Raw genomic sequence first — 57,764 nt, 5'->3', positions numbered from 1 at the left:
GTGATGCGGCGGATCGCAATTTGCCGTGTTTTAATCACCGAATCAGCCATTCCTTCGTACGTTCATGGAGATAAACGATTTTTACTTTCATGTGACTCCTTCTTTCTGTCTTTTCCCCCATGGTACATTGTGAATACATTCATTTGTATTCGAGAACTAATCAAGCCTAGGTGGAACCTTGTTACTGGCAAGAACAAACGTAAGAAACCGCACGTGTTTATTTTATATTATTCTTACTGCATAATTGTTTAACAACTAGTATTTATTGCCTACAATAAAAAACAAACATACTAGTATTCACCGAAAAAATGCATTTCCATCGTTGGTGGCGCTATTCACATGGTGTGATTAAAGGTCGTCGCGCTGCATGTTTTTCTATAAGAGACCCATAGCAACGTACACGACGTGTTTAGAATACATTATTTGTTTACATGAAATTCGAGCACGCGCTGCGCGACGACCACCGCCGCTATATACTAGTAATAGATAATATTTGGTAATCGTAGTCCTAAGTAACTATTAACTTAGTATCTATTAACTATTAGTAACTTAGGACTACGATTACCAAGTATTATTTACTATATATCATATTTATCAGTCCGAGCAGCGTTTAATAATTTGTTATCCACCACCGCTAAGTGTTCTTAGCAATCTTACACATAGTGTCATTAGTATTCAAGTTAAATGAATTGTGTTCCATATGCAATTTCGTACAAACATGTATTACAAAAGCGATATCCAAACTCAAATTAATTAGTGTTAGAGATGTCACAGTATTCTGGTGACAGTAGTTTACGTGTATGTTGAGGCGTGTTCATGTACTCCACAGAAGTAAAAAAAAAAACCTTAAAGAGGTACGGGCTTTTTTGTAATTTGAGAGGATGTCTCAATTGGCCCAATACGAAGCGAGTGAACGGAGCAATGCGAGTTGTTCAAGTTATTGTCGGTTTCCATGCTGTAGTACTCAATTGGGCGAGTCTTGAGGCAGTTCAAGTCGAATTCAAATTTTGTTTTTTTGAGCATGTTACATACATGCAATGTCGTTGTATGAGAGAACTTGTCATTGTATACAATAGACAACTATTATCATGTTGGAAATGTGTTATATAATATAAGATTCGTGTTAATATGAGAAAGGAAGAGATGCATAATAATAAGGTTATTACGAGGATACCTCAAAGTATGCACGAAGACAGTACAGCGCTGCGCGTCGATCGATACCGCTGTACTGCCAGAGTGTATACTTTGAGGTATCTTCGTAATAACCTTATTATTATACATCTCTTCCTTCCAAGGATACATCATAGGAATGCCGAAATTCAAAATGTTTAGAACAGAATCAGCGATTGTGTGGAGTCTGGTCAAACCCTGGTCACGTGGCAGCCATGTTTGTTTTTATTATTAGAGGACGCTTACGCGCGTAATCATTTCATTTGGAATTCGCATTTCCTAATAATTACGACAAGATGTAACTCATGGCGTTACAGTGACAGATGTATAATAATATTTATTGTATTTATATATATATAATATTTATTTATGCGGTACTGTAAAATTATATCTTCATATCTAAAAAAAAAAATTGCTCTGTGAACACTATGATAAAGATTTTCCGTTTTCGACATTGTGAAATTCTTTCGTTTGGGAGGGAGCTGAAAAAAAAATTTGACAAAATAATTCAGAAATTTATATTAAGAATAATTAATACCGAAAAATATTCCATATGCAACCATAACTAATTGTCATAATTACCGATTACACAAGAATATTAGAGAAAAAGATAATTTGCTATATTCTCTATATTTTTTCCTTTTATTTGTTTTGAATTATGACTGAAAGAAGCTGAATGAAATTACAAACTATGTAGTGTGTTCAACAACTCATGAATGCATGCATGAAGAAATGCATGAATTAGGAAATCCGTGCACCTTATTGTTCCTCGGTAATTTTGGTTTCGGGCATACATGAAAAATCTATCCTCATTTGATTTATCATTGACAGCCAAACTATTTCCCCTGAAATGAAATAAATGTTTGATCATCTGCGAACATATTCATATTTAGTCGTGGTTACGATAAAAAAAAACAGATGGCTAAGAATGCGCTACATGGTAGTTGATTGGTATCTTATCTGAATACGCCCTGATAAAACGAACAAATTCAATTGAGATTGTCAAATTAAGAGTGAAACCATCTTAGTGACTGTGAGTATCAAAACCAGCACATTTGAACTTACATAAAATAGTACTATGATTATCAATACTAGTATCAAATGCCTTGCACAAATCCGCCCTCCATAGAAACAACTAGCACCATGGTATTGACACATTTATCAGACAGACCAATGAGGGCGATAGTGCACGAGCGGAGTTGCCGGAACCAAGAATGGGAATCAGTGATTAAATGATTTCTATGCAAAAAATGGTAAACGTGTGAATAAATAAATGTAAGAAAAAGGAAAAGGATAGCTATGGACCTGCTGTTATCAACACCATTTTCGGGACGCCCTTATGAAGAGAATGTATTCTTGCCTCTTTGAAACAACGCCATTCGCAACGTGTAATCTACTTGATAATGGATAGAGCACATTTCAACACAGAGGGCGGAATATCGTCGCACTCCGTCGAAAAATCAAAAATCGTGCCCTCTAGTGACGGAGAGGTTTTGTGACGTAACAATGACGTATACAGGTGAAGGCTGAAGTGTTTGGCTGTGTTGTCGTTTGTCATTTAGAATATATCACCAAAACATATATACGTCATAGAAGCACGTCGGCACGAGAGGGCATAATTTACAAAAATGGTGTGTTGTATCAAAAATTATTATACATCTGTCACCGTAACGTCATAAGTTATAGCGTGCAGTAATTTTGCGGTATTTTACGGGGTACTTTTCATCCTACCATATTAGAAAATGCGATTTCCAAATATGGAATGATTACACGCGTAAGCTTTCTCTAATAATAAAAACAAACATGGCTGCCACCGGGGTTTGACCGGACTCCTCACAAAGAAGTTCGCTGATTCAGATCTAAACATGTTGGATTTTGGAATTCCCATGGTGTATCTTTGGAAGAAAAATATGTATAATAATAAGGTTATTATGCACGTATGCACGAAGACAGTACACCGCTGCGCATCGGTCGATACTCCCTCTGTACTGTCTTCGTGCATACTTTGAGGTATCCTCGTAATAACCTCATACTATGCAAGATAAAATAACTGGTGTCCACATGGCGGATTTGATGTTGTAGAGATATTCACTAGATTTTAAATGTACCCACCCAGTTGTGTTCGAATTCGAAACACCAAAAACTCAAATGCAACCATATTGCCTTTTGATCCATCAGGATATCAATCTCTAGTCGGAATTATGAAAACAAACCTGAAACTCATACCAACACAATCAGTTGAATATGATTGGCCAGTACAAACTCCAGGTTCGGTTTACGTGTTGTAAGGGGGATAATGCACTCGTACACTATCTGAACGATTGCATTCCACTTGTCCATTATCCAAAATATTTCACATTACGTATCCTATAATTTGATTCGTTTATTTGGAATATAAATGCACATAATTAAACACTTGTGATGAATATTCAAGTTGTTTGACATGCTATACTGATAATAAATCATTTTCCCAGCAATATCAAATATCATGAAGGAGCTTTCGATACATCTCATAAGACTTTTTGCAATATATACCTGTTGTGAACATCGAAAGGAAGTTGCTATCACGACATTCACATATTTAATAAAAGTTTAACGTAAAACATACCATGCCTTAATTCATGGTTTGAAGTCTTAATGATAATTCAGCATTCCACACATTCCGGGAACAATACTCTTTCGGGTCACTAATTGACCAAGACAGTCCATGTATATAACTGATGTGGGAAAATTAATAGATTGCAATCAACCCCGGTGTTATGATAAAATTGGCGATTTCTTGCTAATAGCGGTAGGGTGGCTCATTTCTAAATACAGTCTTACAGAATCATGGTTCGATAATTATTTATTTGGCGACCCGACTGTGACTTGACACTTCGCGACCCATCGTAACAAGATCCCGTCACGCCGAGTCGTAGCAGTGTGCATAGCTCCACGACTACGAGTAAACAGTTTTCAGTTGAAATGGGGTCAGATTTTTTTCAGATTTGAAGATTTAATAGCATGTTTAAACGTCTGGGGTCGTGGAGGTGATGAGATATGCAGAGTCTATTATGTGTACGATAATTACCGTCTGCGTCGAACTCATCCTGACACTTTTATCCAATGATGTAGCGGGGGTTTAAGTTCAAGACTTACTTATATATATGTGGCGTAAATCTGAACGAAATGGCAAGGAAACTGATTTTTCGACATATTTCCATACTGTCTTTGTTTTATATAGGAATGTAAAACTAAGGTATACTCGAACATATACTGCGGAAAAACAAGTTCATCTTCTTATCTGTATCGGGTCGTTATCAAATTTTCTTTTCAGTTGTATAAGCACTTTCCTGTATAATGTCTGTATCCTCGGGGCGGACATCCGGGCATTTTCTACCGCCTGGCAACCCTCGCGGTGAAAACAAAGACCAAAAACTCGCAGAAAACGGTACTTAGCGATGGTTGTTGAGAGTCCCCTGAACAGTGTAACAAGATTAGCCCTACATGTGTAACACATATGAATTTGGCTGTTCAGGATTACTTTTACAGTTGAGTTTGTGTTGTTTTCTCGAGTTTTCACCGGCTCCACCGTCGTTCCACAGCAGCGCGCACAAAGCCCATAGAAATACGTGGTACAGTGGTGCGCGTCTTAGCAACGTAGAACGTCCGTGACGTAGCTCCGCCCCCGAGGATAATTTTGTTTCGTATTTGTTATTTAATAAACTACACTACTTCTACTAGGACTACTAAAGGTCCTTATAACGAATGTTACCCAAGTAATCATCATCATGACATCATGGATTGTGAATGGGTGAAAACTACATTTCAACATAAAACATTATCCAGAAAAGATCGAACTCGTACAGTAATGTATTACAACAATTAATTGGTTACGATTATAACTTACTGCCATATTTGTTTTCGACTTTTACCATGCGGCTTTATTTTGTTCTGTGCCTCGATGAATCACGATACAAATGTAAGGTCACTAAATTATACTTTTCGTACACAACAAAATTAGCTATTTCCATTTGGCTCTTATAGTCAAAAGATTACGCCATATCTCAAAAAAACAAAAACAAAAAAGTTTGCATGTTTTCAGACGATTTATATTTAAAAAAAATAATATTGGCACAAAAGTTGACGATTTGAGTCTAAATCAACAGTTATGCAACACTTTTTAAAGGTACACTGCAGTTAAAGTTTTAAACATGGCAATGCACCTCGTTCATTTACATATAGCAATCTCCTCATAAGTTAATCATTGTCGTCTATGGAGTTCCAATTAGTGGTATGAGCCCTGAATATACAGAATTCGCTACAAATTGCGCCATCTAGTGACGAAACGCTTCTAAGACGTAAACGGGTGACATAAGGCAGTGATAAGGGCGTTCTAAACGTAGATATCTTTTTGGTCTGTTGTCGTCTGTCTATCGGGTTCATCAATGAAGACTAACGTTTTTGAAGAGATTTTACTATATTTTAGATGACAAACGGCTACCCAACCTAACACAGTGGTCGATATGAACGACATTACCGTCACCCATCCCGGCGACGGACATCCGGGCATTTTCACCGCCTGACAAGCATCACGGTGTAAAAAAAGCCGACAACTATCAGAAAACAGTACTTTGGAATACTGTGAAGTACGTTATTTTCACTAAATGGATATGAATTTTTTTTCCAATATTTTACATTCAACTCATTAAAATTCAGTGAAAATAACTAAATTCCGCGAAAATTAATTTCAACCAATTAAAATAAAGTATTTTACAGTAGTTGAAAATACCTAGATGTCCGCACCAAGGATAGGAATGGTTTATTGCTTTACATGGTTCTACTGTGACGTCATCTGTATAAGTAATTGCAATAACAAATGACGCCGAGGCCACTGATCAATAACTAGCTTGCGATCTGCTGTGGCACCCTTGAAATAAAGGCAAATACAATGGAATTTAATAAAAAACAATAGCACCAATGAAGCGTCGCTATTTCGTTATCGGGTGCGAGCCACTGCTGCATGCGGCAAAACGTAAACAAGTGCATGTGCGTTCCAATATTAATGTTAATGATTTCCAAACAACCGGGGAGATCAACGACCACCCAACGTACCATGCATCTTTTCATCGTTGTTACCATAATATTCATAGTAAACAACAATTTATTTTTGTTCGATATTTTAAAAACAGGACAACATGATTGCATGCTAGAGAAACTGATACAAATACATTGAATCGGATCAAGAATAACATATGTGTTGTTATTATACTTCGTTTGATCATAGACTATACAGAACTATGGGTTGCTTGAAATTGCCCAAGCCTTCTCGAAGAATCGGTTGCGTTTAAATTGCCCGCTAGTCGGCCATTTTATTGAGGATCAAATAGAAAATGTCTATGTGATGCCAATTTTGACGGAAATCGGCAAAACAATGTAATTTGCATGCATGATAAATGTCGTTTTTGAACTTGAAATGAATATGTCCTAAACAGGCAGTGTTTCTTTTCAGTAATCTTAAACATTCAAGGTAGAAATATCGTTTTTATGCAAAGCAATCGTTGTTTCTTGTCACTGGGGAACACCGTGTTTAAAATACTCGTACAACATGTACTACTTTAATCAAATAATATTTAAAAACACATTTCACGTCCAATTGTTAAAACACCGACATTTTACAGCCGGGAGGTCTCATACTTAGCCATGGCAGTGTTGGCTTCTTCGATCAACAAACTAGAATCACCAAAAAATTTGAACGCTACAGACGATTCTATGGTGTTATGAACTGCGTGGATATACACAGAAGAACCCATACCAGCAATCTGTGAAGCCCAGTATATTGGTTTTATGGTATCCGACAAATACGAGTCTGAGTTAATCGAACGAATTATGATTATGTCCCATACCGTGGACTTCAACTCCTTAGGAAAGTTCTCTTGCAAAAGTTCAGGTTTGTTGTTAATTAGCGTTTTCCATTCTAACTTCGAAACTGAGTATTCCCCAGAAATGTAAGTTACGTCTTTGGGCGCCATTGTAATCATTCGCGACGTGTCGTTTCCGGCGACTACAAGAGTCGTGGCACCATTTTGGTTTGCGGTGCTAAGCAATTCAATGTCATTGGCAAACCCGAAAACTAGCAATTTACAACTACCGGACCTGTAAAAAATGTCTTCTAGAATAGACGACATCTGTCGAAGTCCAAGCGGCATGCTTTCCTGGAACATTCTTTGCAAAATATCACTCTTCTTCTGGGACACGTCGTAGTCCGTCTCGTCCAGAATGACACTCAGCAACTGCAGTAGACTTTCTCGCGATACACGCGCGATCTTGTCATCTTGCGGCGTGGTCCTTTCAGCAAAAAGAGTCCAGTAATTCAAACCAAACGCCTTCGCCAGACCATCATAGCACCTAAGAGAATTATTTCCATGGCAACTAAAATTTCGGTGGGTTATTTCAATCACGTGACTTTGAGGGTGACAGAAAGCGACATTGGCAACGGCAGTACTGCGAGGAGCCAACACAATTCTGGCTTGAGAGAAAGTGTGCTGGTTTTCCCGCCAGTCATGTTCAGACGACTTCCAGACAACTAATCCCAGTGTGTCGGGCAACGAGGCTTCTAAGACCGATAAAATCTCGTTTTCGTTTTCAAGAAGTATAGACGTGTGATCTGACTCTCTAAGGTACAGTACGATGTCACCGTCATTGAAAACTGTTCTTTTCAGTTTGCGTAGAGAATTCGGTGGGATCAGCCCTTGCTGATGGAGTAAGTTGTTCGGGAAGAATGCCGGAAGATAAACAGTGCTCGCAAAGTACGTGACATCCGGGATATCGTAAATTACACGAGAACTGTTCACGTGGCAGAAATACTCAATGACGTCGGCGGGTAATTGAGTTTTCATCAAAATTTGTAAAGGGTCCGTAGTCTGCATAAATTCGCACGTAAAGTTTAAAAATGGTAATAAACCAAACACTATGTCTTCAAAAGTATCCTGCTGTATGTGAAGAAATGATAAAATAGCTGCGCGTGACAACACCGTTGTATTGTTTAAAACAGATTCTTCCATATTTGATAACACTAGTCCATTCCTGTGAATATATCCATTCGACATTCTCGTAATACTGCCTCGAGATGGCGCTGTCCACATTTCCCCGAAGGTCTGCACCACGTTTTGCTTGAATACTGCTGTTCGAACTTCTTCAAAGTGTAATAGCCCAGGGTTGTCTGCCGCGTTCACTTTAACAGATTCCAGTTTCCTCGCCCTCATGAAGGAATGCATCTCATCGCCATCATCGAGTGAGGGCGTTGTATGGTAGACGAATGACGGGTTTGATAACAAGGCCAAATTGCTGATAAGTATAAAAATAGCCAATGCGATCAGAAATAGCATGATCTTGAAAAGGCGCGACATCTTTCTCCTGGAACTTCGTCCTTTGTGTTGAAATTTACCCATTGGCACCCAGGAGGTACACGATCAAGGCGATGTGGTTGTCTTACGCCCTCATACGGTTATATAAAAATTTATACATCCCTTTGGTATGATTTTCGCCTAGAAAAGATTAAAAAAAAATGTAGTCACTGTGTAGCAAGTTCGTTATGGTAGTTACATGTAATCACAATCCGCAAAAAATGTTGAAAAATATTAAAATAGATATACATAAAGCTATGGACCTCGAAGAAAAACTATTATGGTCTGTATTCCACATTGCAAGTGCCACCTAATAGGCGGTTATCATCGCGCCGCGCATGTGCGACATTTGTGTTGATAAACATTGATATTCCCACAATGTAATGCGCTCTTCTAAAGAAAATCACGAGTACGAGTTTTGACCTGGGCGTGCACTAAGTACCGTTGACGACTCTTTCGATACCTTTCAATCACCAAATTACATACAGTGTAGTTAAAGCTTGGTAACGTCTCAGTTTGCACTCGTTTTGTCTGCGCAGAAGTTACATCGACCCGTATCTCGCGCATGTGTGGCACGACAACCACCGCTCTTTAAAGTTACGTTACAGAAAATGTCGAAAACTGGTACACCGAGAAAGTCTTCAATATGATTGCTTTTCCGCAATGCAAAGCAAAAGAAAAAAAAAACAATTTTAAATCAACCACTTCGAGTAAATTGCCATTCTTCGAATGTCATCGCACCGTGCCCAGTCGTAACATAATGTAAGAGGACACATGTACTAAATCCAATCATTTGTTGAGTTGAGTTCAACGCCGAGTTCCCTGTTCTATGTTATCACGAGACTTGACGTAAACTCACAGTGATTGCGAGACCTAAGATTTTGCAACCAGCATTTTTACATTGTGTCATAATTACCAATACAGTGGCGAAATAAAGCCATTTACATCGACAAATTCAATCTTGGCGTTCATCACGAACCGTTTGTAATACAGACTTTTCGCAGAATTTGTTTTACACATACATGTTAATCGACACAATATGACTCATTTCATCAAACATATTTATTGTTCATGCCGGGTTCCACATGTACGCGGGGTCAAAGCTGCCTCTCATTCATACAATTCCAGCTTCGTTCGTCTCATCTCGTCTCGTCTCGTCTCGTTCCCACGACATCACCCACAGCCTCATGCAGTGGAACTCGCATTGATCCTACTATTTCCCCCCGTAAAACATTCAGCCACGGGAAGGGGCACCCCATGGGTATATGACTCTTCACAAATTTCATTATACAACATGTAGAAATGCAGCGTGAGATCATCGCTCCAGGACATACTGCAGTTCACGCACCACGTGCTTATTAAATCAGCAGCTGCTACACAACTTTCATATGCGACTCTAATTAATCTGAGGGCGAATGTACGACCCCGGATGCGTAATAGTGGCGACACATGGCTATAGCGGTGATCACTCTTGTTATTAACCGATCAGAAATATTTCGCACGTACTAACGATGTGTGTTGTACAACGTAAATGAACGAGATCACGGGCACATTCAACATAACTTTACACAAAATAAATTCTGTTTAATTGGTCCCGGTTTACCTAATGCTATGTCCAGTTAATAATTCATAAACTGTACTAAATCTTTGAAACAAATTGCGCATGTGCTCCGAATTAATGGTACGTACTATTAATTACAGGGCATGCGCATTTGGGAAGTGTGTTGTTATTTCTAATATGTAATATTTCATGCATCGCAAAAACATTGTGATTTAGTTTATAATTCGGTTAATAATGCAAAGTTCGAGGTAATTTAGAAAAAAATACGGAAATTATTCATAATAATTGTATTAAAATTATAACTCAATTGCTATAATTTCAATATTTTCACATTGCAATGAAAACGAGCTGTAGTACAGAATGTGGGTAAGTTATTGAAGCAAGATGGGCTGTGAAACTAAGATGACATTCATATGGCCCAATTATAAATCACCGCCACATAACCAACTAAGCACATCTCTTGTCATACGTGACCTGCAAAACAAGCCACTTCGAAGTCGATGCGGCGTGATTCCTACCATTTAATTGAACCATCGCCATTGCTCTAGTTGCAAAGAACATATAAGCAGACCATTAATTTGTCGAAAATATTTGTTCAGTTGTACAAAATTTGTTAAAAATTGCCGTCGAATATTACGCACTCCACTTCAGTGGCGTGAACAACATCATTCAAACAGACAACTGTTTTGTTTCGTTGTAGTTGTAGTTTTTTAATGTAGCAAATATGTGAAAAACGATAAGTTCGAACACGCGCTGCGTGACGACTGGGGCGATTTGAACATTAAGATATGGATCGTTGTCGATATCGAGGCAATTAAAATAACAATAATATGTATCGAGCTTATGCTGATTTCTGGCTTACCTGATTACAGTTAAATCTGGGACTATTACGTCACTTGATTTCATTATGGATAGTAAGTAATCTCACATAGTAACGTAAATAGTAATTCTATAAATATTTCTCGGGTTTTATGAAAATTAATAACATCTCTCCGTTTACAAAGGCATCACATGATCAAATTAGTCTGTAGTGCCTAAATACATAGTATTTGGTATAAAATCATTCAAACGTATTATATTTTTATAATAAACATGAGACACATACACATGTATTATGGGCACTGGCCACATCGTCCGCAAATAATACTTATTGTTTGAATGGGTAAATTTCCCAATCCAACTAAATCCGTATATCCGTTACCATTCAGTGAATGACCGCCCATTTATACATTATACATTCACGTGCGTTCGTTATTCCAGACGGACATAATACAGACACGCCGTGATACAATACTATTATGTCGGTATTCGTCAATATAACACCACTGAAATGTACATGTATACGACAACACGCAACAAGGAGTGAAATCGGAACCAGGGCGATGACGAAACTGAAATCCACAACCAAAGCAGTTCACACGTGAATCAAAGACTAGTCGGGTATTGATTGGTTTTCCATGCCGCCTGGGACGTGTACGTATTCCAGTAACGTCACGCTAGCACAGAAATAGCAGCACTGACACACACTGGCCTATGTATTCGACAAGATGTCATAAAATCAGCATGACAGTTTTCTTTTTATTTATAGTTGCATCGATATCATTTCAGCAACATTGTCTGTAGCATTGAGTAACCAGACGACTGTGGTGTTATCTAAGCATGTTCGATCTCGTACTACGAGTTCATGCCGAGGTCGCTGTTCAATATTGGTAAATGATATCTATCGACAGGCACATATTCAAAGCACTAATTTGTTGGCCATAGCAACAGTCGCCGCGTTATTGTACAACTCTTGTAAGATGGCTGTAATATTGTAATAGATGCCCGTATATGCATATTTGCGGGTGAATGCGTCGTACACGCTCCGTTCCCTGTAATCTAATGATGTGTCATCTAGAATGCGTCACTCGTGTACTAGAGTATGCATTACTAATGTGGATTACAAACAAAGAATGCTACATAATATATACACCATAGTTTATAAATGGGAAAGTAGAGGACCGGTTAAACTGCGAATTGTCATTGACATGTCCACGGTAAAACGCAGTGCCCACCGTAGTCCGAGTGTAATGTGAAAAGCCCATACAACGAAGTGAACGCGCTTACCTGATGAAAGCTCAGTAATTCACCTTATTATTGAAGACAACTTAATAAAATATCCATGAACTACTGGTATATGCCATTTCGTAAAAACATTCTAAAATGCAGAGACCAAGGTTTCAGTGCAAATAATGGCATCTGTGCGCAAAACTTTCTGACACGCATGCGTACAAGGAATAAGGGAAGGCTTTTCATTAATTAAGAAAATATCGAATAAAATAATATCGAAAGTTACATCCGCACTCAGTTTCGCGCTTCAATAACCAAGCACTATTAACCACAATTTGTCAGCGTTTCCAAGGCGACGCGATACCATTATCTTCCAAATATTGTGTTAAATGTACATTGCACTAAAAAAACGGTGGATGTATCATTTGTTTGGAATTAATGGTCGGTTTCTTCGCCCGTGCTTCCGGAAATGATTTTTCTTTAAGGTGTCACACTCAAGCATTCAGTTGAAAGTTATGAAATAACCACCAACACAGCATAAATGAGGCACGCACCCATGCTAAATTAGTGGTGCAACACGTATTCCGGCTGACAATACGTGCGTAGATTAGAATACAATAAATATTCATAAATGAGGCACGCTCGCATGCTAAATAATGCAACACGTACTCCGGCTGAGTATTTAGGTAGGTATACTATGTATCAATCTAAACGCTAAACCAAATGCCGACACGCGCATTTCCTGAGTTGACTTTAATTTCAATTTGAGAATTGGCCAAATCTTAATCGCACGGGAATTGAGTTCCAAGCGACGATAACAACAAACGCTTAAAGCGCAAAGGCTCATGGGTATACACTTGTTTGTAAACAATGACACGCTATGGCCATCTGACGCATGCGTATGTGACGACTCCCCCGCTTTAAGGGTGAGACGTGACGAAGCGTCTTGTGGTTTCACTGGTCATCTGCGAGGTCAAGTGTTTGCTTGGTGTCTAAGCTGCCGGGCGTTTACCTGGCGCGTAAGGAGTCAAACCGGTTTTCTTGTCGCCAAAGAGTCAGGTCGAATGGGTAACCAAAAATTAAAATTGTTCAGGTCACGGCGTCCAATTTTTAGAAATATCTAGATTCAAAATAAAGTGAATTTTAACTTATCAAGCAACATCCATACATTTTTTTCCCAAAAATAAATATTTTTGTCACATTTTTTTTAAATATCATCTCTGGGCGTGATTATACACTGAACACCATGACACATATGAAGTAATGTAATTGAGACGCGAGAAGGGAACGTAATAGCGGATGATCATACGATCACCGTGATCTGCATTTGCCAATGTTTCGGATGTTTATCGATGTAACGCTGGGCCAAAATGGCCTGAAATAGTTTCATCCATGGTGGCTATGGCGAGGCAATTACGTGAATGTTGTAAAATTACATGCGGGTCAAATGTTTGACCCTAGATGCGTACGTATCCATTTCATATCCTGAAAATTGTATGAGTGTAAAATATGCTTACTAATATAATGTGAGCTAATACAGTCAAAGTACCATGAGTACATCGCTCCGATTTTGATTGTAAGAAAACACAAACAATGTTTGTGTAGTTTATTTTTTGTTTCCAAATTTTGGTTTTGAAAATCGGCTAACTAGTTAGTGACACTACAACCTCATTACTGCATTACACTAACAACATATTTTTCAGTTATTGACAAGTATAAGTAACCATAAAATAATTCACTACAAATCGAAGAAGTTTAACGAAGGTTTCCAAACAATGAAGTCCCACGGTTGAGATCGACATCAGTTTATGAACAGACAATAAATGACTGAAAATGATACATCGCGGCGAAATATGCCATGCGAGGCCAAGTCATGCATTTTTAATAGTTCTAAACACACTTTTTACGATCACTTGGGAAATGAATACAGCTTCATAACTGGAAATGAAATGTTGATTCATACATGCGTAACCCCATTCTATGCGAGATATATATATAAAATTCACGCATCTCTATTCTACCATTCACCTACTACCCCAAATTGCCATATGCACGTGTCAACATTTGAAACATGCCTTAAAATATCCCTTCTGCCTCTTATCTTATGTGGATTTCATTGGTTTAGAACATCGAATAAATTATTTACTCGGAGCTCTTCCCATGTTTACGTGCCTCGCCTCAAATGCCGGGAATACCTATAAAATACTCTCTTTTTATACTCGCTTTTATGACAAATATTAACACTTGTTGTGGTATTTAATAACCCGAGTTTGTGTGGTCAAATCTAAAGTGAAAAAAACATCGAGTATTCTTAGTTTTACTGTTGTAGCTACACTACAAATGAAGTTACCTGTTAACATATTTTCGGCGGCCATTCAACCACTTTCTGAAGATCACACTAGCTCAGAAACAAAAAAGCTAACAATTTATTTTCCGATGGTGGTAACACTGTAGTAATAGACACGCCTGTCCTCGAAACACTATATACAATTTGTTTTACATTTAAATATATAAACCGGGATATAAATACAATTAGTGACAATGTACACAAATAATAAACACGGTACCACGTTACGCGTGAAGGATTTGGTTTCTGATTGGCTGTCACAGTAGCGAGAGCAATTGGTGCTGTAATTCTAAACACGTGATCAAAATAGAATCCTACATTTACTTTGAGCAGTAACTGTATTACCAGGGTCCCGAACTCAGAACGAAAATAGTACAACGCCACTGTCAGTGAAAATGTTGCGCACGCATATTGTAACCTTGCCACCTCCGCAGTAATAATGTTTCATCTCAATCAAATACGAAAGTTTTTCATTGTCAAGAACGGGCTATGATTAAGATCCGCGAAGGCATGGTGCATTCTTACCAGCCACAACATAAAACTAGATAAGAAACCCCCCTTACCCCCCCCCCAAAAAAAAACCGACAAACGTGGTGCTAACTATTGCCAAATAATTGGCTAGTTCGCCAGTATAATAAAGACGACACTGTCGATTTCCCTAATGCGTTCACCGTGACTAAATCAAGAAAAATACAGTGTAGTAACGCCACGAGCAGTAATTTGAAACACTGCCTTTGCACGCACAAATCGAAACTCATTAGTTGCTTGTCTTGAGTATCCGTGCGTGACGACTCTAATGATACCAGCAACGTGGAGACCGATATTCATTAATTTATGATTTAGTGAACTTTTAATGGTTTATGTAAATTTTAATGACAATGTATGATGGAACTAATATATTGCAAATATAAAGAAGTAGCATTTCAGTCCCGCTGTTAACAATGCACATTTCAATTTGAGAATTGAAGATTTCATCACAAAATGAACAAATCTGAGATAGGTCCTGCGGTTTTTAACAAAAAGTCAAAAATATAAATTTTACCAAAATTGACAAAACTTAGAGGATTGAAGATATTAAGTCCGAGAGAGGCCCATATGTAGTACCTGTGTAACATTGAAGCAATCAGAATTGCGATTTTCAAGAAGAAATCAAAAATATTACTTTTTATCAAAAATTGACAGAAATATTCACCAAAATTAGAGTATTAAAGATATCACCACGAAATGAATAAATCTAAGAGAGGTCTAGCCAAGTACATATACTTATATAGTATAAGCAACAAAGCAATCAGTAATCAAAAGTTGACGCGGACGCCAACGGGCGACGACCTCTAATCCAGACATTTAGGATAACATGACGTCATCGTGAAGAATACCAGCGAGGGACGAAGGATTACAATTCGGGAGTAGGATTAAACAGGTTACTGTAAATGCATTACTTATTCGTTGGTTTTTGATTTCGCTATTTTCGCTTTTATATAAAATCCGCTAAATTAAATCCACGTGCGCAAATAACAATAGAAGTCACTGTTTCTCAACCAAGTCCAGCCCAGTGAAATTGTTCATAGCATCGAAATAGCGAAATTAACCGCCAGTGAAAATAATATGATGGTTTTACAGTAATTTCATCATGGTTAAATCGACATAAACAATTTGTTCGGAACCAATAAATGATTGTAATTCCCACTCGTGATCCACTTAACACTGCGTTCGTTTTAAATGATACCACGTGACAATGACATAATCATTTTAATGGGTGTTGGGCGACGAATATGTATTGCTGTTCCAGAACTAAATAAGTGCATGTGGTAATTTAACTGGTGACATTAAAGCGGGGGAGTCGTCGCCTGCGCATGCGTTAGATGGCCAAAGCTTGTCATTGTTTACAAACAAACGTATACCCATGAGCTTTTGCGTTTTTAGCATGTGGACTGGGACTCATTTCCCGCGCGTGCGCAGGTGACAATCCTCCGCTTTAAAGTGGGCTATTATTTCCGCTATCCGTTTGTACACTGGACTTTTCGTCGTCCAGTTTGACCTGGATAGAGTCATCTATCTTCACGCTGGCAAGAGAAAGTTGCACAATTTCTAGTGTCGTTATCTTGTGGGAGAATGGAGAACATGACATAATACAAGCTAACGAGCTGCGTTCCTGTCCTCATAATCATCAATAACGACTTCAGTGAAATGATTTCCTTGAAGATAACGTCCTTGAGGCGTACATGATCGTATTTATTTTAACTACGCAACGCCAGGTGATATTAAGTCGACTTTGCTACGGTTAGAAAATAAATTTTGGGGCTAAAACATGCTTCAAGGAAGATGCTATAAACGTAATTGAAATTGATAGCAGATTATATCGTATTTTATTTTGGTAATGCTTTCCATTCTTGCGGGCATTCTCAGTACACGGCATCTCGGGTAGCATATGGTGGAATGGCCATTGCAATCGAGGGGTAATTTTTATTCTAAACAGTTATGGTAATAGATTTCGACGTAAATAGTACAAAAACCGGCAACAAAACAACCATCAGATGAGGGTATGTTGTAAGTTTCTAAGTTTAGTTAATTTCCACGTCACCATTGTAATCAGTGGTGATACAATAATAATGTAGACAACGATAGTGTAGTCGATTTGTTTTTATTTCGCAAATTGAGGATAAATTATGCAGATTACACGACTAATACTAATTAGTTTTATGCTCTCTGACTCCCATTTATGTTAGTATCTCAACCACGAATTCATAACGGCGAATATTTAGAGGCGTACAAGTCCGCTGTTTACAAAATGATTGGTTTATAATGTCATGTATATCGTTCAAACCACTAGTCGATAAAATGATAGATGGATACTGGTGGCATACATACGTAGAAACGTTTATGTGACAACAAAATGACGTAGCTGAATGTATGCAATGAATTCAAATGGCTAACTCTTGTTGTCACGCATGAAGTCGATGTCATTTAAAATCTGTAAAATCTGAAAAAATACTATTTTCTAATTACGGGCGATCACAGATCAACCCAATATCGACGACGCTGTGAGCAGCGTCCATTATATCCAATTTACGTCACAGAAACGCTCTGTCGCCGAGGGCGCCACTTATAGGCACGAGGTTTATCATATTTGCAACAACACCAGCAATAAAAACATAGAACTAAGCACGGGAAAGTGGATGAGCGTAGCAGCGGTTCGGGATCGGCGACATCGACAGTGAGCACAGTGAGCGCACGCAACTATATTATTGATTGGTCAAATTACTGACTCGTGATAGTTCGTGAACTAAGGATTGTAATTTCACCAATATATGCAGTTTCTGTGAAACTTACGACTTATTCAATTTGTTTAAATTAAAATTAATACTTTAACTTTTCTTGCAAAGTCCTGAGTACATTTGATATTTCATTTGAAAATTTTTTGAAAGACCACATTTCTGGAGTATTTGTGTTAATATCAACGTGAACTTTGACCCGCATTGATCATAACACCACAGTACATTAAGAACCACAAAATATCATGATTTTATCGAAATCGATTTTTATCGAAACATTATTATTTCATATCTATATAAATCTATCAAAAGTATCAACTAGTATTAAGCCGATTACATCTTCTTCTGCCACACAGAGAGTTCAAACTATTTTACTATTGTATATGAACACCCACGTGTTATACATCTCTCCAGCCAATGTATGTAAATGTCGCTAGCGTCCGAGTCCCAGGACAATTGGCACACGAGGAGTCCAAGACCATTGGCGGCCGAGTCCCGGATTTTTCTCTTTCCCCAAAATGCATGGAGTTGAATTGACGTTCAAAAACATGGCCAAATAAAGGTATGACTTGGCTGGCTTTTAGTCAAACCAACGACAGTGCATGAAGCACCTGGCGCCTAAGCTATTCCGGATTCAGTATTAGAATGGTAATTTAAATGTCACGTGGTACACGTTGAATTATACCTCAGGCTTCTAGTCTGAGATTACCCATAAGCAAAAGACAAAAGTAAAATAGTGATATAGCTATGTACATGTATGCTTTGGAGTTTTTCATTTAGGTGTAAGTCAGGAATTCTCAAACTCGTGGCTAATAGTTCACAGGATGAACATTGCTGTTTTGCACATGGTTGCCATGTAAACCAAGGGCCACTCGTTGAAGTTCCTATAGTAACCGCATAATGTATCACAAAGTGTAACATATCATACTTTGAACCAAAACAGATTCTTTCCGTTATTTTTTTTTACATAGTAATGATAACTGCACTTGGGAGAAAACGGAGAAATGAACGAGATGCGACAAAAAACGAGTCTGTGACCTCAGTCGGTAAAGGTTGTCCGAATGATCAAATAATGTGAGTCATCCAATCTAGGCAGTCTAGAAAATCCAAGTGGGAACAAATTTGAGATTGTTTTCTACTTTTTAACCAATTTTTACTTTGAAACTGCATATTTTGAAGCTATTGCACTCTAGTTCAAATTCATGACCAAAAACCAATGTGACAGAGAATTACTGATACATTTGATCAGAGCTCAGTCATTCCAGTCTGTGTTACATTTTGGCGCCAAAAATCTAAGTCGACTGGATTGTAACGCTGAAAAGAACAAGGTAATCAAGGTAACTAAAACAGTTTGAAAGACGTAATATATTATTTCATCATGAATTTACTCAAGAATTTAAAAAAAACAACTGATGTTATCGTGATGAACGATTACTCATGAGGAATCGAGACCGAGGCTGAACGATTCGTTGTTGCAGCCAGCAGCCTTTGGGACTGATATCACGCACGTGAGCGGAGATTACAATTATCTTATAATGCATCATCGCTCTTTATAATTGACAAAAAAATCTAATATACAATTCACCTTATAAATGTAGGGTCAGGGTCTTGGAGAAACAGAATTAATGTTACTCTACTAATGTTTTGCTAATTGTGTAAGATGTATACCGTACGACGAGTCTCGTTGTGAAATTGATTAGTGTGTGGAATTCTTTTCTAAACAGCGCACAGACGACACTGCGAGTTTAAGTACGGGCGAGGTCAGATATACGGCTAAATACGTGCCAGGTAAAGGCCGAAGCCGTAACGTTAAAAGTGTACCACCTTTTGAACGCATTCTCTAAAATGTTTGCCAGCTGTATTTTTTTCCGGCGGCCATTATTCGTCTCTAATTATACATAGTATACGCTTTTCGGCGACAGATATGAAATACACTTCAGTATGCAATAATCTAAGGAAGTGACTGAGATATGACCATTCAGTGTCAAATACTGGATGGTATGGCAGATTTGGTGTATAATCATTCAACCAAGAGTGTCTCATAGATGTCAGTCATGATACTGGCTGAAATGTACATGATAATACAGCATTCTCCGATCATGGTACGCACAGGGAATGAGGGTAAACGTAAATATGTTCTAATGAGAGGTACAGGGAACGAGGGTAAACGTAAATATGTTGTAATGAAAGGTACAGGGAACGAGGGTATACGTACATTGTGTTCTAATGAAATGTACAGGAAATGAGGGTAAACGTAAATATGTTCTAATGAAATGTACAGGGAACGGGGTAAACGTACATTATGTTCTAATGGAAGGTACAGGGGACGAGGGTACACATTTAAGTACATTCTGCTATAATTCGTTGTACACGAAGATATACGCACATTCTTTTTCGCTGAAAGGTACAGGTTACAACCACGCTATAGACAAGTTATTTTCCTTTCAACGGTAGAAGAAACAAGAGTGTAGCAACGTATATCCCAATTAAAAGTGCAGGGAACGAGGGTATACGTTCTTTTCAATACTAGTACTTTGATATTGTTTGCCTGTGATTAGTTTAGAGTCACTATTATTAGCCGAGATGATTACATTTATTTGTGATATCGTCTGTCTATCCGCTTTTCCGTGTGAGAACGGGTGAAGTGATCGCAGAGTTCTCGGCGGGGTGTGGTTCATGTCAATGACATGCTTTGTGCTCGAGTGCCCCCTTAACAATATGGTAAATAAACTAATTCCTATATAGGAGACCATGGAGTTTAAAAAAATCTTTTAGCTCTATGGTTAGACTTTGTTCAAACCAGATGGGGTCAAATGAGCCGCGGGCGACAGACGACATTGTGTGTTAGCTTTGCAGAGCCATGTAAGTGGTAAAGTGATAATCAAAAGAAGGACCCTCGTGCTCAAGTTGTTTCCATAGAAACAACATTACAATATAGCGTTATTTTAACTCTGGCGGCCAGAGGGATTCCAAAATCGGAGACCCATTATAAGAACGAGAAGAATTGAACTACAATTAGTAATGTTTGTCCCATGTTTGTCGTGTCAATAATACTGACATTTTAGACGTGTAATCCGTCGAACGAATGTGAGCTAGTTTATAAAAGGTAAAGTCATATCATGGCCATACATAAACACAATAAGTAAACTAATTATTGAATGGTGAACAGACACAGATGTACACATCTATTGAAATCAGACGAACCGTGCAAGCTGGCATGAAGCGACCGTGTACACCACACAACAGAAAATAAAGCATCTTTCGACTACTAAAGTTAGTCAGATTGTCCAAGCGTGTATCTCAGTGAAGTGCGATGACCGTTACAACAACAGGTTGTGCCATCACGTTTGAACGGTTCCAATATTGCAGCCTCGGATACTCTCTTAGCGATTCGTGTTTGGGGGAGACCCTTGGCATATTTATCACCCGTGGACGGGAATTGTCAGTAGTGTTGACAAATAACAGACACAAAGGCTGAAGGGAAGTTGGTGTTGAAGCCATATGGAACAAGCGACCTCCAATGAATACCGGGTCATTCGTGCATGATATAGCCGCATACTGTACTAGCATTATAAATTAAATAGTCCTGAAAGTGGTGGTTGCCAATATAGTTTTATAAGGGTCGCACATTTATCATTTTCAAAATCATAAAATAGCCATGCTGTACAACCATGGACGTTAGGAAACGTGTACATTTCACTTAATTATGATTAAAAATTATATGTAGATCAAATAAATAAAATATGAAAGGTTGTAATGACCTTCAAGTTGGCAATCGTTCTAATATATAATGACTACACGTATTTGCTGGCAGCATCCATTTCCAATTACACTGACACGTCGTCTGCTGTTATCAACTGTGTTATTGTTTGTAAATAATGTAGACCTTACATGTTGATTCGATATCAATGAACATAGAAAATAACAACAAAATTATCAAAATAATACTAAAATACGGGAAATTAGATGTAATATTTGCGGAAGCGCTGTTTCAGCCTACGGTAGGCGACAAAACCTGATTTTCGATTGAGCTGAATTGAACCGCGCGACTTGTTACGTTACGTTTATGATAAATACCATTGTTACAGTCAAATGGGGCAAGTCATGTAATACATGTGCCTCCTCGAACGTTTATCGATGAAACCAATTAAACAATGCAACACATCGTAAGTTGTCTAGAGCTGTGCCACGGTACGGTACAGTTTACAACGCACCCTTTCCTTAAATTTACAGTCTGGACCATTGTTACATAACAAGACAGAGAACTGAATTTGCCGAGGAATTACCAATGTAGAAAACTGGGGGTTAGCTAGATACTAATTTGGTGTGCATATACTTTCCAAAATTGAGAGCAAACAAAAAAGGTTAAATAATGTAAAAGATGATGAACAATCAAATGAAAAACTGTCGTGAATACAATTTTTACAGAAGATTAACCACCACCTCCGATAATAAAATGGATGACCCTTAAATTAAGATACGGTCGTGAACACGAGATACACAGATGATTTATTACATCGTATCTGTGTATCGAAGATACCGCGGGCAGTACCCAGAGTTTTGCGTTGAATTGAAGAACATACCGGCTATGAAGAACACCTCTCGTCTCACCGTGTCCTATTCAAAGAGCATCCATTGATTCACACGTGTACCCTACTTACCGGCAAACCCTTGTACGAGCAATAGCACCAAGGCGCGAGGCCTATAAACAAGCGAGAGGATGACCGACGACGTCAGATCGGTCTAACATTCCCAGTACATTATGTCCGGTGTCGAAATCACGGACTCGAATGTAATCTACCGGCCAGGTCTGGTCTTCGCTCTAGAATACCAACGTCTGTTCTATTGACTCAGAGAGTTACAACGTCCAGCCCTTACTTAATTATCATAACATTGAATCAGACATGTGGCCTTCACACGTACGGATCGAAGAGTGACTAACGTAACCGCCCACATATATAAGCGTTCTGAACCCGGCTTCCCCTATGCAGGCCAGATATATTTTTCCCGCGAAAGCAGGGCTGGTTGCGTTAACTGCGTCCAATATCGACCAGGGGTTTGGGTCGTAACATGCTAAATTTAAATACCGGAATTTGGATTCATGTGATATCAGAATCGAACACGCGAATACCTCGCATGGCACGCCCTTTATACTACCAGTATATTGAACATGTTATCAGAAAAAAATCACGTGACTATTTCATACAAATCCTGCTTCTAAATGTTTAAATATGCCGGATATTACAGGCACGATACTAACAGTGGCTTGCTGTAAAATAATACGCAGCAATATATGCACGCGAGGCTGTCCCCGACGAGCAAAGTCGGACTACGTGTTTAATTGAAATCACGAAAAGTCGCGGTAATCGATTCGCCCTCTATGTATTTCATTTCATTTCATTTCATTTCGACTCAGCGTCAATACTATGCACAGTAAGATGATTTTGACGAGGCAATTGCTGACACCCTTAGTTGCCCACTCGTTTACTTTTCGCCACGAACCAGTAACTATATATATAAAGATTGCTTGATTTATCTGAAAAGATAACAGCTCAGTGTTTGCAGTCCGTCGGGATTTAGTCACAACACTGACGCTATTGTCTCAGGTACGTCAGTGTATTCCGAATATTGCGGCATTGACTCGTTATCAACCGGATATTAAGAGTACTCATAATAATAATAATAATAATAATAATAATAATAATAATAATAATAATAATAATAATAATAATAATAATAATAATAATAATAATAATAATAAGAGTACTCAACATATTTGAGAATCATCCATAGCTAACACGGTTAACTATCGATGTTACATCGAGGGGTTGTGACAACATTTAAACTTCTCACATAGTGCCGATGCATCGCCGGACATGGAGGCCAAGTGCCAATAGTCACTGTTATGGCGATGATGATGGTATGAGTGCACAGGTCACGTGACGGCGAAGGAAAACGAGCAACGGATACATAACTGAAGTATTTCAAGTGCATCGTATATTGACATTCCCATCACGTGGGTACGTCAAGTTAAAAAAATTACGGGAGTATGTTTGTTTCACGAACTGCATTTGTAAGCGAGGCATCACCAATGTCTGAAACGCAATAAGTGAAGTATTATTCTACTGTGATTAAAAATAATGTGTATGATAAGGGATGATAGTAGAAGGGGGGGGGGAGACTCAGCGCCTTGGTACGACTGCTTCTCATTTCTCATTTTAATTCACGAACTTGTTTCTTACCTTATGCCGATAAATACACCGTGTACCCTTAGAGGTGCGACACCACGACATGTTTTGCTTCGTTGTGGTTCCTACACGTACACATGCGCTTATCGTTGAGCATGGTGCATACACGTGAAACAGATGATGAATCACTCATTAACATTCCATGAATATATAATTATAATTTCCCGAGTGCGCCTTTGTCTGTGTAAAATAAATGACTTTTTACGACTTCTCATCAAAAAACGATTAATTAAGGTATACAGCTGCATTGAAATACACGCCCTGTTTTAGAGCTGCTTCGTGTCTTAGAGCTACTCAGGCTTAAAGGTGTAATTTATCCGCGGAGAAAAAATAAAATATATCATCACACAAACAACCCGGATGTTTTATCATGTTTTGTTTCTTTGTGCTTACGGCCGGATCTGAAGTTCTGTTACGTCACCGTGACATGCAAACTCGTGAAATTGCAAATCCATCAACTCAACTACTATATTGTTGGCTCAAAGATAGGCCGAACATAATATAGGGCGCCACCAACGATTGCATTTGAATGTCGGTGCACCAGTTCATGGTTTTATTTTTCCACCTGAGTCTCTGTGTGACAATGATCTTCCTTTAATTATGTGCCAATAATTGGAGAGTCTGAAGAAGCACAGAGTGGAACGATGCTCTGTATTATTAAAGGATGGTGGTCGTGTTCGATATGGGACCCACAGCGACGTATACAACTTATGTAAAATACATTGTTTACACGAATTTCCCAAACGTGTTGGCGACGACCACCGCCCTTTAACATTTACATTTGTGACATTGCTTTATCTTGACCGATATTACTGCCCAACTCTGTAAGCGGTATTTTGATTGGCTAAATAGAAATAATAATGACACACACCCAGACAATACCGCCGACGCAACCAGCACGTGTATCCATGGAAACCACTAGAACATGCATGCACAAATGGACATGGCCAACCCACTGTCTAAACTGTTATATTTCAATACTAATTGATTCATACTCAGACAACAATTCTGAGATTCATTTAAAAACAAACGAACAAACAACATAACATGATTCATCATGTTCCTATAGCATATTTAATAGCTTTGATAATTACACTAATTCATAACTGTTGAATATTTTATTATAGTGAAATCACTTACCCTCAACAAACGTTTTTAATTATGCATGATGTCCCATGGTACCAGTTTGGTAATTGAAACTAGGTGGTCACGTGACATAGAACCGTTACTGGATTGCCGCTTCTTGCGTTCACGTGGTACATAATATAATCGTTATCATCACTCATGTACAAACTGAGTAATGTATCATTCTCAATAATTTCTTTTTTATAAACACCACACAAAGAATTAAAATATAAATTGAAGGGCAGTTTTGGAGAATGAATTATGTTGAATATACCACTTCCCGAATGAACACCGCCGTTGTTAGTCCCGGTTTTTGATAGATCACTACAATCGACGCACGTGAGAATTTTATTGCATTGCGCATCTGTGCTGCGCACTACACTGAGTAAGGAACAAATGACATTACGATGTTTTTTTCAGAGTACGTTTCTTTTCGACATCTGCACGAGCGAAGAATTACAATGAGGCAGTGGCTATTGTGACTCACAGAAACTGTCACACCGTCACTCCCTACAAATCCTCTTTTCACCGCCACTGATGATAAATTGGGTCGAGATCGCAATTATATATTCTCAATATATGCAAAACAGTGACTATTCATGCACGAGGCAAGAACGTGACAGAACGGAATGGACGTCTCGCGAGAACGACTTCCATTTATCTCATGAAAAAATAAAATGTTTCCTTACCATTAGATAACGTTTTTGTTTTAATCATTTTTAATTGTTCAATTCTATTTATATCACGCATGCGCAGCAGCTGGAAGATTGAAAAGCCATGCCAAATATTGTAATGATTTGAAATCAAATCATCATATCAAATTGATAAATAATTGCCCCCAAAGTTGGAATCATTTTACAAATTTGACACTATGTTCCTAAATATTTACTTCTCTTGCTATATAACTCCTTGATATTACCACACATAACTTACTGTGTACAGATTTGGGGGAATACTTATTCAACGCTATTAAATCCAATTACGCTTCTACAAAAGAAAATTGTCCGCTTCATTTGATTTTCTGACTTTTGTTAGTTTCATACCGCTCCTCTCTTCAAATCTCTTGGTATTTTAAGTATTCATAAGCTCTGTATATTACACACCTGTTTTTGACTTAAAGAAGAAGCAATATGCCCATAGTATTGACAAATATCTAGACACACTACCCCATAATTACCCTACAAGATATGCTGCAGGCGACAACTATTATACTCACAAAGTCAATCTCATATTAAATCAACATACTCTCAAATACGCTTCCACTAAACACTGGAACTCACTTCCCGATCACATAAAAAGTATACAAAATAGACAGTCTTTCAAATGCCACTTGAAAAGGTATCTTCTAGAAGATATGTAATTTTTACTTTCCTATTAGTATTATGTGTATTTGTATGTTACGTTGTTTTATTTTATCAGGGTGTGTGAGTGTTTCTGCATTGCTTTATGTATTTAAACTTTCCAGATAAGTACATGGATTTATGTATTGGTCTTCTGCTTCATTTATTTAATATTTTTCGAATTTTCATGATTATTGTGTCTGTGTATGCGTGTATGTATGCATGTGTTAAATTTACATAATTTATGTCGAGACAGTTGATGCGCAGTCTGTATGCGATTTTTTTCTTGTTTTTTTATGTATCTAAAACTTTTCAGACTCCAAATTTGTTATTGCTATTATAGTACTCATTAAATGCTTTAACTATGTCTTATGCATCTTAGCTTATCACCACTTTATTATATATCTTGGATCATTAATCACAGACTAGACTAGTTTGAATAAGCTATTTCTGTGACCCCACCAGAAACAAAAATATACACTATATTATTATCATTGTAATTACTACTATTATTAATTTTAGTATTTATTTATAATTTACTACTCAATGTATACACTGTTCTGGTGAAATAAATTTCATTCATTCATTCATTCATTCATTCATTCATTCATTCATTCATTCATTCACTCACTCACTCACCAGAGCACAAAGTGTCGAATTTCGACACACATTCTGATTCCGATGGCCCAACATGAACAATGTATGTAAAGTTAAACAAATCACCCAGTGATTTAATTTCTCCCTTATGAATGTGTGTGACTGGTTACTTTTGTATTTCAGGCTGGTGGAGTCGAATGTTAGCTTTTCTGGGACCTGTTATTTCACGCCCTCTACGACATACGAGGACGCACTCATCATAGCAGTTTGGATGGGGTTGACACTATGAACAAAGTGCTCAGTCCCGGTACAAAAGATAAATATATGCACTGAAGGACAAAGTAATTGTTTTTTAGATGATTACAAATAACAAACAATCATTATAAGTCACGTGGTTAGTGTAAGCTGAAATGGATGATGAGAAAATGCAGCGTGAAGATTTACATTAACGAATGTCTAGAATATCGGGTATATAGAATTGTCAACGACTTGCAAGTTATCTCATATATAATGTATATACGAACAAAAAACACCGACATTACATTGATCGTGATTGCTTCACGATATTAATTCAAAACTAAAAGTAAATTTCGTATTTTAATCTACTATATTGTCAATTGACAACTGGTACCGAATTCATCGATGCTAGAAGACACCGAGGCATGCTCGTTTCAGCGATGATGACGACACGTTTCGTTTCAGTTGTGCTATACATTAATAAAATCAGGCGATGGTCTCGGATTTTAATTCGCCAAATTATGGAAAAAGATGACAACTTTGAAAAACAAAAGTCATTGTTAATAACATAGTCCCCATTGGAATAGGTGATTTTCCGTACAATTGCGAGATCTCGCAAGATGCATGAAAGACGCGCGTCGAACGTCTGCCGCAAAAATCGAACGATTTGATTTTGAACTCGAATTTCTATATTTCGTAGCTCACATCGACCGGCCGATCTTCGACAGAGGAATATTGCTTCCGAATACCCTCACTTAATCGAAATTGCCTATCATCAAATGTGGACAGCACATTATTAAGCATGGAAATGTCCCCGAAATACTTTCGCGTTTGTCGAATCCCACGCGATGTTTGACGCGACTACGACGCTATGACCTTTGTTTGTCCTGTTTTTACGTTCGATTTCACGCATAACGCGTGATTCTCGCAGTGAACAGAAAATGGTCTATTAGGGGAAATGCTATTCGTCGCAAAAATAAAGTAATATGGGACCAAAGGCGTAGTATGAAAATAATGGTCTAGTATTAAATTAGGTGTAATAAATGACTCTTCGAGAATCGAAATATATGGTCAGAAATGAATCAGGATATGCTATTCATATTTTTGTGTATCTAAACTGAATTTCATTTCTCTAGGCTCATGTACGAAGATATAGTAGTACGGTCAAAAAGCAAGATTGCAGGCATTCAACCATCTTTGATCCGATTGTGAAACTAATTGTCATGAACTTGTATCCTAACATGTTGAAGAGAAAACAAACATGTAAACGATAGATTTCGAAAAACAAGATGCCTGCCAGTTTGATTCGAACACGAAATGAATCATTGTGAACATGTATCTCAACGTGTATGTTTGTATCACATTTTAACGAAAATTCTGTCCAAGATACCACATTTTCCAAAAAACAAGGTGGATGGTAGTCGGCCATCTTTGATCTGATTATGGAACAAACTGACAGTAATATGTATTCTTATATGTATGATACATGTGCCAAATATGTGCCAGTCGGCCATCTTTGATCCGATTGAAAAACAAATTTTCATGGACATGTAATCTAAAATGTACAATGTATATAATAAATTTGAATGAAAATGACAAACCATGTCCCTAATACAACATTTCCAAAAAAAACAAGATGGCTAACATTCGACCATCTTTGATCCGATCGCGGAACAATATGGACGTATCTTAACATGTATAATGTATGTGCCAAATTTTAACAAAAATTGACAAAACATGATAAGATACGATATGCCATTCTGTCATCTTGGATTGATTCAGTAAACCACTGCATTGCATATGTTCCAGATAACGTACTAGGCACATGCAAAGAATGGACAGATTTGGTCCACAGGTTTCTGAAATATGCATCCTGACGGACGGACGGAGGCCAAATTATGATGGGGACTAAAAAATGTTTACAGAATTTAGACGAAAGCAAACAAAGCAGTGTAGCGACAACTTCCTATCATACGGACTCCAGTTCGAACAAAACCAGTGAAAACAACAGTAGTCTGCCAGCTCCCCCTCAGTTTTTTGAGTTAGGAAATGACGCAGTTGTTATGACAGCCTGTCCCTTTTCGTTCCGGGAGCGGTGAATTTGAAGAAAACATTTTGTGGCAATTTTTCAGACCGAAATTCTAGAAAATAGTAGCTGTTTTGAGTTTGGGCGACAGATCCTAACATTTTTTTGAGGGCTCCCCTGTTTTTTTTTTATTTTGACCCGATTTGTAGTCGAATGCCCATACATACATTTGTATGATTATATCATGGAACGAAGTCTTTTACCTCCATGATTAGATCAATGATAGGTAACCATGAACACGATGCATTACCACGCAGCTCCACAATCCCTCCTACAATAATTGATTCAAACACGGTTGAACAAATGAAATCGAAAGCGCGGTCAATGAACCCTTGACCCCCATAACCAGCTGTTGGTGTGTGGTACTGGCAAGCTGATATCAATGGCGACTATATCGAGGTTTACAAGAGTTAACACAGCTTCTCGACGATTTTTCCTTCGCATCGGTGCACTGTCTGGTGCCTCGGCGGTGCTTCTAGGGGCACATGGTGCGCACGGTAAGTAGGGATCATGACAGTATAAATCTGTATATTTTTACGCCTCAGCGTGGCAAACCCAGCCTCCATTCATTCCGAATTCAACCACGTCAGCCCCAGTATTATGAATCCCTGTTAACCCTGGCCTGGTATAATTAATCGGTAAACCGTTATATCCCCGTACTGTACCGCGTAATACGGTGAACTGTTACAATTCAAGGTATACTTTCGTGATCCGGAAGAAGACTGTAAACTTGAGACGTGATTGACCTGTAAGTAATTTACTACTGGTCACATGACCTGTGTCGTTTACGTGACTGACGATCGATCGGTTGTTTCCAGCCAAGGTCATGGTTTAGTCACACCGATGAAACAACACTATTTGTTCATGTTTTTTTATGACGTGACCGGGTTATAGATATGGCACGTGTTAAAATATAGCCAATTTAACATATGTGAACAAACAAATAAACAAACAACCATTACTTTACGCGTGTCAACGTTTAACCGCCATGATTGTGCGTGGTAGGTCACGGCCACCGTAGAGAACAAGTTACTAATAATGTAAACACTGAGGCCGGGACTTTTGGGCATGCCGCTTGAGAACAATTTATAACCATTAACAGGATCAAAAGTTAAATATTTCACAGCATTCCACAACTTCAGCAACAAGACGTGTCCCAATGAAAAAGGCATCAATAAATCGCCTTGTCTTGTTTGTATGCAACTTTTGTGAATCTACGAAAGGCCTTTTAAAGTGCGTGGTGAGTGCAATCCCACATTGTATTATGAAATCGGAAATAATGAAGTATTCAGCTAGCCCACACAGAAGGTTGTCTATTCACCAAGTCAAACATAATCTCCATTGTTGTGATCACTTAAGACCATTTTGCTTCATTTGTGATGTTTACAGTGGTGAGTGAAAGGTTGTCTGTATATCATACAAAGTGGGAATCCAGTGTTACACGTACATCAGTGATATATTATATATTTTAGTGAACTCAAAATTTGTAAGTTGCAAACTTTTCGCGATTTCCTTTTGTGATAAGCTCAAAGTAGAGCTAATTTTTAGTTGTGTACAGAATACAATTTGTTTAAATGATAGAAGTAAAATGCCCGACCAATCCACTTTGCTAGGCATTTCACAGAGCCCGAGATTACACCCCAGAATGTGTTACCTTCGCTCGGTGAGAAAGTATATACTTGATAACGGTCTCTGTATCTCATTCATCACGATTTTACGCAACCAGGGATTACTAAATGCGCTGTTTTGCCGACAAGTGATTGTAACTCAATTATTGGTTCAATTCACACTCCCATCTATTATTGTATAATATCGAATATGGAAAAGTAAATTCCACTTTCCCTGCTGTACTCAAACAAGGAAGCGTTATATGTCTCAACCCGTTCTGGAACAACAAGTTAAAAATGCGGCTCTGGGACAAAATGCATTGTAAAAGAGAAAACATTTTATAAATGTAAAATATGCACGAAGGTTTAAAGGGAACCTCAATCCAAACAACATAATGGTCCCTAAAGAAAAAGCTTCACAAATGTAGGAGAATGAAATTTACAGTTTTGTTGTATCACTTTTCATTCTCTAGATATTCCACTTTTCATCAGTATTACGTAGTCAGCTATCTTGATTTTCAAGCAAAGGATTATGGGTAAAGTATGACATAACAGAATCTGTTGTCAGAAATTGAGAAAATGATTTCATCTATAACTTCAAAAGCTCAACTTCAAATTGGCTGAAAGTTTAGAAATTGGTAGCATACATGTACTGGTGCCATCCATGCTTATAAAATAGTTGTCATGGAAACAGAACTGAAAATATTTATTTTTATGTTTTTCTACCAAATGCTAAAATTTCCTTATATTGTATACAATTTACCAACGTGAGTAGGTTATATAGGTGATATATCACATGTTGAGCACAAAAAGGGGACAAAAAAGTGACATTCTATATTTCACAACTAAAATATTGATTTTTATTTTTTTAACGTTTTAAACAATATCTTCACTTTATGTGTATTTGTAAAATTCCAATTTCCATTACTATAATTATATACATGAGTAATATGCACAACGAAAATTTGAACTAATTCGCATAAGTATTTCTCATGTTATAGATGAAATAATTTTCTCAATTTCTGACAACAGATTCTATGATGTCATACTTTACCCATAATCCTTTGCTTGAGAATCAACATGGCTGACTACATAATACCGATGAAAAGTTGAATATCTAGAGAATGAAAACTGATATAAAAAAAGTGTAAATTGCATTCTCCTACATTTGTGGAGCTTTTTCTTTAGGGGTCATTATGTTGTTCGGATTGAGGTTCCCTAACGGTCCTCGTTTTTGTGGGGAGGTAAACGTGACTGGGTTAGAAGAAACACAGTTTACAACACGTATGATAAGGGCGGTCTGAATTTAACCAATTTGAAGGTTTTTAACGATTCTCTTAAAGCTGCTTGGATACCAAGGCTTATTCATGTGAAAAGTTCTTTCTGTAGTAGATTTTATAACTATCTTTTAGATAGCTTTGGTGGTTCTTTATTATATTTATCACACCTTAAAGAGAAGGACCATACAATATTGGACCCTTTATATTCTAATTTCTTAAAACAAATTCTTACAGCATGGCTGCGTTATAATTGTATTGAATCAGAACCTACGATTGAAAGTCTTTGTCAGGAAATCATTTGGAATAATTCTAATATCCCCATAAATAATATACCAATAGTTTGGAGAAGTTTTATTGAGCATGGTATTGTTTTTATTAATGACCTTCTTGATGAGAACTGTAATTTTCTAGCATTTGAACAGTTTATTTTACAATATGGGAATGTATGTACCCGATACAAATTTTTTCAGTTAAAATCTGCCATTCCTTCAAAATGGAAAAATCTCATACCTGATTGTGCTGGAAAAAAAATACGTGTATGTAAACCAAACATGCGTAATTGTAAATGGCTAAGTGGTGATAAAATTAATAAAGAGTTGTATGCTGTGCTGCTGAAACCTTTTTTAGGCAATGAAATTCCAAGACATATCCAGCACTACTGGCATGATATCCTGGATGTTATAATACCATGGGGAGCTGTATGTACACTCCCGTATAAAATCACAACCAATGCAAAGCTTAGAAATTCCCTGTACAAGCTTACTATGAAATTTGTGCCTTCTAATCAACTTTTGTATGCATGGAATCTCAAAGATTCTCCACTATGCTCTTTTTGTGAAGAGATTAGTGAAGATTACTATCACTTATTTTGGGATTGTAGATTTATATACATTTTTTGGAATTCAGTTAAAAAATGGTTATCCTCGTTCACAGAACTCATTTTCACATTAAATGCTCTAAAATGTATTCTGGGAGATATTGATGAGCATGCTAATCCAATGCTCAACTATGTTCTACTTATAGGTCGTTATTATATATTTAAGTGCAAGTTACAACATATTATGCCAAACATTGTAGGTTTTAAATCCTGTGTAAAACAAACCATTGACTTGGAAAGTATCATTGCGAAAGCTCAGAACAGAAGAACAAAGTTTCTAAAGAAGTGGGGGCCTTTTATTGAATATTGTGATCTGTAATTGTTTTTCTTTTTTCTTTTATTGTTGTTTTGTCTGTAATTTGTCATTGTAATTTTTGCATATTGAATAAAAAAAAAAAAAACGGTCCTCGTATCCCAGAGGAGAATATAAAACAGCACGTAATGTCTTTGATAAACGACTTGGATTTCATGAGCGTGAATATAAGAGTATATAAGTATTCAATTAGAAATTGAAGTGGTGTGTAAAAAATAATCCAAGACAGATTTGTGAGCATACTGAAACTTTTTTGTTCAAGTGAGAAAACTTAAATAACTATACTTTTTGTGTGAAATAACAATATATATGCTGACATAAATGATGTTTTGGGTACCTGGCAACGATTTGTCATCGTTGTACTCGGAACATAGAAACATTTAAGGTCAATGTAATGACGAATTTTATGTCACTAATCCGAAAATAATTAAAGTTTTCATGAGATCAAAAATGTGGTTATGAGGAGTAAAAATAAAAACAGCTACTGGCATAGATAATAACACATATGATGTATTGAAATATGATAATATATGTACTACAATGTTTGTTTCAAATTGGTTCGATTTAGACTGGTCAATTACCCAGTACATGGTCTAAAAACATCAAATTGCCCATTCCCAAATGTAAAAGTAAGGATCCTAGAATTCCGAAAATTATTAGACCAACATTTTTTTTCATGAAAGGGATTTTGAAAGTATTCGTCTTGTCAGATACAAAGCCCAGGTGTGCTGTCATAGAAATTACTGTTAAAAGCAATGTCTTAACGAAGCGTTCATCATTTGTTTCAGCATTGAAGCACAGCGTTCACGATACCTACAGAGCTCAGGTGAAGTATTTCTCTCATATGCACATCCCAAAATGCACTTCACTTTCACATGTGACAAAACTACGGCGATGCGTGTCTACATGTTCGCAATCGGGATTAGAGCAAAGTTATTTGAATTTCACCGTGGGATATTTATTGTAATTTTGGAAAATAAGTCTCCCGTAGTGAAAAATTATCAATACTTTGTTTTTTTTCTCAGAGTACTAGTACTGTAAATGTGATGGACTGGGGATGGCTGAATAGATATATTATTTGTGCAGACAGCTAATTTTAAAATGCTATTAAAGCGAAAATTGAATTTTCAGCATTTAGGGCGTCTTCACTGAAGTCACTGAATCGTATGTTGAATAAATAAATAAGTCATTGTGAAGAATGTCCATGGATTGAACCAGATACTAAATTTCATTATTGTACAGCCCTTCATAATTTATTAAATAACTTGTGTTGCTAATCACTGGGTTCAGGCGTTCTTAGTGCGATTTTTGTTTCGCGCGAGAGACGCCGGGAAACCAGCGAAATGTTGCTATTATTCCGGAGTGGACTGTTGACGACGGAATTCGGTCGATCAGAAACCTTTATTTTTTTCTTTTGGTCAAGTTGATCGAAATGAAAAGCGCTTTCAACAAAATATTGTCGCCAATATAACTGTAATACAGAATCACTGCCTTGTATTATAAACATAATACTTTATCTTGCATATAATTACCGTTTAATGCTAATTGTATTGTGCAAGTGATAGATCATAGATTTCTCAATAAATGCCTGTACATTTTTGTTGATTGCAGGTATTTGACATCGCAAAGAATTACCACTTTATTCATAGTTTGGCTTTATTTGCCGTGCCACTATGCAGACAACCACTACTTGTAAGTACCGTGTGTATCTTGTCGGCAGCGTCGGTCTGCATACTGAGGGGGGGGGGTCCATTGAAGGAATGTGTGTAATTGTGACGACTTCAATTCAACTTTACACCGACTTGTGACAGCAGGACTTATATTGTGACTACCCTCACTATTTTCATAATCTATATTAATATTTAATCGAATTCATGTCAATGTTGCGTAACTTACGTTTATGGTTTAATTATGATGGGAGGTATGGTTCAATTTATATTATTATTAATTTACTAAACCTAAGCTTCGCAAATATTGATAAGTCACGGGATATTCAACTTTTATTTAATTAACGTTGATTGCATTGTAATTGAGTTTAATTAAACTCCAATTAAAATGTAACTCTATATAGGAACGAGTTCATATCGCAACTATATTAAAAGTTAATTCAACTATATTAAGGCGAAGTTAATCCAATGTGTGTCGTTACAACGACGGTAAGACGTGTATGTGTGGGTGTGTGTGGGGTGGGGGGTATTCCACATACAGAAATTTCGCTCATATAATTCCTGGAAGCATTCAAATTTAATAGTCAATAGATTATGTCCAGTTTTTATCTTGCCAAATTCATTATAATAAATCCAAATTTGAATATTTAACATAAAATAAAACTTCATTCGTCATGTTTTTGAACACTGAACATAGCGTATCATGGTTTGGTCTTTATCTTTGATTAACGGTGCTATGGGCTTTTATCATTTCTAGATAAGCCTCTCAAATTTGGTGACAGACTCTGTTTACAACTATAAACGTACTGTGGTAACTGCACTAAATACAGTTGTAACTGAGCAATACTGTAACAGGTTCAGTCGGCAATCTAATTGATAGTAATACCATTTTACTAATATTATAATAATGTCTTGTACTGACAATTTAACAATATTATAATGACATCCTCGAAAAGAGAGGGTTCAGATTTTCTTGTTCATGCCAAAAAATAGTATTTTAAGATCGACTATCTCCTAACTAAATACCGCGGCCCCAGATGCAATTTATTGTTTTCATCCTTGTTACATACAATAATATATTATTGTATAAATCTATGTCTCTATTTAAATGTTTTTCTGTTTTACTTCTAGGCTGGCACTCTGCTGACATCGGGCATTGTACTTTTCTCAGGCACTTGTTACTTACACTCGCTATACAATATGTATAAATTAAGACGTTACACGCCGATAGGTGGCGTACTTCTTGTAGCAGGCTGGCTTGCATTGGCAATTTAAACACTTTCCCACCGAAGATGTACAAATGACAGTGTGTGCTAGTTTAAGTTGATCAGGTTTAACTTGACTACAATATATGTATTTTTAACGAGTAATTATGCAAACAGTTCATGGATTCATGGATTGTTCAAAATTCATATTTCAAAGTTCATAGTTCATGACATCACATCTGTCTTCGTCAAGAATTTCAATTTCAGACATACATAGTCTTGCCATTTCTACGGATTATTTACCATTGTCTGAAATTACACAGGGTATCTTTTCGAATTCGGGTGATGTTAATTTTGCATAAAATATAGAACTATTTGAGACAAATAGCGAGTTGTAGCTGTATTTTACAGCATACTTTTAAGAATGAGAAAAGATAATGTGTCTTGAATGGAAAGTGGGGGGAGGGTGCATAGTAAAATTCGAGATATGAAAGCCATTTTATATACGAAGAAATTAAAAATATCATTTGCCAAAATTTAACTAAATATATCACTCTATTGGCCTATCTGGTAGATATCAGTAATAGCGCGGACTGTTGCATATATAGTTGCAATTGTACGATGATAACGTCATCAATACACATTAGAAATGCCAATTACTACATAAATATTTGTGTCATTGAAGCGCGGTGGACGTCGCGCAGCGCGTGTTCGAATTTCCTGTAAACAAACAATGCATTTTACACTCGTTGTATACGTCGCTATGGATCCCATATCGAACAGGATTCGGCGCGACGACCACCGTCCTTTAACCGCCATGTGTTAATAAATCATCAGTTCCCACTATTTTTTTACGCGACCGAGTCTTAATTTTTTTGATCAGTAATCTTGTGGCTCAGTGATTCACAACAGCCCTAGTTTGTGTCAGTTGTATTTTACTCCAATGAGTTGAAGAACATATGAAACTCCAAATGTGTTGTACTCGTAAAGTGTTTTACAATGTGTGCATGGTATATATTAAAAGGCGGTTGTCTTCGCGGCATACGCGAGATACGAGTCTCAACAAAGATGACAACATTGACTGTTGCACAGACCTCCGAGCACGTTATTAAGCTTTAGCTACTTAATTTGTGATTAGAAGGTACATAACCGCGGAAGAAGTCCCGGTGGTAATTAGTGCACGTCGCCTCCAAGGTCTCACTCGTGATTTACATGGAAAGAGCGCGTTGGATTGTGGGGAAATCAACTTTTATCAACACAAATGTCGCACATGCGCAACGCGACGACCACCGCCATTTAATATGTAAGTAGTTGTTGGTAAGCTTGTAAACCGAGTGTTGAATTATCTTTAATTTGTTTGTGATTGGAACGTACCAAACTGTGGAAGGAGTCCTGGTGGTAATTAGTGCACGTCGCGTCCAGGTCAAAGCTCTCACTCGTGATTTACATTGAATGAGCGCATTGGATTATGGGAAAATCAACGTTTATCTACACAAATGTCAAACATGCGCGACGTGACGACCACCGCCATTTAATATGTAGGTAGTTGTTGGTAAGCTTGTAAACCGAGCGTTGAATTTTCGCAGTGTAACAGGGTTTTGAAGAACCAGTGTATGTGGCAATGTGTGATGACTGTTTTGAGAATGTATCATTTGGCGACCGTAAATTCTCTTTTTCCGAACTACATGTTACTGACAAAATAATAAAAAAATTGAAGATGTTATATGTATGCAAAAAGATGAGCAGTTCATTCCAGTACCCCGGGTAATATCAGAATTCCAAGTTTATACCATTCTTTGATATAAAAGTAACAACTTAAAACACAACGCTTCCAAAAAAAAAAGGAAAAAAAAAAGATTGTAATAACAAGTGTCGGTAAATACCATCGCCTTACACTACCAGATCAACGAATATGCTATTATGCTAATTTAAAAGTTATGGTAATTCAAGTTCACCAGTCACAAATCAATGACCGCCCCAGATGAAATGTAGATTTTAATAAGTAATAAATAATGAGGAATTGGTGTAAAAAAGGGTCGAAATGGTTTTAATATATTAATTTGTACGTGTGTAATCAATTATAATTAGAGAAGTTAGAGCGGGGATAGGTGGGAGTTTATTACTAGTCAGGCATACACTGTAAGACTTGCTGCGAGGTTTGAGGCATTATCGCATTCCAAACGAATAATTATTATAAAAAATACATAAATTTTTAAAAATGGCGGGTGTGCACCCGTGTTCTAGGCGAAGGTTAGTGATACTTCACAAATGGTCGTTGCAGTATTGATGATTCGCATTTTGTCTTGGATCAGGTAATTTCGTGATTCATGAATTGCCCTAACCCATAAATTATTTTCCATACCGTCCCCGCGAAACGTAGGCAGAACGGTATAATAATAATAATCTTGGACCCAACTCCGCACTGAACGTCTTCTTTGCACTCTGTCTTCGCTGTCCACTCTACTCGGACTCTCACTGAACTAACTGTCCTAACTCGTAAAGTTGCATTGTGGGATGTATCGTGTTACCTTGAGATCACTGCGATCTCTTGCGTAATCAGTGAATTTTAGCTTGTACCAACACTTCACCATGTGTTTAATAACTTTGCATTTCATAGAATATCTACCAAGTTCTTCTAAATAAATTAAACGTTGAAAAGTTAGTATTTAGTAGCATTCATTTTGCGTTCCTGACCTCACAGCCATGTGTCATCACTAATACAACTTCATAAAGATATTTTTCAAAATAAACTTTCAGTCGTCATTATTATGATTATTTTATTTGCATCATGGGAGTAAATGGTGTTATCCATCTATAATGTCTCCTATCGCAGCGATAAACAACGACTCGCCTTTCTCCTCGGAATGTCCGAGCACACAGAGACTGATGACGTGTATCGCCATTACTGATGACGTGTGTCAACACTGACCGTCGTCACTCATGTGAATGATATGTAATAGTTATGTATTCTCTCGCGGTATTCCAAACGATTATGACGGGAAGTGACGTATGTTTGTTGTTCATAACGGAAATAAAGTTATCACTCGCACTACTTGTACCAAAATTAGTAATATGAATTTTTGTTTTGTTAAATCAATGCAGTCGTAACAAATTGTCTTTTTATCTTCAAATTTATTTTGTGTACATCGGTCACGAGTACTAATCTGTTTATGTCTGCCATTTATTAGAGAACCAATTTGCTTTTTATTGTCATTAGCTATTGTCATTATGGATATCATTTTCCCATTGTTTTTAAAATAATTTTTTAATTTCTTGTGAACTTTTTCCATGCATGATGTTGGAAGAATATCGTTTGAAAACATAATTTGGTTATAATCAGTACTACACGGCAGTTTCCCATTCAAGTTGAAATAGCCTTGCATACAACCTCTTAAGTTCATTTGTTGATGTTTTTTTCGATAAAATAAAATACACAATATTTTGCGGTAACTCGGATTTCGCCATTTAAACACTCCCGTATTCAAGGTTTATTTTATTGTAAAAAAAACATAAAGAAATAAACAAGAGTCTGTTACCATTGAAATGGAAGCATCGACGAAGCATGGTAACATCGATCACGTGACACCTTTGACCTTTCTATTCACATGTAAATGTCACTTCGAATTACTCTTTCATTAACAGTTTTCATTCGAATGCCCACATTCAAAGGCAAGGGTGTATAAGTCACTGCTTCGTGTAAACTTGCGTGCTTTCATATCGAACTGCAGTGAACTATACTAGACCCATACCCGGGACTGGAGTAGAATCATGGCGGATGGGACGGTGAGTGTATTTGTCAACAATTAGTTATATTCACTTTACTTTCTTGCGACGGCTACTTTATTATGCATGAAACATCCGAAACATGCACGATAACTCGCAGGTGATGTCTATGTTAACTCTTAGAGCCAAATATATTGTCTTACTACCTGAAATAAACGTAGTTCAAAGTGTGGGCGGCAATGACGCTGAGGTGTGTATCCAATAAAACGTCACTAAACCATAGAGCTAAAATAGACTATTCTTAGCTTCATGCTTCGTCTGAGCCATACTAATCGTCTGTAGTGATATGAACTCCGAGTCTCAAAACCAGCATACGTACGCCTCTTCGTCATTCAAGAATGTCGCCTCAGAAACTCGCATAAAAGTAGTTGGAGATCGTAATGCAGCGTATGATATTGGGGTACTCTCACTTACATTGACCCCCGAACCAAGCATTTGTGCATTGTTCTGTCCGCCATGCCCCACCCTAGTTCCAAATTTCACGTCGTGGATGTTGCAAGGTCATGTAGCACTTGCATAACTGATTCAGTATAATTATTCCAGACAAAAGTAACCCTATTACATTACTTGTTTGCTGTAGTTTAGGCCATGACCCCGTGGCTTTGTGGTTGCAGTTTTCATAGTCTAGGGAATATGAATACTTACCTGGTTTACAATACACATAGTATTGACGATCTATGAATTGTATTTTGGAACGGTTCTAGACAATATAATGATAATAACTGTAATAAATCCTAGCTTAACAGTTAAACAGAACGATCATATAGTCAGTCGGGTCACGCAGAGGGTCGCGCACTTTGTTGCAAAATGGCCGTGTGGTTGAAACTGGGTCATGGCGTGACGGGTGAGGAAGACATCATTAAACACTCACAAAATCACAATTAAACGGGGAAGTGGTTGCATATTACGGCGTAGCCAACATTGGAAATAAAAAAACGCCCAATACAAACGACATGGGTTCGAATCACACTAGATACACACTCACCAGAACCGAAGCAATCAGAAACCAGCAATCGTTTTGGCTTTCCCGTTCAACTCACCGGAACACTGGAGTAGTTAGAAAAATGAACACCACTCAACGTTGTGGCGTGGTACACAAGCGTGCCATCAAAATAAAACAAAATTGGCTTAAAAAGACAGTGGGTTCGAGTCCCGCTCAGAGCTACCGTAAAAACGTAAATCAAATAAACTGAAATCTCTCAAACCGTAACAAGTAAACAAAGAACGTCGCGAAAAAATAATAAACCTCACCAAACTCCACCATGCAAAACTGAATGAATAAATAATAAAATAACTTGCGTCTTAAACTGAGCGACGCGCAATTTATTAAACAGTTTTCAGATTGTGACAAAAGATAAACAAGACCCAAGTCAAGGTAAGTTTTGTTGAAGTGTCGATGGCGTTCCGAAAACAATTCAGGCAACAGACGAATATCTTCTGTGGTGTTGTGGAATTTATGCTGTGTCTGCGGAATTGTTGATTGACGGTTCGAAGTCAGCGTTAAACATTTTGTTAGAAAGTTTCACAATTAAATCAAATATCCAATGATACCAGTTTATTTATTTCGTTATTTTAAACAACTTGCAATGGTGGAAGTTGGTCAAACACGAGTTCTTACACCTAAATAAGTATCGAATATTTGTCCACACATTTATTCTCTCAATTTAACAACCTTGTAGAGGTGGATTAATTAAACGACGGATATTTACTCCCAAATATAATGGTCAATATTTGTCCACACATTCATTCTCTCAATTTAAGAACTTGTAATTGATGGAATTAATCAAAGGAGAGTTGTCTACACCACAATAAGTTTCAAATACTTGTCTGCACATTTATTCTCTCAATTTAACAACTTGTAATGGTATAAAATAATTAAACGAGAGCTGTCTACACCAAAATAAGTCTCAAATATTTGTTCGCACATTTATTCTCTCAATTTAACAACTTGTAATTGCGGGAATTAATCAAACGAGAGCTGTCTACACCAAAATAAGTCTAAAATATTTGTCCGCACATTTATTCTCTCAATTTAACAACTTGTAATTGTGGGAATTAATTAAACAAGAGCTGTCTACACCAAAATAAGTCTCAAATATTTGTCCGCACATTTATTCTCTCAATTTAACAACTTGTAATTGTGGGAATTAATTAAACGAGATTTGTCTACACCAAAATAAATCTCAGTTATTTGTTCACACATTTATTGTCACAATTAACCATTTGTTAATAGTGGAAATTACTTAAACGCGACTTGTTTAATCAGTTGATATCAATGCAATTATAAACAGGAACGTGTCTTGGCATTAGGGCTAGGGTCGGGTCGGGTCAGGTATGGGCAACGCAAATGGCAAACACCCAATTGGCAAGATGTACACTAACGGGTTATGCCATGTATATAGTTTACACAAGTAAAAACACAAAATTGCCAATTTTGTGGACAATTGAAACTCAATAATAGAAATATGTTGTATTTCTATATATATACACACTATATAGTCTTATCAAATGCAAACACATCCAGTCAATCCATTGTGGTCTTGTGGGTCAGTTCTCTGCATAGTGATCATGAGGACCCGGGTTCAATTCCCTTGCCTGCCCATCTTTTTCTCGCAAACACCATTTGGCAATAAAGCTAAATATGACTCAAAGATCGCAAGTTCGAATCACGGATTGGATACTCTCCTACAAAAGACATGAAAGACGTTAAAAACATAAACAGCGGATTCAAAAACTCAAGTCAGAAAAACAGAACACAAGAATACTACCTCGCATGGAAGCCAGTCGAAGTACGAACACAGTTGACAGCTGTAGGTCACGTGTAACAACAGACACGAGGAGCATGGCTGCTCTCCAAATAGGTCCCTTCTTTTGTATTGACCCCTAAGGATTGCTAATCCTCTTTTCTAACTCTTCCCCCAAAAATAATATATCGCCCCTTTTAGAATGTATTGATCCACAAATTAATGAATATTCATGTGCACAGAAACTGCTACGTCATGAATAAATTAGCAAATTTAAAACAAATTTGCATAAAGTGTAGGTAATCCTTCTGGAGTCCTGCCAAGGTAACTCCAAAATTACGTTTAGTTTGGCCATGGAGGTAAAAAATTTTTTACCTCCATGGTTTGGAGAGTTTTCAATGTAGTATGCAAGTTCTCTCCCATAATGCATTGTACACCCGCTATACAATAAAAGGGCGAGCTCGATACTATATGGCAACACTCATTAAGTGTCTTCGGGTATATTTTGTCACATCAAGACTTGGGAGAAAAATTATCCCGCGCCATTCTTATGGGTAAGGGCTAATGAGTGGGCATGTCGTACGAACCAACATTGCACGAGCCTGCATGTTGGTGAACATGAAAGTAACCAAAATGCATCAGGATCTTCTGTCACATGTAATATACAATGCCATTGTTTACAGACAGTTAACATAGGACAACGATCTTCCCGACTGTTATTATAACTCCCGCGTTCAGTTTAGTACGTTTATTCCCGCACCAACAATTTGTCTCTTTATCTTTATGCCAATTGTTTATCTAATCGTCTCTGCTAATACCGAATACAGAAGAAGGCAATTTACATTTTTGTTATCACTTTTTATTCTTTTCCTCACTGCCTTGGTTCCCCAGCAATAGATTAGTATAAACATGACGTCATAGCCACTGTTGGGGGAAATTGAGAAAATGGTGACTTCTAAAGTCACGGTTGGACTGCATCATGGAAGCATACCGATGTTATGATAGCGACTTCACATTCGCACATTCCAATCCCACTATGTCAACCATTCATATAAAGTGGTTGTCATTGCGATATAACTGCATTGCATTTTTTTAAATCTGAAATACACAATTTTTCGTATATTATAACAGGTTATATTTAAGCTGTTGACAAACATATTACTCACATTTAACTGACCAAACATTTTTTTTTTTAATTTTCCTTAATTTATTTTACCTTGCTGTGTTTTTCGTATGAGTACGGATATTTATCAAGTTATCATGGATGGAATTATTCTCCGAATTATTTACTATGTCGTCGTTTACCATAGTTCCCTGCTGGAGTGATTGTGTATATATTGCATTCTTCTGCATTTATCTGCAAAAGTCGTGCTGTTATCCCAGACTTTCCATTTATATTTCAAAGCTGAAGTACTGTTGTAAACGTATATAGTGTATCACACCTTGCAGCTCTGACCTCTGATCTCTGTGAGCATCAGATCGTTTGTCACCATACATTGTATTAGGTACATTTTGTAGTTCCGAAGATGACTGAAGGTCTAATTATTAAATTAATATGGCCAGTTGTGAGGTTCGAATCGTGTCAGGAACAGATTCGGCTACTAGTAGACGAGCAATGCAAATTATCATTTCAAATGTCCAGTTGAGTCGAGTCTTATATGCAAGGCAGGATATGATACGTCGAAAAAACTGTCTACAAACAAGCTGTTCTCTGATTGGTCTGACTGTTATGTGTAGGTTTTGGGTAAATATGGAGACACAATCATGTAAGTAACTATGCATTGACTCAAAATGTTACGTGACAGACGTAAACCATAAAAGTGGTGTTTCCTTTAATTGTTTAATTGTTATCTGTATAGGTTGGTTATGATAACGAAGCCTATGTCGGAGACAGTGATGGCAGCGGAAAGGCAAAGAAATACCAACAGGGCGATCACGCTGACAGCCACCGAATGACGAAGTACGATAAAGCGGTTCTGTTTGGAATTATCATTGTATTGGTGGCTGTTGTCGCAATAACGCTGATATTTGCTGGTAAGTACGATCGCTCCCTGTCGAAAAACACCGACTCCCTATGTCATAATTGAGACTGAGACAAATCGGCCGTAAATACTTGATTATAACTATTCAAGCCATATTTTCAAAGATTCGTGCTAATAAAATGTCAATGTTTGTATTTCAGTGGACTGGACAAACGGCGATGACGGGAACATGGATAGCCAGCAACAAGGTTGTACATTTCATTTCTTTAAGTCAAACAATTCAAATCATTTAGCACCGAGTTAACTAGTTGATTAGTGGGCTCACTAAGAGCTTATTGTTGAAGGTCATCGTACTATTATGAATAATTCTAGTACTATAATCCACATTTTCAGTAACAATTCTAGATTTACCCAAAACTGGGGAGGGCGGTGTTTACAGGTAGTCATTTGGTACTATAGAAACACGTACGGCAACCTCTTTATATTATCAATGACGAGGCTTGAATTGCGTTTTTTTACCGTAGATGGCACACTACATTAGGTGTACGTATCATTGAGCAATATTGATAGAATAAGTGGAAGTGAATATTGACCTTTGGATTTTTTCCAATCACAGGAAGCACAATACCGCCAACGACTCAGATGGCAGCGGACATGACTACAGGTACTATCCTTCTTTCTAAAATTACTAAAATTACCTCTTGCTAGCTTACACGAAACTACCGGTACATTTTTCTAATATCAATATATGCTTAGGTTGGATGTAATGACTCTTCTGACAAGGATGAACTTTTTTCTTAGTATACATGTGCGTCTCTTCTGCGCATTTAACGTGATAAATTGTTATTTTTTAACAGCTGAGAGACCGCCTTGTGGGGACCTCGGTAAACCACCCCACATTGTATTGGTTCTGGCTGACGACGTTGGTAAGAATATTGTTCTTAAAGTAGAAGCCTGCTCATGAATTCAAATACCCAGAATTTATTCATTTTGCAATAAATTGTACTTTATAAAGTTATTGGCTTAAAAAAAACTCACCATCACCATCGAGTCAAGTTATTATCCAATCGCATCCGTATACTCACGTAGCGGGCGATGAACTCAACTTGAGCTTTCGATGTATCCCTTTTTTTACCATGGAAACCATGTATTCTCAAGTTCATTATCAATAGTAACATTTATGTCACCAGTCACTAAGTTAGTGATGTCATCTTTTTGTTGGGGCCAGAGACTGAATACTTTGCATATTTTTTACCGTTTACGTTCATATGGGTGAAATGTGTTCGTTTGTGATTCAGAATATAGAAAATACTGCCATGGACCAAAACTATATTGACGCCGTGAGTAGCCATTTACCCCCGAAAAGCGCTTGTTCACTAGAGGGCGCAATTTACATGCAAGTCATTTCACTTTTATACTTCATCTTATAGGTTGGAATGATGTTGGCTGGAATAACGACTTCATGCCAACTCCCATATTAAATGAATTAGCAAGCAACGGCGTCATTCTTAACAATACCTACTCCCAGCCTGCGTGTTCACCGTAAGTGTACAAATCTGTTTTAGCAAAACAATGTGAGAAAACCAGCATTCTTGTATATGTAATGAGAATACAATTTTATTGTATCGATATTAGTTCCCATGGTAACGATGCTTCAAGTTCTACTGTACAACTTTTTAAAACTGGGTATATCGGGAACGATATGTATTTTTTTCTATTCTCTTAAATTTAAACAGCGCTAGTGTCGATGTTACAGGGCGGTAGTCGTCACACAGCTCATGTACGTTTCGTGTAAATAGACAATGTATTTTACACGCGTTGTGTACGTCGCCACGAGTCCCATATCGAACAGGACGCGGCACGACGACCACCGCCCTGTGGGCCAAGCACGTTATGTATGTTGGCAGGTGTTTATTAAAGTTTCATCCATTAATCAACAATAAATATTTGTATATGGAAATTTCAAGTAATTTTTATCAATACACTCGATTCGAATACAATATTTGACAAAACATTAATAAAGTATAAAACATTATTAAAATGTTACCTGTTTACTTCACTCCAAGGTCGAGAGCAGCACTGCTAACTGGCAAATATCCAGCAAACGCCGGCATGCAGGTAAATATGAGGTTATTGCGAGGATACCTCAAAGTACGCACGAAGACAGTACAGCGGTAGTATCGACCGACGCGCTGCAGAGGTCGATGCGACGGTGTGCTACTTGAGTGCATACTTTGCGGTTTTCTCGTAATAACCCTATTATTATTATACATTTTTTCCTTCCAAGGATACATCTTGGGAATGCCGAAATCCAAAATGCTTAGAACAGAATCAGCGAATTTCTTTGTGTTAAGTCCGGTCAAACCCTGGGGGCAGACGTGTTTTTTTTATATTAGAATTATTAGAGGAAAATACCCCGTAAAATACCGCAAAATTACGGCACGCTGTAACTTATGGCGTTACGGTGACAGATGTATAATAATGTTCTATATTGTTACCACTCTTCTGATCAATCTGTCGTTCAAAGTTTAGAAACTCTGTTACACTTCGTTAATTTTCGTGTTCGCTCGATAGGTACGGATAAGCTTACTAATGTATACTGCACTGTCCACATTATAAATATATTTACACTAAAATTCGATCTTGTTTCAATTTTAGCATTTGGTGGTCCAGGAACAACACCCTTACTATTTGCCACTGCACAACACTCTACTATCTACTAAACTCAAGGAGCTGGGGTACATGAATCACGCGATTGGCAAGTACGTCATTCATTCTACAACCGAGAGAAGAAATGCGTGTCAATTTCATATACGCTGCGAGTTTGGATACACTTCTCATGCATACGTTATTAAAGCGGGGGAGTCGTCACTGCGTCAGATGGCCATAGCGTGTCATTGTTTACAAACAAGCGTCTACCCACGAGACTTTGCGCTTTTAGCCGTGATGTTATCGTCGCTTGGGACTCAATTACCGCACGTGCGCAGGTGACGACCCTCTCGCTTTAACATAATTTAATTACTATCAGATTCCATATTGATAGTAGGGCTTTTTAATATCATGTGTTTCTACTATATGTGATGCAGACATCGTGACATCAATCAATATGGATCTCTTCCGGCGACATATCAAAAACACGTGCTATTCTGTCTCTTTAGTATTTTAAGTAAAGAAATTAATATATATTATTTTTACTAATAGTAACATACGACACAACTATCGTAGCTTACTAAATTTACTCATCTACATAATTTTGTTGTATTTTAGATGGCACCTTGGATTCTGTAACTGGAAATATACGCCATTGTGGCGTGGATTCGACTCGTTTTATGGAATATTTAATGGGTTCCTGTCAGACTACAGTACACACATTGTGCATTCACCATGTAAGTACACGATACAATAAATGTACGTGTTTGATTATAACCCTATGCATATAGTAAGTATTGACAGGTTAATGATTAAGTTGCGTTGATTGACATTTATAAGCATATTATTTATATTATGGGTAGCATGTTAGCTGATTCAACTAATTCGCAATTTGGTACTGGTGGGCGTTCAGCGCAAATGTGCAGTTTAGGCAGATATGTCACTCTACCAGCTTCAGTTTTTTTTACCGAAAATGTGGATATTTTATTGTAGGCATCCAAGTAAGCAAACACACCTTCTTTCTGCCACGGGCACGCTCAGTAACGTAGCAAACGGGGAACTCAAAACTATAAAATCCTGAATTTTTTTCTAAAATTCTAACTAGATTCTATGCTGGTGGAACGTGTAAAATTTAAATACTCTTTTGAAAACACTGTCTTTGTTGCTTGTTTCCAGTCATCGGCGAACCAGGTGCTTCCGGCCTAGACCTGCGAGATAATACAGGAGTCGTGGCACACGAAAACGGCACTCACGTCACCGTAAGTAATGACGTCATAACACAGACTACTTAATTATGTTAATTATTCACGCCGACTTCACTGTATTAGCATATATGATTACATAATCTAGCGTCTATTTCGCAGTGTCTTTATCTTTTTCGAGACAGTGTAGTTACGATTGACGTCACAAATATCGCTCGATACGTCATATTAAGATGTTCGGTTCGGGCAAAGTAAACGACCGGCCATGAACGTCCTCAATTTTAAAGCGGGAGGGTCATCATCTGCGCACGCGCGAGAATTGAGTCCCAAGCGATGATAACAACACACGCTAAAAACGCAAAGGCTCATGGATAGACGCTTGTTTGTAAACAATGACACGCTATGACCATCTGACGCATGCGCAGGTGACGACTCCCCCCGCTTTAACTACTACGAAATGTCGAAGCGCAATGAATTTTGGTTGATTCAATCGCAACCGGTGCTATTGATTTGCATTTTACGGAGTGTTTATAAAGATATTGCTCTTCTTTATTCAAGTACTTATTCACTGAAAGGGCCGAGAGGATTGTTCGGAATCATAACCCGGCGGCACCATTGTTCCTGTACACGGCATTGCTAGTACCACACGGCCCACTAGACGTAAGCACCTTATTATTTTTCATTTGTGTGTAATTGAGGACATGCTTTCCACTACGTCGAATCGCTACGATATATCCAAGTGACATGCATGCATTCATTTTGTTTTGTGCTGAGGTCATAGCACAATATGGCCGCCAACGAAAGCACAACTAATCACGCCGTTAGAGGGCGCTGTCACAATGTCGGAGATTTCAAGATTCAGAATTTCACCATCTATATTTTTGTACACCTTTGCGACAGTTTGCCTAATTATCTAAAATAACTATTATCTAACGTCACGCGCGTGTACTGTTTTTTCTATTTTACAAGCGTCATTCCGAGTAAACCAGGATGTGCCTGACGGCATGTTTTAAGTTGTTATAGTTTCTTCAGATGGTATTTTTTATTGAAATGTATTGTCCCACTTTTTGACAGGCTCCTCCGGGTTTTGAGAACACTGTGGAAGTAAACGATACGAGAAGACGCGAATATGCGGGTGAGATTTGCTTTCATATAACCTAACCTCCGTGTCTAGAATGTGCCCAGACACGGCGTTTGAGTGTGTATTCATATGCATACCAACCATTTTTCCGTGAAATGCTAATCAAGCGGCTTGTACATCTATTTTGCCTAAATGTTACCCGAATACCAAAAACCCAAGAGACCAAAAACTGTCGCCTGAATCGGTAATTATTACTGAGTTAGGGTGTCTGTATCACCCTTGGACGTTGTTTGCAGGTTCGAGAATACGAATACTGTAATCTGAATACCTTAAAACAAGTATAATTCTGTATCCACGTTACTTAGCAGAACAACATAAAATAGTCATACAGCATAAAATGATACCCTGAGCATGACAATAACAAATTGGTAATTGTATCCGACGTTTGCACATAAATGATGTGAAGTTAAGAGTAAAAAATGTTCGGCCAAAAAAAAAAAATAACCATTGTCATTGACTTTAGTGTAAAAGTTTTAAAAAAGGCTTGAAAACTTGGTACTATTGTCATGAATTTGTTTTCGCGTATCTGTTGACCGACTTAATTAGTTGATTATTAGCGAATTGCTGTGTTATGTCTGTCATCGTTCAGGCCTATTTGAAGTTTTGGACGGAACTTGACTCAGTGATTTGGAACTAATTACCAGATAACCGCCGCTATTCAGACTAAGATTCTGACAGTTGGTATCCATAGTTATTAATGTAGTGAACGATTAATCAAAAGATATTACGTATTCAGTGCTTAGTGTGATTGGCTTTATGATTGAAAGTTACGCCCTAGAGTCTTTTTACTGTTTTGTAATTGGTTAGAGTTTTGAAAATGAATAAAGAGAGTTTGAGTTGGTCTTGGGGAACACAGCACGATAGACGCAGTCGAGAGCAGTCCTGGAGAGCCTTGGGGCGAGTGTTGACGCAGTCTAAGAGAGTCTTGGGTCAGCCTTGCGATAGTCTTGGGGATTTTTTCCCAGGGCGCTGTGTCTTATAGAGTGCTCCACAGATCGACTAAGACGAGAGCTGAAACGTATTTCGTTGTGTGTGTCTTATTTGACTGTAAAGTATAAGTGACATTCCCGATCCTATACCTCAAGGGGACGAGATATAGAGACGAGACGAGATTCCCCCCTGACAAGTGTGGAGAACCCCGAGGAGAAGATTTCACCCCTGATACTATAGCCATGTCGTCATGCCATGTATTTAACATTACTGTTATTATGCAGTTTATAAATGAACAATAATGTACTTTCAGTATAAATTACACGCGTTTTTTTTACCCATTTAAGGCATGATATCCGCCATGGACGAAGCCGTAGGTAACATCACGAATGCTTTAAAAGACAAGGGGATGTGGAATGACACATTGTTTATATTTCTGAGTGATGTAAGTATTTCTTCAATTAATATTTAATTACATAGACGTTATAGCAAGCTCTCACATTTTGTGAAAATCACAGCCCGAACGACCAAATCCACCGATTTTATGTGTTGTCGTCTGCCATTAAATTCGCATCAGTCAGTAAGTCACTGCGGATTGTTTTTTCTGAACAGCAATTTAATATGCTTCTCGGCTGACGTATTCTTATCAGAGTATGCTAGAATACTATACACAGAAACACACCATTGTAATCATTTACTAAAAGAAGCTAATCCACAGACTGTCAAAAATTGATCGAAGATTTTTCTACTTGACTGAAAAAAACCGCAATTAAGATTTGGGAACATCACAACTGTCGTTTCCTACCACCCTAACGTCTCGGTAAAATCTGCCAATTGTAAACACTGAACAGTGTTCTTTTGTATGTTATGTAGAACGGTGGGGATATGTTCTATGCCGGAAATAACTATCCCTTTAGAGGAAACAAGGCCTCGCTCTGGGAAGGAAGTGTCAAAATACCCGGATTTATCCACGGTAACATGCTGGAGAAGAAAGGTTATTCCAATAACGAGTAAGTGTATAGTAAACTGGCACGGCTAACACCAGTTTGGGGCTGTAATTTTCTGATGAAACTTTGCTAAATTATTTTTTGCGATCTGCTACTTGTAATAACCAAGAATAAAAAGAAATGTTTTGGATTACTAGTATGAACCGAATCCTAATTATTTTATGTATTTTGTATTGCAGGTTGATTCATTTTACAGATTTGTTTGCAACATTGCTGAGTGCGGCAGGCGGAACACCGGGTAAGGCGAACGCTAATATAGTGATCATCTGGGCGTATTATTACATTCGACGCTACATTGAAGATGACAAGCGAAGCCGTTATATTAGTGTTTGTCTGTCGTCTTCTCGCGTCTGTTTTATAGCAAATACTTTTTTAAAACTGATAAATCTATATAAATTTGTATTTAAAATGCGTTTCTTGGGTGGACCTCTATGAAATTTGATTATTTCGTGAGGATATCACCAATTCTCTATTTCTGATAAATATTTTTGGTCAAATTTTTTTTCGACTTCCTCTAAAAAACCGATTGGTTTAATGCATCATATACATGTTTTTTGGGTGGATCTCCATTAGATTTGTTGATATCTCGAACATAATTTTAGTGAATATTTTGTCATTTTTGGTGAAAATGTTATTTATGACATCTTTTTGAAAACAGTTACTGCAATTTCTTTGATACTTGGCATATGTGTACCTTTGTTGGGTTTCTATTAGATTTGAATGCTATATGACGATATAATTCTGTAATTTTTGAGAACATTTTTGATCAAAAATTCTATTAGAGTTCTTCTAGATAACTGCTGGTTTGATTGATTTGGTACTTGGTATATATGTACATGTACCTTGGTTGAACCTCTATTAGATTAGATCATTCGACATACATTCATGGTGCTTCTTTGATGAATCCCTTCTTTCTAGATGATGACATAGATGGTATCAACCAATGGGACACTGTTTGTCGGGGTGACGCCTCCAAGCGGTCGGAAATCCTCCTACATCTTGACACGTTTGAAGCAACTAAGGGAGCTGCACTGAGGTAAGCCCCTCGCCATTCTCTCAGTAACCAATATGTTATACGACAGTCACTGATTATGGGTGTGCACCGAGGTAAGCCTCTCATTGCCTAATGAAAGGTATTTTCCCCGTAAGCAAAACTAAAAGGAAATATTATACAAGTTATGTATACATAGAAATACAACTGTTTGCTCACTTTAAACACAAGGTATGCTTCTCAAAACTATAGTGGCTGGATTGGCAACCTGGCAAGTTTACCATGTTGGGTAGTATGTTGGATTTATGCACGAGACTGTTATGTACTCTCTAACTGTTCTCCAAAACTCAGTCTTGATTGATCGTATTGATGAACAATTAAATGTATTAATTTTGGGAAGCTATATTCCCAATTTGCTTAGTTCGGTCAAAACGTTACGAAATTGTTATATCCGATTCTCAAAATTAAGATGATGCTAATGCCGAGCAGTCGATTACAAAACTGATGAAATCCGAATCCCCCAGTATATATACGTATCCGGCGGCTAACACAATATTGAGGGCAACTGCTGAGAAAAAGCTAGCCAAAAATCATATAGGATCTTTGCATACATACAATCATGAAATCATTTGTCATATGGCTTTGGAAATTTGATTGTGACAAAAACAAGATTATGTTTCTTAAAAAAATACGTTTAGAACAAATGTGATAAAATCCCACCAGAGTATTGTAATGTGGTTCATATATACAATTGGTCGGCTACTTGAAAATCGCGTCGTATATTGCAAGGCAACCTTCGACCTGCAGATATAACCCGATTTTCATGTAGCGGAGCAATTGTTTTACAAATGCCGGATCAATTTTCAAGTAGCTGAACGATTTTCAAGTAGCCGACCGACTTTTTTAATTAGTGGAGCGATATTCAAGTAGCTGACGGATTTTCATGTAGCGAACCAATATATGGGCCACCTTAAAGTTGTATAACTACATCTTTATTGAGAACATTAGTTAATTCCAATTGTGTACAACAATGACGTGTTATTTGTTATATATTGAACTGGTTTGGGTGGATATTTGTCATAAATAAACAACGTTCAATCTTTTTTCTAGTCCAATCTGAAACAATCAGTGTACATTTTCACCTTTCCATATAGTATGGCCCACCAGGAAAATTACTTTTATACAAATAATTATTTTACATTGACTCTTCAATAACAATAAATTGGACATTTAAAAAAAAAATAAACTCACCAGAGTCATGTTCGTATATCGTATCTTCGTTCTACGTGTTGTGGTATGTAAAGTCGTATGTTACGTCATAGCATGTGTTGTATCACGTGTGTTGCGTATTATATCACGTGTCGTATCCTCATTATTGCATGACATTAAAGAATTAAAGCCACGTCATACGTGCCACAGAAAAAGCTCACAATTTCATGTATTACTTTTGTAGGATGAATGACTATAAATACATAGAGGGCATCACTGAACTTGTTCCGCAGCGAGTTGAAGCTCACGAAAGATTTCATTTGGGTGAGTCACCTGTCTAATATCGGATATATTATCTCTTGAATAAATTATCTCACATCAACATTTTCACGTGCTCAACGCGGGAAAGTATGTAAATTATGAAATATGTAAATCCAGTGTATCCTATACATTTATGTTCCCCAGATCAATGGTATGTTCCTGCCGAACACCCAGATGCCCCTATACCAGATGCACCGCTGATATCACAAAATGTTAACAATACATTCCTGTTCAACCTTAGAGGTATGATGACGTTATGGTCATGTTTTTACCTACACGGCGACATCACACACACGTCATTTTTGATTTGTTTAAACGTAATCAAATCGTTAATCAACCAACATTAATTGTTACAAAACTTGGCTGATAATGTGCAAGTCTAGTTTATTTGCTCATATCGCGTCTTTCGAGCAGATTGTTCACATTAGACGCGAAAATGAATATTAATGTATTTTTTCCGACACTATAACATGCTTTCATTGATCATGCATTATAGTAACTGTGCGTGTGGTTTTACGTGTCTGGTTTGTAACAATTTACAGTATGGTGTTATTAATTGATATGTAAGCACGTCTCTCATGTCCAAGTAACACACTTCGATATTCCCATTTTCAGATGACCCACTAGAGACTACCAACCTTGCTACCGATCCTGAAATGCAGGACATTTTAGAGGAAATGCAGGCACGCCTACAATATTACAAAGACAACGCAGCCCCGTTATGGTATCCTGAAAATATAGATGAAAGCGACCCTAAGTACTTTGATGGTGCTTGGACACCGGGATGGTGTTAGGGCTTCATCGAAATAGACGTGTCAGAATCTTATTGAGTTGTCGTTGGCTTATGACATGAATTAGCATACCAACAGCCAAACAATTACATATCACTAGCAGAAAGTTTGTATACCACCAGAAAATCACAATGCTGATATTGCTCATTATGTACACACCCCAAGGAAAGAAACTTTGTTATGCATTCTTTCAGTAAAATACTCCTTGATAATGTTCCAAAATACGCCATTATGAACACGTCTATTGTGCAAACGTGCTTCATAATTACACGGCGCTAAATAAGAAAGACTTGTATCATAAACACGATTTCTTGACGAGATTTAAACATCCCTGGTGTAACTTACTAGTCAGTAATTGTTCGACAGTGTCTGCAAACGTACAATACTATTTTCAGGGAAAGACTATTACTGATGAAGTCGAGACCGTCTTCCTATATCGCCAAGTCTTGTAAAAGCACTCAACTTTATCATTATATCACGTCATGTGACTAACCTTGGGTTTTCACTTTTAACTATCTACACGGGATGATTTTTTTAAGTTTTTTTATTCATTTCATATGTTTTATCTATGCTAAGTATCTGTCCATGTATATTTTACAATACTAATTTACACTTGTCTTTTAAAATAAATCTTGACCAATAATAACAATATCTTGTAATTTAAAATGAGTTCCAGAGATGTGACCGTATTTCACTGATGATATATATACACACCCACCCACCCATGCTTTAGTTTTGCAAATGTGTATTCGAATATGATACTTGTGCATCCATCTGGAAAACTAATGCAGCATCCTTGGGCGTGCATAATGATACGCACTGGGCCCAGTATTGCTATTGAGACCGAATCGCATCGGTTTGTGTTCAAGAAATTACTACGCACGACTGAGTAGCTTGTGAAAAATACCTTATTAAGTCTACGTTTGATATATCTGTACGAATATAAACCGCCCCTGTACGAATTCGTGAATAGCTGTCAATTAAAAAATGATATTATTCAGTTTTATTTCATATAGCGTATCTATTGTGTTGTACAATGAAAGATGCGTCTTGTAAAATGCACGTTACACGTAAAGCAACACGAGTGCATTAGAATATTTAAATAAGAATGCGAGCGCATAGTATTAATAAAATTTCGTATTAATGTGAGGTTATTACGAGGATAACCTTATTATACGTCTTTTCGGGAATGCCAAAATCCAAAAAAATTTAGAACTGAATCGGCGAACTTCTTTGCGTGGAGTCCGGTCGAACTCCAGTGGCAACCATGTTGTTTTCATTATTAGAGGACGCTTACGCGCGTAATCATTCCATATTTTGAATTCGCATTTCCTTGTATGGTAGAATGAAAATAACCCCGTGATATACCACAAAATTATGGCACGATGCAACTTATGGCGTTACGGTGACAGATGTATAATAATAGTTTTGATCCAACGGCATACAATTGTCTGATAATATAGTTGATGGCGTATTTTGAGCACGCTGTTGAACATAATTCATTAAGTCTGTTCAACCAAATTCAAATTTGCATATATTTACATTGCAATACATTAGAGAAATTACAATTAGAAATGTAGTTTTGTTTCGAGTAACTGTATCGTAACTGTTATAATTACAAGTACAATTGTACAACTTGCAGTTTTGTCACTATTGGTTTGCTTACGCTATTTATTGAACCACAGTGGAATTATTTATTATGTTAGTCTAGTTAATTATGAAGTGTATGCGTAGAGGGCGCTTAACAGTATGTAATTAAATATGCTGAATGTAAGTGAAATTACTTTCTAGATTAAACCACCATCCCCTGGGGGTGATTAAACAATGTAACACGACTTTTAGGTTCGTCCGATAACTGGAAGTGTTCGTACAACTTTGATTAAGAAAGTGCTCTTCCTTAGTTCTAAATAGTACCCATTTACAAGTTCCTTTTTTTCTCAACTTACCCATTCACCGTGTAAGTACTATTTACGGTTGTTCTAGGTTGATCTCACCTGAATTCAGACTAAGTCTAAGAGATTAATTTATTTTTAAAGTTTAAAAGAAATAAAAATATCGCGAAATGGAGGTGTTAAGGCGAAATCCCCTGTAACCTAACCGCGTATCGCGTTGGCCCCAAATTTTACAAAACTATTTTTTTTTCTCAAGTATTTTTTATTATAATTTAACTGAAAAAAAAATCACCACAGCTTGTCCAGTCTAACCTGACTCTAGTGGGGAGTATAACGTTTCCCCCACTATTTACAAATGTGTGGGGAAGCAACACCATGGATTCGAACCAACTGTTTCAATATAGACAGGCTGTGTCGATGAAAGGTTCTATGCAGAAGGAGTTGTGTAACACGTGTGCTGACACGCAACCCGCGATGGCGCTGCAGAAAAACCGCCCAACATTCGCAGTGTTACTTCTTTAAAGTACGACAACTCAGAGATAAACGTAGGTAAAAAGACCTGTGTGGGGTCAAGGTTCTGTCGTGAATTTGTTTTTGCGTATCTGTTGACCGACTTTATTAGTTGATTATTAGCTGAATTGCTGTGTTATGTCTGCCATCGTTTAGGCCTATTTGAAGTTTTGGACGGAACTTGGCTCAGTGATTTGGAACTAATTACGATATATCCGTCGCTATTCTGACAGTTGGTATTCTAGT

The 57,764-nt window shown here is 37.4% G+C and overlaps 3 protein-coding genes across 3 annotated transcripts; 2 read left to right on the top strand and 1 right to left on the bottom strand.

The window, feature by feature from the left end:
• Window positions 1-6,738: 6,738 nt before the first annotated feature.
• LOC100367755 (uncharacterized) lies at window positions 6,739-22,667 on the bottom strand. The gene is made up of 2 exons (XM_002730713.4): window positions 22,446-22,667; window positions 6,739-8,696 (listed from the first exon to the last, which is right to left on the bottom strand). Exon 2 carries the CDS (start codon window positions 8,598-8,600, stop codon window positions 6,825-6,827), a length of 1,776 nt encoding a protein of 591 aa, XP_002730759.2. The 5' UTR covers window positions 8,601-8,696; window positions 22,446-22,667; the 3' UTR covers window positions 6,739-6,824.
• Window positions 22,668-29,753: 7,086 nt separating this feature from the next.
• On the top strand, window positions 29,754-36,912 carry LOC100367605 (transmembrane protein 256 homolog). The gene is made up of 4 exons (XM_002730712.4): window positions 29,754-29,914; window positions 34,283-34,320; window positions 35,106-35,186; window positions 36,293-36,912. Exons 1-4 carry the CDS (start codon window positions 29,800-29,802, stop codon window positions 36,434-36,436), a joined length of 378 nt encoding a protein of 125 aa, XP_002730758.1. The 5' UTR covers window positions 29,754-29,799; the 3' UTR covers window positions 36,437-36,912.
• Window positions 36,913-40,024: 3,112 nt separating this feature from the next.
• Window positions 40,025-55,765, top strand: LOC100367451 (arylsulfatase B-like). Its single transcript, XM_002730711.4, has 19 exons — window positions 40,025-40,149; window positions 44,753-44,927; window positions 45,076-45,123; window positions 45,492-45,539; window positions 45,733-45,801; window positions 46,306-46,417; window positions 46,942-46,993; window positions 47,534-47,637; window positions 48,143-48,261; window positions 48,701-48,783; window positions 49,285-49,386; window positions 49,801-49,861; window positions 51,145-51,242; window positions 51,671-51,807; window positions 51,984-52,042; window positions 52,723-52,840; window positions 54,249-54,328; window positions 54,470-54,568; window positions 54,941-55,765. Exons 1-19 carry the CDS (start codon window positions 40,135-40,137, stop codon window positions 55,117-55,119), a joined length of 1,758 nt encoding a protein of 585 aa, XP_002730757.2. The 5' UTR covers window positions 40,025-40,134; the 3' UTR covers window positions 55,120-55,765.
• The last annotated feature ends 1,999 nt before the right edge of the window (window positions 55,766-57,764 follow it).

This window comes from Saccoglossus kowalevskii, chromosome 15, assembly GCF_978046115.1.
Source record: "Saccoglossus kowalevskii chromosome 15, keSacKowa6.1, whole genome shotgun sequence".
In the NCBI taxonomy this organism is placed as follows: Eukaryota; Metazoa; Hemichordata; class Enteropneusta; family Harrimaniidae; genus Saccoglossus; species Saccoglossus kowalevskii.
Note: the sequence above shows the minus strand (reverse complement) of the source record. Positions and strands in the feature narration are given on the sequence as shown.

Bases quoted from the DNA above. Each gene is read 5' to 3' on its own strand.
- LOC100367755 (XM_002730713.4), bottom strand. From the start codon at position 8,600: ATGGGTAAATTTCAACACAAAGGACGAAGTTCCAGGAGAAAGATGTCG.
- LOC100367605 (XM_002730712.4), top strand. From the start codon at position 29,800: ATGGCGACTATATCGAGGTTTACAAGAGTTAACACAGCTTCTCGACGA. The intron at 34,321-35,105 runs GTGAAGTATTTC...TGTTGATTGCAG, and splicing joins ACGATACCTACAGAGCTCAG to GTATTTGACATCGCAAAGAA. The intron at 35,187-36,292 runs GTAAGTACCGTG...TTTTACTTCTAG, and splicing joins TATGCAGACAACCACTACTT to GCTGGCACTCTGCTGACATC.
- LOC100367451 (XM_002730711.4), top strand. The intron at 46,418-46,941 runs GTAAGTGTACAA...CTTCACTCCAAG, and splicing joins TCCCAGCCTGCGTGTTCACC to GTCGAGAGCAGCACTGCTAA. The intron at 51,243-51,670 runs GTAAGTATTTCT...TATGTTATGTAG, and splicing joins TGTTTATATTTCTGAGTGAT to AACGGTGGGGATATGTTCTA.